At 33.6% G+C, this 72,089-nt stretch overlaps 4 protein-coding genes across 10 annotated transcripts; 2 read left to right on the top strand and 2 right to left on the bottom strand.

Annotated features, from left to right (window-relative positions):
• Window positions 1-27,439: 27,439 nt before the first annotated feature.
• Window positions 27,440-32,718, top strand: ARF11 (auxin response factor 11). 5 transcript variants are annotated; one of them, XM_083074887.1, is made up of 15 exons: window positions 27,440-27,971; window positions 28,060-28,160; window positions 28,435-28,550; window positions 28,698-28,793; window positions 28,898-28,954; window positions 29,203-29,355; window positions 29,469-29,553; window positions 29,691-29,781; window positions 29,866-30,030; window positions 30,137-30,250; window positions 30,337-30,409; window positions 30,492-30,639; window positions 31,001-31,596; window positions 31,806-32,026; window positions 32,272-32,718. In XM_083074887.1, the coding sequence occupies exons 2-15, from the start codon at window positions 28,100-28,102 to the stop codon at window positions 32,432-32,434; spliced, it is 2,139 nt and encodes a 712-aa protein (XP_082931013.1). In that variant the 5' UTR covers window positions 27,440-27,971; window positions 28,060-28,099; the 3' UTR covers window positions 32,435-32,718. The 5 variants fall into 5 exon arrangements, with proteins under 5 accessions (XP_082931013.1, XP_029129166.1, XP_029129170.1 ...); XM_029273333.2 differs by having other exon boundaries at window positions 27,441-27,971; window positions 30,992-31,596; XM_083074888.1 differs by having other exon boundaries at window positions 27,443-27,971; window positions 30,992-31,596; window positions 31,839-32,026.
• A 7,735-nt stretch (window positions 32,719-40,453) lies between these two features.
• On the top strand, window positions 40,454-42,437 carry LOC109807815 (uncharacterized protein At4g00950). Its single transcript, XM_020370460.3, has 2 exons — window positions 40,454-41,239; window positions 42,058-42,437. Exons 1-2 carry the CDS (start codon window positions 40,649-40,651, stop codon window positions 42,136-42,138), a joined length of 672 nt encoding a protein of 223 aa, XP_020226049.1. The 5' UTR covers window positions 40,454-40,648; the 3' UTR covers window positions 42,139-42,437.
• Window positions 42,438-44,982: 2,545 nt separating this feature from the next.
• Window positions 44,983-47,904, bottom strand: LOC109807278 (uncharacterized). Its single transcript, XM_020369798.3, has 3 exons — window positions 47,684-47,904; window positions 46,209-47,056; window positions 44,983-45,672 (listed from the first exon to the last, which is right to left on the bottom strand). Exons 2-3 carry the CDS (start codon window positions 47,030-47,032, stop codon window positions 45,204-45,206), a joined length of 1,293 nt encoding a protein of 430 aa, XP_020225387.1. The 5' UTR covers window positions 47,033-47,056; window positions 47,684-47,904; the 3' UTR covers window positions 44,983-45,203.
• A 3,826-nt stretch (window positions 47,905-51,730) lies between these two features.
• Window positions 51,731-71,586, bottom strand: LOC109807783 (transducin family protein / WD-40 repeat family protein). 3 transcript variants are annotated; one of them, XM_083074885.1, is made up of 17 exons: window positions 71,092-71,228; window positions 70,542-70,624; window positions 66,857-69,586; window positions 66,279-66,726; window positions 64,592-64,820; window positions 62,804-62,968; window positions 62,297-62,569; window positions 61,941-62,186; window positions 60,570-60,956; window positions 59,084-60,472; window positions 58,937-58,993; window positions 56,942-57,373; window positions 56,212-56,435; window positions 55,404-55,537; window positions 53,334-53,576; window positions 53,077-53,255; window positions 51,731-52,545 (listed from the first exon to the last, which is right to left on the bottom strand). In XM_083074885.1, exons 2-17 carry the CDS (start codon window positions 70,573-70,575, stop codon window positions 52,429-52,431), a joined length of 7,287 nt encoding a protein of 2,428 aa, XP_082931011.1. In that variant the 5' UTR covers window positions 70,576-70,624; window positions 71,092-71,228; the 3' UTR covers window positions 51,731-52,428. The 3 variants fall into 3 exon arrangements, with proteins under 3 accessions (XP_082931011.1, XP_020226003.1, XP_029129055.1); XM_020370414.3 differs by lacking the exon at window positions 70,542-70,624 and having other exon boundaries at window positions 71,092-71,586; XM_029273222.2 differs by lacking the exon at window positions 70,542-70,624 and having other exon boundaries at window positions 66,857-69,566; window positions 71,092-71,226.
• Window positions 71,587-72,089: the final 503 nt, after the last annotated feature.

Raw genomic sequence — 72,089 nt, 5'->3', positions numbered from 1 at the left:
GATATATTATTAAAAAAATGTGAATATAGATTATAGTGATATACAAAATTTATTGTTAAATCTCATTTAAAATCAAGACTGAAATTATATGTAACTATATGTCAAATAATATATATATATATATATATATATATATATATATATATATCTATATATATTATACTTATAGTCACATTTTTTATATATCATTATGTAATATTTTTTGTAGTAAATTTTGAAATACCATACGTTAATATCATTATAGACAAAAAGTCATACTATCAAATTTTAAAGGAATGAGAAATAAACATTTTTTCTATAAGAACTAAAATCAAAACTAACTCATTTTACATAAAAATTAATAATATATTTATATTTTTTAATTTATTTTTTACTTCTTTAATTAACTAATATTTTTTAGTTCAAACCTTGAGTAAAGAGTGAGAATTTTGTTATTTGATCTTACCCGATTTAAAGTATGATTGGTTTGCATGGAAAATACATGTGATATTATATAAAAAGAAAAATGTTTGAAACTATGTTTAACCATCTATTTAAACATCTATCTGATTGGGTAAAAAAGTAGGGAAAGTATAAAACTTTAAACTAAAAATATCTTTATTCAATTGGAAATTAACATATTTATAAAATTTTCTCCTTAATTTTTTTTCATAGATATAATATATATAATATTTTAAAATTAATAATAAAAATTAATTTATATTCGCATATGGTTAAATATTATTTTTTACTTAATTAATAAAATGAGATAAAAACCACTGAAGTGATACATAATAATAAGTTTCTCTTCTTCATAAAAATCTTAAGAATATTTCTTAAGTCATATCATGCGATTGAATTCATTTATCCTTCTGACATTTATGGAAGGAAAATTTATTTGTTAACGGTTTTACCGTTTTAGGGTCATCAAAATCAATTTATTAATTTAGCATTTCACGGTTTTTTTTATTGAGTTATTGAGTATAATAAATTTATGAAAAATTATTTTTAAAATAAGTAAAAAATCATTTAACTCAATTGTAAAAGTAATTTTTTTATTATATTTAATATTTAATATTTTATATTAAATTTTAGCAATTTAATTATAAAATTAAAAAAATTTAATGAATAAATTATATCTATAAATTTTTTAAAAATTTAAAATTTATTTGATAGTTAACGTAATTTGTGATTATATATATGTTTTCTGTTATTTTTGTACAAAAATCAATAAAGGAGTCACTTCACTTCAGGTAGGACATTGTATGGAGGAAAAGTTTGTGATCCTAAATTTCAGAAGAAAAAAAAAACGGACATTCTACAAATTATTATACTATATTTTTTTTAATGATCGTTTAAAGTTTTACATACAAATTTAAAAATACAAAAAAATGTTTTCTATGCTAGTTTTGAAATTTTCTCTTATATCTTTATTTATTTTTATTCTATAATAAATGTATATTAGCCGTGAATGTGTAAATTAATTAAAAATAAAATAAAAAAATAAGAGCATAATTTACAGAGAATATTTAATATTGTGTTCATTGGTGGGATAAATTATCCCTTAAATTAGGTGGAATGTTATTAAATATGAGAGAAATGATACACATGTAATAACTCATACGAAAATTTATATAACATTATTTTTTATGTGAAAATTTATATAATATTATTTTTATGTGTCTCTTTCAATCACATTATTTATTACATTTTAAATTTTTCACTCTTCATTAAAAAAATTATTGCACAATGTATTATACATGTATCATTTTTTCTAAATATAACTATTACTTTGGTTAGGTCAAATTTCTTTGGCTAGACGAGATTTAGACAGACTCACCTAATGGATGTAATGGCTAGACCAAATATCCTAGGTTAGGTGAAATTTGGACAAATTCACTTGAAAGGTGTTTTAAGTTAAATTGGTTGGGCTAAATTTTTATGGTTGGACAAAAATAAAGTCGAGACCATTTTGAGGTCAAATTGGTTGGGCTAAAATTTCATGGCTAAGAAAAAATAAGACAAATGTCACTTTGAAGTCAAATTGGTTGGGTCAAACTATTTTGGCTGGGCTATTTTAGGGACCTATATGGTATTTATTCTTTTACCTAGTTTTGTGGATGTAAGTTGATAATAAATGAATCTAATTTGTAACATGTTATATGTTGCTATGTGATGTTGATTTAAGTTGTTAAAGTTAAAAGTTATTTATAACCTTAAGTTGCTTAAGTTGAAAGTTGTTTACTGTTGAAGTTATGTGATGATGAGTTGTAAGGACATGTGGTAAAAGATACATGTCTTAGTTAACATACAAAAATTAAAGGAGAGTAAATTTATTTAAAAAAAATAAAAATGTTCCATTGTGTGGATATAAGTTGTGTTTTAAGAGCTTGGATTGAGAACCTTTTAGTAAGTTGGCTTGTGAATGAGCAATTGTTTTAAGTTGTCTCCTTTTGGTTTTATGTGAAATCTGTATGGGAGCCAAGTTGAGCCATATGTGTATAAAGTGACCAACTAAGTAAAGTATGAAGTTGATAGGTAAAATTCATATCTGATTGTTGGAAAGGTACATAGATTTGGAAATAGTCAGTGAGCTAATTCCATATGAGACTTAAATATGCATGTTAAAGTCATGGTAAGTTCACACCCAAGTTGTTCTACCTTGACAGTAGTATTAGACTTTTCTAAGTAGCGAAACTTGATAAATCAATTTAAATTGTATACTTGTCAATCAGAGAGGCTTAACATTGTTTATACTTGACCTAATTATGATAAGTCATAAATTGTGGTTTGATAAGGTCTAACCACTTAAATTACACACCTCTATTGTAAGATATCTCAATAGCTAATATGCATGACGATGCATTAGTTGCTTATTATTATTATTGTTATTCATGTTGAGAATGTTGTTGTGTTGAAGTTGTTAAGTTGTGTTATGTTGTTAGCTATATGTGATGTGATTGGTGATAAGTTGAAAATGTGTTATAAGATAAATTGTTGTTGTTTAAGTTGCTTATTTTGTCACTTAATATTGTTGTTTTATGTTGATTCTTTCATAAGCTTACCCTTTTCTTTTTCTTGTGGTTGAAATTGTAATGATTATACTTAGTATGAAAGTACGATAAGATTAGCAGGTTTACTTGGTTAGCTAATGTATGGTCATGTTGGTGATGACTCAATTTTGGTGATGTTACTCTGATGTAACATAGTATTATATAAACGTTAATTTGATCGATGATTAGGAATATTTTATATATGGTTGTGCAAATTGTGTGTGTGTGTATATATATATATATATATATATATATATATATATATATACATACATACATATATATATATAACCTCATAAGAAGATTTATGTTTTCTACCTTTATACATGTGTTAAATTGCATGAATGTCCAATAATTGTTGCATGATAACCCTAGGGTAATCAAGTATAGTTTATTATTTATGTATAACTATATTATACTAAGTGTAGTGATCTGTTGGGTCATTACATCTATAGTGACACTTTTTGTATATCACTATATGTAACATATTTTGTATTGATAATGAAATAAATTATATCAAAATAATTTACTTATATCTCTAATATCTTACAGTTTAGTGATTTACATTGTCTCATAAAATGTTTGAATATTACTTATGGTCATTATGTTTTTGATTTTGCTATTTTTCTTTACCTTTTTATTGTTTTTAGATTATTAAAGTAAATGTCAGCTACCAAATCATGCTTCATAATTAATTTTTCACATGACAATTATAGTTCTTTGATACTTTTGAGTTGACCTCTATGGATTCGTTTGTGTAAACTTTTATCTTTTAAAAAATATTTTTAATAAAATAAATAATTTTATAATTTTTATAACGTGTTTACCTACTTAATTAGTCTACGAGTTAAAATTGGTTCTAAACTAGTTATGAACTTGTTTATAATTGATTTAAATAAAAATGTTGTATTGATGTGTATAATAATCTTTAAAAAATTATTCCTCTTAAAAAATCAATTTAAAATTGGTTTTATTCTTAAAATTGATTTAAAATTGGTTTGATTTTGAAATTAATTCTAAATCAACTATGAATTTGTTTATAAATATGGTTTGGTTCAAAACCAACTTATTAATGTAATTCAGATAATTCATAAATCAATTTTGTTTGATAAAATGATATAGTACAATTTGATGCATTTTTTTTTTTAAATTGAACCATGCACGTCCCTAAAGCAAGTGAAAATATTCTAGCATTGGTTAGGCTTTGTTAGACTTGAGTATATTCTTAGTTAAAAAAACATGCTTTGCGTTCGGTCTCTTTATCTATCATGAATTATCTAACATAAAAGTGTGATCCAGATCATTTGACTTGTGTAAGGACTTATATTGTAATAATATAACACCAAATAAAAGTGCAAATATATATTTTAATTTTTATTTAAAAAATTGAGTTTTCCTTGTTTACATGATATACGTATATTTTTAAAGTTAAGTATGAAATTCATAAAAAATATATTTTTAAAAATATATTTTATAGTAAAATATTTAAATGTGGCATAAATTTATCTTTCTAAAAATTGATAAGTTTTACTTTTTATGCAAGTTATTATGCGTAATATTTTAATGGATAATGTATGATATTAATACATTATAGCAATTTTGATATAATAATAATAATAAATACTTATGTATTTTATTTAATAATAATATAATAAATTTGCCATTGAGCAGGATGGTGAGGAAGACGAGAGTGACTAATAATGGTTGGATGACACATGACACAGCATAGACATAGGACAATGTCAGATGTGGTTTTTCTTTGGTACAATTGTCATGTGAGGTTAGGCACGATCTCTGCCACCCAAGATAGGATTCAGTTTTTTTTTTCTTTTTTAATTATCTAATTTTGTATTTCTTTTGTATTTTTACATTACATAATGTGTTTGAAAAAATATTAGTTTCAACTTAATTATCATTGAGATAGTAATAATAATGACAACGATAATAACAACAATAAAAATAATAATAATATAAAGATAATGATGTTGATTTTTATTATCATCATTATTATTATTGTTATCATTACTATTATCGTTATTGTCACATGACTACAAATTACAATGACAGTGATAGTAACAAAAAGTTTGACACTTTAGTAAATTTTAGTTAAATTTATTTTATTCAATAATTTATATTTTATATTTCAATAATCTAGCTATTAATTAAATTTTGTTAAAGTATTAATTAAGTTTACAAAATTTGTGAGACCTCCTTCCCTTCTCTTTTCTTTCCCAAACTCAAGAACCCTCACTCTTAATTCTCTCTTTCCTTTTTTGCTTGCTTTTGGTCTCAATTCTCTGGACTCTCTGGGTGTGTAGGTGTTGATCAAGTTTAGAGGAGCTAGCTGATCCGTGTGGAAACTCTCTTTTCTCAAGCTCTCTTCTTCACATTTCTTCTTCTCCGTTTCTCTTCCCGGAAGCTCGGAATCTTTGCCGAGGTAAGGGAAACTAGTTTTCTTGTTGCGTCTTGGCTGAAAATGGGTCTAAGAACTCATTTGGTTGTTTATGATTGTTGATTCTTTATTGATCGGGTGAAAATTGGAGTTTTTGGGGTCTTTGGGGTTTTGAGAAAATTCTTGGTTTTTCTTTGATTTATGGATGCATGTGTAAAAAAATGTTATCTTTGAACTCTTGGATGAAAATGTGATATCTTGGCTGGATTGCATGTGCTGGAAAATGGATTCTTGCAGGTTTTGGGCAAACTTTCGAACTTGGTGAAGTTGCTGCTGAGCTTCGCGCTGAGCGCCGTTCTTCGCGCCGAGCGCGTGGCCACCAGGGGACTCCATTTAGGCAAGCCCGCCGGGCGCAATGATGGGTGCGCCGAGCGCGCTTGAGAATGTGGGTTTCTGCTTGGTCCGCGCTGGGCGTGACTTGGACCGCACTGGGCGCGATACCAGTTGTAACCTGTTTTGGGCTTTTTGATTCTGCGCTGAGCGCGACCCTTGTCGCGCTGGGCGTGAGACTCCTTGGGAGTCTCTGCCTTGAGGGCGCTAGGCGCAATTTGAATTGCGCTGGGCGCGAGACCAAGGGAGGTCTCTGCCTTCCCCACGCTAGGCGCGTGAGACTCCATGGAGTCTCTGCCTGATATGCGTTGGGCGCAATTGGTATTGCGCCTGGCGCGGTTGAGCCTTGGGCTCTCTGGATGGTCCCGCAGGGCGCGGGCATGGTTGCTCCGGGCGCGATGGCCCCTAGTGCTCTCTGGTTGTGCCACGCTGGGCGCGACCAAGATTGTGCCGGGCGCGGAGGTGATGTTTTACTATATGCTGATAGATGTTGTAAAATGTTGTTTTATGCCGAATTGAGTTGAAATTGATGAATATGTTGTCTTGATTATAGTTGAGGATGTAGAATTGTGATGTTGAGCTGTACTAGATGTTTATTGCTGAGCTAAGCCGTATCAGATGTATATTGATGAGCTGTGCCATGTTGTAAGCTGTTGTTGTTGCATGCTGTAAGATGTGTTGTGTTGTATGCTGATATAAACTGTTGTAGGCCGAAAGGCTGAGTTGTTGTAGGCCGTAAGGCTGAGTTGTTGTAGGCCGTAAGGCTGAGTTGTTGTAGGTCATAATGCTGAGTTGTTGTAGGCCATAAGGCTGAGTTATTGTAGGAGATCTCCGAGATGATATGCGTGACGACGCATTGTGTGCTTATTGCTGTTTATGTTGTATAGTTGATGAGGTGTATATTGATGTTGTGCTGATAAGTTGTAGTTGTTCATATTTCATGTATATGTTTATATGCTGATTCTTTTCACTAGCTTACCCTTTGTTGTTTCCGTGTAGTTTGGAATGTGATGATCATACTATGTATGAGAGCAGAGTAGGGACAGGTGGTGGCTAGTGGTGAGTCTGCAGCTGGCAGGCGGAGCTGATCCTTGTTGATATTTTGTTGTTTCAGCTACTTGGTGTAGTAGCTTTGGATGTATTTTTGTACATTTTGAATCTAGTCAGACTTGGACCATGTATATATGTATATTCTAGACACTATATGTATACACTTGCTCCTTTCTGTCCGGTTTTCAGGTGTACTGTGTTGTGTGTAGCGACCAGCTGGGTCGTTACACTTTAGTGGTATCAGAGCAGTTCGAGTCTAGTGGACCCTTTGTGGGGGTGGTTCCTTTAGGCTTTGTTGTGCTGAGCTCTATGTTGTGTTGTCTTGCTGTGTTGTTTGTTGTGCTGATTGTTGTGATGTTTTGCTGTGTTGTTGATTGTGGTTTGGTTTAGTTATTGTATGCTAAAGATGTTGTTACTTTTGTAGACAATGACTAGAACCAACGAGCAGATAGCCCGAGCCGTGGAGATGATGGCTATGGTTATGCAACAGCAAATGCCTATTTTGCTAATATGGAGGCTGATAGAGCTGCCGCTGGTACAGCAAGGCCGGTCACAGGAGAGCCGGTATCTAGCTGAGTTTCGGAAATGCCATCCTCCACAGTTCACGGGAGATGCAGATCCAGAGGCAGCTGACTGCTGGATATGTGAGTTGGAGAAGATCTTTACTGTTCTGGGATGTTCCCCAGAGAAGAGGTTGGCATATGCTGTGTATATGCTTGTTGGAGAGGCCGAGCATTGGTGGAGGGGCACCCATCACATGCTGACCGCTAGAGGAGTGGTTGTTGACTGGGAATGCTTCAAGAGGGTATTCTTGGAGAAGTATTTCCCTGAGAGTGTGAGGCATGCCAAGGAAGCTGAGTTCATGCGATTACACCAAGGAGGGATGACAGTTTCTGAGTATGCAATGAGATTCGAGCACCTGGCTCGTTTCTATTCGCAAGGTATAGCTGAGGCCTGGAAATGCCGGAAGTTTGCTGAGGGTCTGAAATATGATTTGAAGAGGGTGGTCGTGCCTATGGCCATCACCGAGTTTCCGGCCTTAGTGGAGAAGGCGAAGATTGTGGAGAGATTAGAAGGAGGTAACCGTGTGATTAGAGCTACTGAGGGACCAGCTGGGACCAAGAAGGGAGGTGGAAGTCAGAGGAAACCGTATGATAGGCCCCAACCACAGCAAGGGGGTCCTGTCATTAGGCAACCTGCTAAGGCTACCAGAGGAGGGGGACAAGGTGGAGGTGCTGCCCTTAGATGTTACAGGTGTGGTGGGCCCCATTTAATCAGGGATTGTCCGCACACTAAGAGTCGATGTTTCAGGTGTCAGCAGATGGGCCATGTGTCTTTCAACTGCCCCACTAGGAACATACCAGAGAGGGGTACTTAGAGAAGTGATGTGCAGAGAGCTGATACTCGGAGGAGTAGTGTGCAGAGAGCAGATACTCAGAGGGGTGACAGACCCACTACAGCTGGTAGGGTATTTGCTTTGACAGGTGCCGAGACTTCGACTTCTTCTGATCTTGTGAAGGGGAAGGGCTAGGTCGCTGGTAAGGATGTGATTTTTTTGTTTGACTCTAGGGCTTCCCATTCATTTATTTCCTATACTTGTGCTGCTATGTTGGGTGTGTCTATTTGTGACTTGGGGTTGAGACTGCTAGTGTCGACGCCCGCTTCTACTTCAGTAGTTTCTTCTGAGCTGTGTGCTGGCTGCCCCATTGTTGTAAATGGGAAGAAGTATAAGGTGAACTTGATTTGTTTACCTTTGGTAGATATTGACATAATCTTAGGGATGGATTGGTTATCTGCCAATCGTATCCTTATAGATTGTGCCAATAGGCGGTTGATCTTTCCTCAGGAGGAGGATGAGTTGTTGATTTCAGCTGTCCAAGCTGAATCAATGCTGAGGGATGGAGCAGAGTGCTGCCTTCTACTTGCTACTATGAGTGTGGAGACTAAGAGAGTCATTGCAGAGATCGATGTGGTGCGGGATTTTGCTGAGGTGTTCCTTGATGAGGTGCCTGGATTGCCTCCTGTTAGGGAGATGGAGTTCAGCATTGACTTGGTTCCAGGTGCGGGGCCAGTGTCGGTGGCTCCCTATAGGATGGCTCCTGCTGAATTGGTTGAGCTGAAGGGTCAGTTAGAGGACTTGTTGGAAAAGCAGTTGGTGCGGCCGAGTGTTTCGCCGTGGGGTGCTTCGGTGTTGTTGGTGAAGAAGAAGGATGGAGGTAGTCGACTGTGTGTTGATTACCGGCAGTTGAATAAGTTAACCATTAAGAACAAATATCCACTTCCCCAGATAGATGACTTAATGGATCAACTGAGGGGAGCATCGGTGTTTTCTAAGATTGACTTGAGGTCAGGCTATCACCAGATTAGGGTGAAGGAGGGTGACATACCGAAGATTGCTTTCAGGACTAGGTATGGTCACTATGAATATGTTGTGATGTCGTTCGGTGTGACCAACGCCCCGGCAGTGTTCATGGATTACATGAACAAAATCTTTCGGTCGTTCTTGGATAAGTTTGTTGTAGTGTTCATTGATGACATTTTGATTTATTCAAGAACCCGGGAGGAGCATGGAGAGCACTTGAGAACAGTGCTGGAGATTTTGAAGGCGAAGCAGCTCTATGCTAAGCTTTTAAAATGTGAGTTCTAGTTGGATGAGGTGAAGTTCTTGGGACATGTGATCTCAGCTGAGAGGATTGCTGTTGATCCGGCTAAAGTGGAGTCGGTGTTGCAGTGGGAGCGTCCAAGGACTGTCACAGATATTCGAAGTTTTGTGGGATTAGCGGGTTACTATCGAAGGTTCATTGAAGGTTTCTCTAAGATAGTAGCGCCTCTGACCCAACTGACGAGGAAGGAGCAGCCGTTCATCTGGACAGACGCTTGTGAGCGGAGTTTTGAGGAGTTGAAGAGAAGGTTGACTACTTCTCATGTGCTGGTGTTACCGGATTCTGGTGAACCCTTGACGTGTACTGTGATGCTTCTCACCAGGGTCTGGGGTGTGTGTTGATGCAAAATAGGAGAGTGGTGGCATATGCTTCAAGGCAACTGAGGAATCATGAGAGGAACTATCCCGCTCATGACTTGGAGTTAGCAGCTGTGGTGTTTGCCTTGAAGACATGGAGGCATTATTTGTATGGTGCTCGGTTCAGCGTCTTTAGTGATCACAAGAGTCTGAAGTATGTGTTTGATCAAAAGGAGCTGAACATGAGGCAGAGACGGTGGATGGAGTTTCTGAAGGACTATGACTTCCAGTTGATGTACCATCCTGGTAAGGCCAATGTTGTGGCGGACGCGCTGAGTAGGAAATCCATCCATATGTCTAGTATGATGGTGAAAGAGCTGGAGCTGGTGGAGAAGTTCAGAGATTTGAATCTCTGTGTAGAGTTAGCTCAGGATCACATTAGTTGTGAGGCGATTACCATAACTAGTGAATTCTTGAGGCAGGTTGGACTCAAGCAGTTACAGGACGTTGAGCTGGTGAAGCTTCTTGGTTTGCTGGGAACTAAGAAGGTTGTTGGTTTTGAGCTGGGCGGAGATGGAATCTTGAGGTTCAAGGGCAGAATTTGCCTACCTCAGGATGCTGAACTAAAGAGAATTGTGTTGGAGGAAGGCCACAAGAGCAGACTTAGTATACATCCGGGTATGACTAAGATGTACCAAGACCTCAAGAAGACTTTTTGGTGGTCTGGTATGAAGAGAGAGATAGCTGAGTATGTGGCGGCCTGTCTGACCTATCAGAAGGCGAAGGTGGAGCATCAGAAGCCGAGTGGGTTGATGCAGCAGATTGAGATTCTAGAATGGAAGTGGGATAGCATTACTATGGATTTCATTGTGGGGTTACCTAGGTCAGCTAGGAATAGTGATGCTATCTGGTGATTGTTGATCGGTTGACCAAGTGTGCGCACTTCTTGCCTGTCAATATCAAGTGGTCCTTGAAGAAGCTGACACAGTTGTATGTGAGGGAAATAGTACGGTTGCACGGGGTGCCTTCCAGTATTATTTCAGACCGAGATCCGATGTTCACTTCTAGATTTTGGCAGAGTCTACACCAAGCTCTAGGCGCAAAGCTGAAGCTGAGTTCTACTTATCATCCGCATACGGATGGTCAGTCAGAGAGGACAATCCAGTCCTTGGAGGATTTGCTGAGGGCTTGCGTGTTAGACCACTTGGGTAGCTGGGAGGAGGTCCTACCGCTGGTGGAGTTTACTTACAATAACAGCTTTCATGCTAGCATTGGGATGGCGCCGTTTGAAGCCTTGTATGGCAGGAGATGTCGGACTCCTCTGTGTTGGTATGAAGATGGTGAGTCAGTGGTTGTGGGACCGGAGCTGATCCTACAGACTACTAAGAAGGTGAAGCTGATTCAGGTGAGAATGAAGACTGCTCAGAGTAGGTAGAAATCATATGCTGATAAAAGGCGTAAGTCTTTGGAGTTTGCCGAAAGGGAGCATGTATTTCTGAAGGTGACTCCGACTTCTGGTGTGGGTAGAGCGCTGAAGGCAAGGAAGTTGACACCGAGGTTTGTGGGTCCCTATCAGATCATACAACGTGTGGGTCCGGTTGCTTATCTGTTGGCTTTGCCACCATCTCTTTCAAACCTACACGATGTATTTCATGTATCCCAGCTGAGGAAGTATGTTCATGACCCGATTCATGTGGTGGAGCTGGACGATGTGCAAGTGAAGGAGAACCTGACGTTTGAGAAGTTACCAGTAGCTGTAGTTGATCATAAGCTGAAGGAGTTGAGGGGAAAGTCTATTGCTCTGGTGAAGGTGTTGTGGGATGCAGCTACTGGTGAGGCTACTTGGGAGGTGGAGCAGCAGTGCAGGGAGCGGTATCCGTTTCTTTTCCCAAGTAAGTCTGTTTTCGGGACGAAAACTCTTGTTATTGGGGAGGTTGTGAGACCCCCTTCTGATGGAATCATGCTTAGGAAAGCAAGGGGTGACATATTGAAGGAGCCAAGAGGAGTGGGCTAGACATGGAGGATTGGGCCAGTCAAGGCCTAATGGGCCCGATAGGGCTTGAAAGGCCCAAGTTGAGCTTCTCATGGGCCATATCTTGTTTTAGCTATTTTCTTATGTCTTGTATATACCATGTTAGTATAGGTTCTCTATATTTTGGGTCTTGTATTTTGGACCATATAGGATAACATTTTAGGCTATAGGCTTATTGGGCCTAGTTTTGGGCTTCATGGGCCTTAGGGCTTTTGGTACCCAATATTGGGCTCATTTTCATTCTTGTAATTTTTTCTTTCCATTGTATTTGCTTGGCCATTGTATTTAGGCCATTAGATTAGGATTATTGAGGGATTACTTACATAGGTTCATTAGGCTAAACTAGATTTAATTTAGAAGGCATTTAAGTTGAATTTGGGATCACATGGATTGTGCCACTTGTGGATGACCATGTGCTTAGCCAAATCAACCCTAAATGCTTCCTAAATCAAATTAAGATGCATGAGGGCACATAGATCCACGTACTTGCACATGGGAGTGAAGATTTGAATTCAAATTTCAAATTTGAATTCAAATCTTGGCGCCACATGTGGTGTTTGAATCTTGGCACCAAAATGCTTCCCTAGCTGAACCTATATATGCATGATCCTTCACAACTTGTATTCACTTTTGATGAATGAGAATTTCTGAATTTTACTTCAGCCCAAATTCTCTCAAAGGTCACCGAAATCTCACCTTCCCTAGTTCTAGGAAAACCTCCATTCCTAAACTTGAAAGTGAGCTTTCTTTTGGTTCTTGAGCTTGGATGCTTCCATCCATAGCTTAGGGATCTTCTCCTATCATTTCAATCATCTTCTTCCATCATCTAATCTGTGGCAAGCTCAAGGAAAAGGTCTTCAAATTCGGAGAAGGACACAAGAAGCAAGAATCCATCCATTGCTTCAACCTAAACTCCATCACCTTCCCTTCTCTTTTCTTTCCCAAACTCAAGAAGCCTCACTCTCAATTCTCTCTTTCCTTTTTTGCTTGCTTTTGGTCTCAATTCTCAGGACTCTCTGGGTGTGTAGGTGCTGATCAAGATTAGAGGAGCTAGCTGATCCGTGTGGAAACTCTCTTTTCTCAAGCTCTCTTCTTCACATTTCTTCTTCTCCGTTTCTCTTCCCGGAAGCTCAGAATCTTTGCCAAGGTAAGGGAAGCTAGTTTTCTTGTTGCGTCTTGGCTGAAAATGGGTCTAAGAACTCATTTGGTTGTTTATGATTGTTGATTCTTTACTGATAAGGTGAAAATTGGAGTTTTTGGGGTCTTTGGGGTTTTGAGAAAATTCTTGGTTTTTCTTTGATTTGTGGATGCATGTGTAAAAAGATGTTATCTTTGAACTCTTGGATGAAAATGTGGTATCTTGGCTGGATTGCATGTGCTGGAAAATGGATTCTTGCAGGTTTTGGGCAAACTTTCGAACTTGGTGAAGTTGTTGCTGAGCTTCGCGCTGAGCGCCGTTCTTTTCACCGGGCGCGTGGCCACCAGGGGACTCCATTTAGGCAAGCCCGCCAGGCGCAATGATGGGTGTGCCGGGCGCGCATGAGAATGTGGGTCTCTGGTTGGTCTGCGCTGGGCGTGACTTGGACCGCGCTGGGCGCGATACCAGTTGTAACCTGTTTTGGGCTTTTTGATTCTGCGCTGAGCGCGACCCTTGTCGCGCTGGGCGTGAGACTCCTTGGGAGTCTCTACCTTGAGGGCGCTGGGCACAATTTGAATTGCGCTGGGCGCAAGACCAAGGGAGGTCTCTGCCTTCCCCACGCTGGGCGCGTGAGACTCCATGGAGTCTCTGCCTGGCATGCGCTGGGCACAATTGGTATTGCGCCAGGCGCGGGTGAGCCTTAGGCTCTCTGGATGGTCCTGCCAGGCGCGGGCATGCTTGGGCTGGGCGCGATGGCCCCTAGTGCTCTCTAGTTGTGCCACGCTGGGCGCGACCAAGATTGCGCCGGGCGCGGAGGTGATGTTTTACTATATGCTGATAGATGTTGTAAAATGTTGTTTTATGCCGAATTGAGCTGAAATTAATGAATATGCTGTGTTGATTATAGTTGAGGATGTAGAATTGTGATGTTGAGCTGTACTAGATGTTTATTGCTGAGTTGAGCCGTATCAGATGTATATTGATGAGCTGTGCCGTGCTGTAAGCTGTTGTTGCTGCATGCTGTAAGATGTGCTGTGTTGTATGCTGATATAAACTATTGTAGGCTGAAAGACTGAGTTGTTGTAGGACGTAAGACTGAGTTATTGTAGGCCGTAAGACTGAGTTGTTGTAGGCCGTAAGGCTGAGTTGTTGTAGGCCGTAAGGCTGAGTTGTTGTAGGCCATAAGGCTGAGTTGTTGTAGGAGATCTCCGAGATGATATGCGTGACGACGCATTGTGTGCTTATTATTGTTTACGCTATATAGTTGATGAGGTGTATATTGATGTTGTGCTGATAAGTTGTAGTTGTTCATATTTCATGTATATGTTTATATGCTAATTCTTTTCACTAGCTTACCCTTTGTTGTTTCCGTGTGGTTTGGATTGCGATGATCATACGATGTATGGGAGCAGAGCAGGGATAGGTGGTGGCTAGTGATGAGTCTGCAGCTGGTAGGCGGAGCTGATCCTTGTTGATGTTTTGTTGTTTCAGCTACTTGGTGTAGTAGCTTTGGATGTATTTTTGTACATTTTGAATCTAGTCAGACTTGGACCATGTATATATGTATATTCTAGACACTATATGTATACACTTGCTCCTTTCTTTCTGGTTTTCAAGTGTACTGTGTTGTATGTAGCGACCAGCCGGGTCTTTACAAAATGAAAAAAATTAAAAATCATATAATAGTTTGTTATATAAACTAAAATCAACATATAAAATATTTTTATGATTATCTATTAATTTGAATTATTGAAATGAAGTATTAAATAAATTTTAATTTTTTTTATAAATTTGAAGACTTAATCTATATATGAATAACTTTTTGATTTATGAGTTAGATTATTGAAATTTAATATGCAACATGAATTATGGTGTAAATTAATTTTACCAAAATTTAATATGTAAATCAAGTATGCAAATTTTTACAAAATATAAAAATTATTTGACACTTCATTATATAAATTTAAATCAATGTATAAAATATTTTTATGATTATCTGTCAATTTGAATTAATAAGATGGAGTATCAAAATATTTTTAATTTTTTTTAAACATTTGTAAAATTGATCAATGTTTTAAGAACTTATAATTTAACGGTTGAATCATCGAAACTGGATATAAAACATTTACTCTTAGGTTAAGTTAAGTACATTTGTTACAAGTAAAAGAATGTTAAAGAAAATATAAGATAAAAAAAATTGTCTAAACTTCCTCACTTTTTTTAATTTTTTTATTAATCGCTACTTTTTTATATATATGGGTAGTTTGGTGTACAATTTTTTTTTATCCAGTTCTATCCTTACAATTACTTGAAAACTTTTCATACTTATCAAAACCTTTAATCGTTATATTTTTTTTCCTAAATTTTTAATCCTTTAAACTTAATATACATGATTAAAAATATTTAATAAATGTAAATTTAAACTATAAAAAACTCTAATTTAATATCTCATTATCTCAACTTTACTATGTTTTTGTAAAAGCAAATGATTAGTTGATTTTTTTAATTAAACATGACTATAGTTGTAATGTAGTGAAGAGATTTTTGAGTTTAGTTGACTCTAGAGAGAGAATAATATATAAGGGTTTCTTTGAGAAGGGAACTTCATAAGTTCATTCTCAACGAAACTAGGGAGAAGTTTTAGAGAAAAGAACTCTAGGTCTATGAGCTCCTTTCTCTCTCAAATTTCTCTGGTTGTGTAATAGCCCAATTTTCACTGGGTCAATAGCCCAATTAAGGTGGTTTAGTAGGCCGGAACGGGCCGTTCTAAAATACTAACTAGACCCACTTTTGGTAGCCCGGAACAGGCCGTTCCGGAATTGGAACGGGCCGTTCCAAACTATTAAATTTGCCTATGATTCTTAGTTTGGAACGAGGCATTCCAAAGATGAGAACGAGCCGTTCTAGAGATGAGAACGGGCCGTTCCAAATATGGCCGTTATGGGTTTAATTACAACCTAGAACAGGCCGTTCTGGTTTGAGAACGGGCCATTCTGGATGCGAGTTTTACACATGATGTGAGATTTCAGAACGAGCTGTTCCGGATTTGGAACAGTCCGTTCCGCGAAGCCTGATTCCTATAAATAGAGCACTCTGTCACTCCTAAAAGACACACTTATCATTTTCTGATTTCTTTTCTTTTCTGCTCTCTCTTCTTTCCCTCTACTTTTTGCTTCAGACCGAGGGAACCCAGCAAGGGAGACCAACCAGATCTTGCGTAGGTTCAGCTACTACTTATCAAGGTACGGGGGAAAAGGGGATTATTTGTATGCAAAGTTACATGAGGGATTTGGGTAGAAAAGGAAGCTCGTAGGATTATGAGTAATTTTATAATTACTTCTGTTTAGAGAATTATTGGTCTTATGTGATTCTGTATATATTTAGGATTATAAATATATATTTAGTTTGTAAGAATGATGATTTGAGAGAGAAAACGAAATTATAGAAAAGTGCCTGCAGGCTAGGTTTTGGAAAAAATTGGATTATTTCTATTTGAGAAATTGATGATCCCATTAGATTCAGTATATGTTGAGGATGAGAAATATATATTTAATTTGTAAGAATGATGATCTAGGAGAGAGAACGAAATTGTAAAAAAAGTGCCTATGAGTTAGGTTTTGGAATAATTGGGAATTTTACCGTTTAGGTTAAGATTATATTAAATTGCTAATTCTATTGATTTTTATATTAATTTATGAATGTTATTGTTATATTATTTGATAAAATTGATGATCTAGGTGAGGATTCATGGTGAATTACTTGAGAGGTATGTGAACCACCATTTTGTGTGGATTGTGTATGTATTGCTGAATTGAGATGTGGATGTGGATGTGGATGTGAATGAGAATGTGATTGTGGTTCCTCACACTTGTGACCAGGGGTGGCACGACCTTAGGCAAGAAATGCTACAGGCGTGACCTTGGCATAGTATGGGATGGGTGATTCCTCATGCTTTTGTCGGGGGTGGCACGACCTCGAGCAAGAGATGTTGTAGGCGTGACCTTGGCACAGTGTAGGATGTGTGATTTCTCATGCTTATGTCGGGGTGGCACGACATTGGGCAAGAGATGCTACAGGCGTGACCTTGGCATAGGGTGGGATGTGTGAGACAATTAATGCTTATGTCAGGGGTGGCACGACCTCGAGCAAGAGATGCTACAGGCGTGACCTTGACATAGGGTTAATTGCAAGGTTTGTGATGGATTGGTGTGATTGTAAATTGTGATGTGAAGATGTTGCATGATTGATAGAATTAGGATAGATAGAAATGCTTGTAAATACTTTAATAAGTAATGAGTTATGATGAGACGATATTGTGGATTTTTCTTGTGTGCTTTTCATATAGATGTTTGCTTTTCTCACCGTATAATTTGTGGATGTTTTAGGTGAGGAAGATCCGACTATGAGTGGTATCTAGAATGCCAACAGTTGAGTTATGGGTATGTTCTGATATTGTGACATCGGGGTAGAGGACTTCTAGGACATGAAATTTATTTGTAAATGGAGCTGTACTTATTATTTTGAAAACATTTTATAACCTCTTATGTTTTATTTTCCAAGTTTCATTTTCAAAAATATTTTGGATATCGAAGAATGTTTCTAACGGTTTTTATGTGAACCCTTTTACCAACTTTGAAAGTTTATTTTTTGTTAATTTAATTACATTATTACAATGTATGTGTTGGGGTAGTAAGGGTGTCACAGGTTGATTCTTCTTCTTCTCTAGATCACTAACTTCTTCTGTCTTCTCTTGGAATTCAGGCTAGGAAGCTTGATTTTGAAGGATTGAAGTTTGGGAGTCGAGCTTGAAGGAAAGTTTTCTTCTTCCCTAATTCTTGGCTGTTCGGAGCCAATCTTCAGGTAAGGGAAGCTAGAATGTATGTTGTTTGGTTGCATGGGAGTTTAGGAACTCCATTGATGTATGGAATTCGAGAATAAGTGGGTGAATCGGGTGATTTCCTCATTTTCGGGGTTTTTGGGAAAAATGGGGTTTTTGTCAATTTTGATGCATTGATTGGTTGCATGTTGAATCTGAACTCGTTTTTGAGTTATAGGGAGTCTATATGTTGCATTTCATGGATTGCATGTGGTTGAAGTTGCTGATTTTCAGGTTTTGAAGGGATTTTGGAGGTTTTTGGAGGTTTTTGGAGGTTTCTGGTTGAATATGCGCCGGGCACAGTTCTTTGCGTTGGGCGTGCATTCATCCGGGGCCACCAGTGTTAAATCACACCGGGCGCTAGGCTAGTCGTGCCGGGCATGGAGATTCTTGTGAGTCTCTGTTTGAGTTTGCACCGGGCGTGATACTAATGCGCTGAACATGAGTATGTTTGATGGAATAACACTAAGGCCGAGAAGACCAAGAGGTGATATACTAAAGGAGGCAAGAGGAATGGGATAGTGAGGCCATTTTTGGACCTTAGCTCCTATGTTTTTTTAGAATTTATTTTATTTCCTATTCTACCCTTGTATTTTGGGGTATTTTAGTCATAGGATTTATTTTCTTTGTATTTCCTATTTTACCCTTGTATTATGGGGTGCTTTAGATGATTAGGTTTTTAATTTGGGCTAGGGTATTACACTAGAAGGGTGACACATTTTTGGTGAGTTTTGGATCTATTTTTGGTGATAGAAAGGCTTAGGCCCAAGTGGAGGGCAAAGGTTGCATGATCATATCATACACCTTGATGTAGCCAATCTAGACCCATAGATTCCAAACTTGGTCACCAAGTAGCATCTAGGGTTCATTTGGCATGTCATTTGGAGTGCATTTGCCTTGTGAATTTCGGCCATGCACACTCCAAATGCAACCCTAGATGCCTCCCCTCCTATAAATATCCAACACCCCACCACTTGTAAATACTTTGGATTATATGATATTGAGTGAGTCTTTTGTGCCTCAAAATCCCATCCTTAGTCACTAGTTAGTTTCGGCTAACCTCCTCCTATCTCCACCCTTGGAGAATAGGAAACCTAGAGTGGCCTCCAACTACACTTGGAGTGAGCCAACTTGAGCAACCATACACCACCACCCTAACACCTTCACGCCTACCTTCCCTTTTTCCACCCTAAATCTTCCTTTGTGTCTTCCCTTTGGTGAACTAGATCAAGGGCAAGGTCTTCCCCTTCATACTCTACATCATCCATGGAAGGAGGACTCCATCAAGTGGTATCTAGAGCCAAGGTTCATCAAGGGTAAAACTTTGTCTTCCTTGTCTTCTTGCTTGTTTTTCCTATTCGGTCTTTTCTCTACTCCTTCTCATTTCTTGTGTGGCCGAATAGTTTAGGGCTCATTCTTTGTTCCTTGTGAGCCTTCCTTGAATATTATAGGTTTCCATTATTAGGTGTTGCCATGCTTTTTCATTTTTAGGTTTGAGTCTCATATGAATATGCTTTTTGATTTTTGAATCTTTTAAGTTTTGTCAAAGTTTTGTTTCCTATATTTTGTCAAAAAAAATTCCATGTATGTATGCCAAACTCTTTGCATGAATGCATGAATTAAAAATATATGATAGTGGGAGTGACATATAGAAGCTTTTTAGGGGTCATTCATGCATGCTACTTAGTCCTAGTATGTTCCTTGTATTTTTGAGTTTCCATGTGTGAAATGCTTCCTTGCACATGCATAAAAATTTCTGCCCACTTTTCCCTTGCATTCCACTTGTTATGGTCTTTATTTGATGCTTAATAACCCTAAAAGAATCTAAGAGGTGTGCTGAAAATTTTGTGCAAAACAACTTGTACTAGATAGTACAAATCAATTTCCACTCAAAAGATTCCCTAAGCACCACTAAGAAACCGCCACTTGTCCTCCTCTCCTTCTCCTAAAATTTGACCTAATTTCTCTCCACCCACAAGTGCAAAACCTAAGCAACAATTGGGCTGAACATTAAAAAAAAAATTTGGACCCAAAGTATAAAAGAAAGTGACGTGAAAAGAAAGGAAAAGAAAGAACAACAAAAATTTTTTGACCAAAAAGGACTTGTTGCTAGACTTGTGGACTTGGACCAATACCTATGCTTTTTGGAGTTGGACATAAGACCATTATTGACCTATTTTGAGACCTTAAAGGTGGCTGAAACGAATCAATTAAAAGACTTAAGCAAGTGGACTAAACACTAATCCATTCTAGTGCCATTCTAGGATTACTCTTTTGTGTGCTTCCTTTTTTAATTATGTCTTAATTTTAGTTTGTCTTTTCTTTGGCCTCTTTTGTTTTGTCTCAATCAATTCTCTCTAAGTTTAGCCTTTCCTAATTGTGCTTTTTCAGTTTTTATTTCTTGGACTCTTGCTCTTTGGGTTGGTTTCATTTTGAATGTAGGTGAAGAACCTATCTAGCAAACTAGCAAACTTTTGGTGGATTTGAGTGGAGGAGTGAACCGAATCCAAACCTAGCCTTTGGAGGGATTTCAACCACACAAAAAGAGTGATTAAACACTTGGAGAGGACTAACAAGTTTGCTCTTTGTGAAGGAACCCAAGTGGAGGAGTTGAAGACCTAAAACTTTGTCTTTTCATATTTTTGCTTGATTTCTTTTGGGCCACTTGTATTTGGGCCTTCTTTCTTTATTTTGGTTTGTAATTGGCCATTCTTAAACCTCTTCATTTTGGTTTAGCTTCGTGTAGTTGAAGGTGATTTGAAAACCTTCACCTAGGACTTCGACTAGACTATGCTTTAAGTGCTTTCCTTTTATGTTTTAAAGCTTTTGGTAGTATAATTGTTTAGGCTTTTATCTTTGTTTTCAAATCTGTTTAGAAGGCTTGCTATTTGCCTACTAGGGGTAACGTGCACACACACACTTTATTGTTGTGCCAAATTGTTTAGTAAGAAAAGTAGAAAAGGCTTAGTGATTTTTACTTGATAGGGCTTGGTTTTTAAGTGATTCTTTGTAGTCCACCTCCCCTTGAAAGTTCACTTTGTACACTTAGGCCTTTTCCTACCTATCTTGCACTTTGAAAACCTTTTGTGAAAACTATTTTATCACTCACTCTTTGTGAAAACTTTTTCAAACCTTTTGAAAAAACAACTTTGTGAAAACCTTTTTTGGATCAAAGATGAGTGATCATTCTAGTGTCCATGGTCATAACTCTTGTAGAACTAGGTCTAGTGTTAGGGATGAAATTAGGCAACTCAAAGAGTACCTAAGAAAAAAAGAAGAGGAAAATATAAAAAGAGAGGAAGAGTTGAGAAGAAAAGAAAAAGAGTTTGAAAAGAATAATAAGGAAATAAGAAATTTACTTGCAAAGTTGGTAGAAACTAGTGGATCCAAACCTAGGATTGTTCCAACTAGATCTCAAAAAGAAGTTAGAGTCCCTAGGAGCATGCATGAGGAAGAAAATACAAAAAGAGAGGAAGAACTTAGAAGGAAAGAAAAAGAAAAGAAAATAGAAAAGAAAGAAAAAATAAAGAAAAGTATAGAAAAAGTTCAAGAGTGGTTAGAAAATGAAAAACAACAACCAACACTCTTAGAGAAGAGTAAGGAGGATAATGTTTCTTCCAAAGGGCTTATGCTTGAAGAGAGTCACTTTCCCATTGAAAATGATTTAAAAAAGACTTTCTTCATTGATCAAGACCTTAACTCTTTCTCTCACGTTGCCACTAGTCATGAAGTGGAGATTCAAAAACAAATCCTTTTTAAAGAAAAAGAATCTCAACTTCAAGATTTAGTGAAGAAGAAGTGGACTTCACTTAGTTCCACTTCTTGTGCTACTTCCTTGGTGGTGCCCAAGGTAGATAGCCTTCCTTTGTGTAGGACTTTTCCTACCTTAGTTGTGTCAATAATGCACCCAATTTATGGAATATATTATTTGTTGGATATACCATATGAACCTTCAAGGTTCCTTGTGACAAATTCTTTTCATAACTATCCAACAAATAATATAATCCAAAATTGCTTAGGAAATTTTCTAGTTGTATTTCCTTTGTTTTCTAGGAAATGCCTAGGTTACCACATAGGGTACTTTAGGCAAGATGTTCTAGTTTTTAGGACTAATGCATTAGTGTGCTATAGTTTTAGTCTTTTTAACTTTTTAGGCTTTAGTCATACACCTAGACTTCACTATGAGGAGGATCCTATCTTTCGCATTAGAGAGTCTAGTCCTTTTAGTTTAGACAATCTTTTTAGCATTTTTAGTGGAACTCCTCTTTGGATACACTTTCCATTTCTATCATATACTGTCACCTTTAATGCTTATTTTTATGTTTTTATTGGTCATGAGGCCCACCATGAAGAACCTCTTGATTTGAGGTCAAATCCTTTTCAAGAGGGAGGGAATGATGGAATAACACTAAGGCCGAGAAGACCAAGAGGTGATATACTAAAGGAGGCAAGAGGAATGGGATAGTGAGGCCATTTTTGGACCTTAGCTCCTATGTTTTTTTAGCATTTATTTTATTTCCTATTCTACCCTTGTATTTTGGGGTATTTTAGTCATAGGATTTATTTTCTTTGTATTTCCTATTTTACCCTTGTATTATGGGGTGCTTTAGATGATTAGGTTTTTAATTTGGGCTAGGGTATTACACTAGAAGGGTGACACATTTTTGGTGAGTTTTGGATCTATTTTTGGTGATAGAAAGGCTTAGGCCCAAGTGGAGGGCAAAGGTTGCATGATCATATCATACACCTTGATGTAGCCAATCTAGACCCATAGATTCCAAACTTGGTCACCAAGTAGCATCTAGGGTTCATTTGGCATGTCATTTGGAGTGCATTTGCCTTGTGAATTTCGGCCATGCACACTCCAAATGCAACCCTAGATGCCTCCCCTCCTATAAATACCCAACACCCCACCACTTGTAAATACTTTGGGTTATATGATATTGAGTGAGCCTTTTGTGCCTCAAAATCCCATCCTTAGTCACTAGTTAGTTTCGGCTAACCTCCTCCTATCTCCACCCTTGGAGAATAGGAAACCTAGAGTGGCCTCCACCTACACTTGGAGTGAGCCAACTTGAGCAACCATACACCACCACCCTAACACCTTCACGCCTACCTTCCCTTTTTCCACCCTAAATCTTCCTTTGTGTCTTCCCTTTGGTGAACTAGATCAAGGGCAAGGTCTTCCCCTTCATACTCTACATCATCCATGGAAGGAGGACTCCATCAATGTTAGTCTTTAAGTCTTCATGAAAGTTGTAGACTTGGATGTTAGCTTTCCAATGGCGCTGGAATCACCCAAAAAAGAGGTCTAGAACTCCAAATATGGTTGTTTTAGTGAAGAGGGGTCAAGCTGCTAACATTGGTTTTAGCTGTTGCGGTTTTTAGAATTTTTAACAAGGTAGATGAAGGAATTAGGACTTGGTGTCTTCATGAGAGTTGTAGGAAATCTTCTTATCTTTTGTATGAGATAAGGATGAGAATGGTAGGAGTAGTATAACTCCCAATATGTTGTTTTATGTAAAGGTTGTCATTTCACAAGGAGTGATTTGGATAAGTTGAAGGCTATCTTGGGTGTGTAGGTTAATTCATGTTGTATATGTTGTGTAGGTTGGCATGATAGATGAGTTGTAAACATGATGGGTGAGTTGTATTATGTGTTGAATATGTTGTATGTTTTGAAGTTGTTGATCTATTATATGTTGAATTGATGATATTATTGAAGCATGTTGAAGTTAAGTGGTTAAAGTTGTTTTATGCTATGGTGCTCAGAAAACCCAATTTGTTGAAAACCCTCCTTGGGAAGTTGTCCCTTGGAGTGGACATTGTGTTGTTCTCCTCTAAGACTTAGTTGGTCCCATGTGTGGGCAAGGTCGAGGCACACATGTACAAAGCAACCACGGTATAGGTGTCAGGTCGAGCTATACCGGTTACAAGAGGCCAATTTGAGTAAAGTACGAAGTCGGAAACTTAGTTCCTAACCGAGTATCGGAGGGTTGTAGTATTTGGAGGATAGTTGGTAGGCTAATCCCATAGATGGCTTAGTTAAGCTAGCTAATTCCGTGGTAGGCCTAAACCCAACTGTTCTATCCTGACATAGTATTATACTTCCTTGTTTAAGTGGCAAAGTCTGAGAAATCGTTATCGTGCTGTGGATTGATATCCAAATTTGCTGTTTACCTAGCAAGCCCAAAAAGGTTCTTGGTTGTTGGTTCGGTAGGACCTAGCCACTTAAATTGCTCACCCATGTTGTAGGAGATCTCCAAGTTGAAATACATGACGACGCATAAGCTGTTAATGTGTTTAATTGATGTTGATATAAGTTGTATATGTGCTGTTGTGTTGTGAAGCTGTGATTGAGTTGTGTGTTGTTATGTGTTGTATGTTGACACTGTTAAGGATGATGATAGTGTTGTTATGTTGTAAGTTGCTTTTAAACATGTGTTGTTGAGAGGTGTGCAATACATGTGTTGGTTGTTGTTATGATGAATATGGTAACTATTCCAATGGTTTGTACAGTAGTGCGTTGAAGTGTTGATACAGTGTTGATATGTTGAATCAAGTTGAAATGATGTTAAGATGTGTAGTATATGTGTTGTTGTCTTCTATGTTGGATGTGAAGATGATTATATAGTTGGTGTGTTGCATTTTTAATTATTATAAGTTGTTTATTGTCTCTAGCTTACCCTTGCATGTTTTCATGTGGTTTGGACTGCGATGATCATACGATGTATGGGAGCAGGGCAGGGATAGGCTGGGAGATAGCTGCTAGAGGCCACATGAGGTGCCTAGAGTTGGATGTTTTCATGTGGTTTGGACTGCGATGATCATACGATGTATGAGAGCAGGGCATGGATAGGCTGGGAGATAGCTGCTAAAGGCCACATGAGGTGCCTAGAGTTGGATTTTTTTTGTAGGCTACCTTATAGTAACATATTTTGTTGTATATAGTTGGTTGTTGTTGGTTGCTTGATTAGCAACTTGGGTTGTAATTATTTTATTATACTATTTTAGTATATATATTTCAGTAGGGTGTAGTGTTGTTCCGTAGTATGACGGCCATGACGGGTCGTTACAATAGTTGTGAAAAAAAATATTCATTAGCCTTTGAAATTTTAAAATAAAAAGAAAACTTAAAAGGCTAAATATGTGAGATAGAGTATAGTTTATTAGCATGTACCAAAAGTTGATAAAAGTATGTAAAAGAAAGACACATCAATACTAAGTATGTGTTTGGTTTAATGTTCTATACACATGTTGCAACAAATTTTCATGTCCAAATCTCATATTTACACAAAAGTCATGAGAAGTTATTTCTGTTTCACGTTATAAAGAATTACGTCACAAAATTCAAATCAAACACGCACTAAATAGGTTGGCATTTCCTTTCAATTTTATTTATTTATTTGGTATTTACAAGAATTAGAATTCAATCCTTATGGCTTGGTTGAATTCTTCACTACATGTCACAATTCAAGTTGGTCCTTATTCTTATTTTCTTTGTTTTCTAAACAAATGTTTGAACTTAAAGTCAGATTAAAAAGTCACAATTTTGCAATTAAAAGATAGAAATAAAAAAAACAAGTAAAGGAATCCTAAATATTTTCGTTTTGGTGAAATGATTTTTGCCGTGGCACAAATGGATATCATTTTATGAAGGAAAAAAACCTTAGAATCCGGATGCTTTGTGATGGTGGATGTCACCATTTGAAGAATCACTTTGGATGTATCCCTACATTTATCGTCAAACATGTTTTTTCACATTCATTCCATCTCATTTTCTTATTTTTAAATTATGTATGGTTTACAAAATACCCAAAGAAAGTGAAATAATACTCTTCTCCATTGAGTCATTCTATATTTCTATTTGAAGGAAATTTTGAAAATGATATTTCAAATTCCTCTTTCAAACCGTCAAACAAGGATACATTATTTTATTATTATTATTATTATTACTATTTATATAAAATGTTCATATTAATTTAAAAAAAAAACATAAATACTGGTGATATCAATTTTTTGGTTTAATTTGGTACAATGTTAGTATAAAAAATTATATCATTAATAAATTAAAATTTATAATAAATATGAATTTTAAAATAATTATAAAAAATATTCATTTTTAATTATTTGAAAATTATAATTAAACAATAGTGTAAAAAATCTTTACATCATAACACTATTTTTAATTATGATTAAATTATTATTTTAATTATTTGAAAACTTACATTAAATAATAGTAAGTATTGAAAAACATTAATCTTTAAAAAAGATCAATAACACGTATTTTTATTTTTTAAACAATCTTCATATGTAAATTCTAAGAATTAAAATATATTTTCAATATTTTTAAAACTCACGTATCTATGATTATTTTCTTTTAAATTGAATATGAAAGTTTAGCCATTTATTTTCTTTTATGGCAATTAATTTCATTCCATTACGTTAGTCATTAGAACAGACTTTATACTTAAAGAGTACCATAAATGTTTAGAACGACTTACAATTTGTCCCAACGCACCCGACCCATATTTATTGTTAAATTAATTATATTCATTCTTTGGTTTTTTCTTTTTTATTCCTAAAGTATTCACCGTCGATAGTAGTGATTAATCCCCTCGCTACGTTGGAGGCAAATCAAAATGTGCGATAGTTGACTCCAAGAGCGGCTGCATACATTTATTCTTTGTATGCCTGTAATAAATTTAAAATTTATTCCTTCCTAATCATAATAAGTAGTATTGTGTAAATTATTTTAAAATTTTAATATAATATTCTAATAATATTTTTTTACTATCGTCAGTCTAAAAATTAATCAGTTTTAAAATTATGCTTAAATTTTTTAACAATAAATAGCCCATGTATAACATTTACTTTGTTTTATATGATAATTACTTTAAAGTTCATGTTAACAATAATTTTTTATTGGTAAAATACATAAAATCAAACTCAATTTTCAATTAGTTAATAGATCACAATAAAATATTGTGATTCTGCGTAAATTTTACTTGTAATATCGAGAATCTGAATATTAAAGTATGTTACTTTACAAAACATTTTACTTACTTACTGTATTAATCCGTGAGTAAATTTCACAGGTGTCTTTAAGAGGATATATTGGGAGGTAAAAAGTATAAAACATATTTTAATCAAAAGTAAAATTCTGTCATGAAACATTTAAAAATTGCTTTCGTCCTGTCCCGAGCAAAGCGTTGTTATTTTCTACTAACATTTGTTTATGATTTTTACAGAGGTAATAATAAGCTATAAGCATATGGTTTTAAATAAAAAATATTAAATAATTAATAACTTATTAATTTGAGTGATATTTTTGACTTGATTTTTTAAGTAATATTTTATATTTAAAACCCATATATGAAAAACGTAATTTAAAGATGAGATCCATTAAAAATGATTAGTGAAATTTAAAAAAAAAATATGGAGAAATTTACTAAATACTCTTTATCACTAACATTAAAAAAAGAGAGAAAAAAAAAAAAGTAAGCATGAGAGTTTGTATAATTTAATAATAAAAACAAAGTGTGTTTAAATAGTGGCCAATGAGGTTGGGAGAATAAGTTGCAGTAGGCTAAGCTGAATCTATAGGCTAGAGGACATGAGGCTATAGCTTGTGGAAGTGTAAAGGGGAATGAAGTGAGTGTTAAACATCTTAGACTCAGAAAACATGAGAGAGAGAGAGAGAAAGAGCAGTGAAGAGTGAAGAGTGCATTATGATATGAGGAAGCAACAACGTTGGTAACGTGGATTTGAGGTCTTTTGAGGGAAACAATCAACGACAGCGACAGCATCAAAAGGAAGAGAAAGACCCAGAACGCCAACGCCTTTCAGAAACTCACAAGCTTTTCAAAAAGCGTTTTTGGAGCTTCAAACTGAAGGAAAAAAGTGCCCTTTCATTCTTCCTCACACCACAACGCCAAGGCAAAGAAAAAAAAAAAAAAAGAGAAGCGAGAGGTTAGAGGGGGCACCACACCACCGTGGTTTCTGTAACCGGAACTTGAAGCAGTCACTCCATGTGATATAATTCTAGGGAGTTGTTATTGTTGGTGGTTTCAGAAAAAGAAAAAGAAGCACTTTGTAGTTTGTAATTATCATTACTACTACTATTCACATTTAACTGTCATGTCTGGTTGGTGCTTTCTCTCTCATGGGGTATTTTGTTTGTGGTTAAGGTAAAGGAGCTTTCGCTTTGTGTGTTTGGTTTTGGTTTGAATGGCACATCTGGAGTGTAATCTGAGGGGTCCCGGGGGTGGAAGTTCTCAACCGGAAAAAGGTCAATGGGTTTGTTGTGGTTGGAATTTCGTGTTGGATTACCTTGTTTGGTGACTGAGAAAGTTGAGACATAAAAGGGAAATGCTTATGTTTTTTAGCAATTGCTCATGTTTTTTGTTTTTTAATGATGAAATTTGAGGGGTGAGTGAATGGCCCTTTTCCCTGGTGAGGATGGGGGAAAGTGGGGTGGAGAAAAAGTTGTTAACTTTCTCAGAAACCATGCAGGGGCATTGGGCTTGTGTTCTTGGTCTCACTTGTTTGTGTTGTTGTGGCAGGTTTGAAGGATGACGATCTGTACAGAGAGCTATGGAAGTTGTGTGCAGGGCCTTTGGTGGATGTTCCTCGTACTGGGGACAGAGTTTTCTACTTCCCACAGGGTCACATGGAACAAGTATGCATGCTTTGATTTTTCTTTGTTTTTTTGTTATTGATTTTGATTTTGTTGCCGTTTTGGGGTTGTGGTTGTTTTTCGGTTTGTTGTACTTGCATACGAAACTTTAAGGCCTTTCTGGGTTGTTTTTCTTTTTTCTTTTTGAAGTTGCAAGCATCTACGGATCAGGAATTGAACCAGGAAATTCCCCATTTCAATCTCCCGGCCAAGATTTTTTGCCGTGTTGTGAACATTCAGTTGTTGGTACTGTTGTTTTGTTCCTCTTGCTGTTGTTTTTCCTTGTTCCTTTTGTTGTTGAGGTGACGGTTCACGTGTGCTTATGGTGGAATCTTGTTAATTTTTTGTAGGCGGAACAAGACACTGATGAGGTTTATGCTTGCATCGCTTTGCTTCCAGAATCAGATGTGAGAATATATGTGTCTCCTATCCTTTTATGGTTTTGTCTTGTCGATCCGTTTTGTTATCGAGTGTCACATTTTCTGAATAGAGTTCCCCCTCATTATTGGTCTGTCTCAATCTGCTTTACGAAAGACATTGATTTTAAGTTGAGAAAGTGGGGTTTAAGCTCATAAGCTTAACAGTGTTTTTGAAATACTTTCTTTCCTTTTTTTTTATTATTATTTTTTTTATTTGTGTTTTGTGGTCTATACAGCAAACTGAGCCTACAAATCCTGATCCAAATGTTTCTGAGACCCCAAAACAGAAGTTTCACTCATTTTGCAAGATATTAACTGCCTCTGATACAAGCACACATGGAGGATTTTCGGTTCTGCGGAAGCATGCTACTGAGTGCCTACCTCCATTGGTATTTAACTGAGTTTCCTTTAGCTGAGATGAATGTAGATGTTTAATAATTTAAAAAAGAAGAGGATATTAAATTTTCCTGAATTTTAAATACTTCTTATTTGTATATTGTAGGACATGACTCAAGCAACCCCAACTCAGGAGTTGGCAGCAAAGGACCTTCATGGATTTGAGTGGAAGTTTAAGCATATATACAGGGGTAATTTGTTTTTGATATGAGGAGCCTCTTTCTTTTTTACTTTAGTTGCATGTTCAAATTCTGGAATGAGTGAGTATTGTGATTTGCAACAAATGAGAAATTCTAGACTTGCTTATCCCTTTCACTAATGTGATAAGGTCAACCAAGGAGGCACTTGCTTACAACTGGTTGGAGCACATTTGTTGCATCTAAAAGATTGGTTGCTGGAGATGCTTTTGTGTTTCTAAGGTATTCAAATAAATGAAACATTGATGCACTTGCTTAAAACTAGTCGATGTGAGATCTCCAATAGTCTGCACTTGAGTGTTGCAGGGGAGAGCATGGAAAATTGAGAGTTGGTGTTAGGCGTTTAGCGCGGCAGCAGAGTCCTATGCCTTCATCTGTGATATCAAGCCAGAGCATGCACCTTGGAGTGCTTGCCACTGCTTCCCATGCTGTCATGACTCGTACAATGTTTTTGGTTTATTACAAGCCAAGGTTTGTAAAAACTTTGAATTGTATTGTACATGTCATGTCACTAGCTTATTATAGTCCAACAATTTGTGTAACTTTGCCCTTAAAACGTGTCTTTTGATGCATTTAGGACTAGTCAGTTTATTGTTGGTTTGAACAAATATCTAGAGGCAGTGAACAATAAGTTTTCGGTTGGCATGAGATTCAAGATGAGATTTGAGGGGGATGACTCACCCGAGAGAAGGTATTCGTTCATGTAAACAGCTGTTGTTGTCAAAATTTCATCTTCCCTGCAAGTTGGTAATTAATTACCATGCAATTATTGGTCAGGTTTTCTGGTACTATTGTTGGGGTAGGGGACGTTTCTGCAGGATGGTCAAATTCTCAGTGGCGTTCATTGAAGGTTGAACCTATGTTCTAAACCACCCATTTAAACTCCTTTACTCTTAAATAATTGTTTGCATTTATAATTTTTTGCCACATAGATTCAATGGGATGAACCTGCTACAATTCCAAGGCCAGATAGAGTTTCTTGCTGGGAGATAGAGCCTTTTGTAGCTTCTACTACTTTGAATGTCACTCAACCAGCAGTGAAGGGCAAAAGGTCTAGGCCTAATGAAGTTTCATCTTCTGGTAGGAGACTTGTCCTAAGTTCCATTTAATGAGTTGTTTATTGTGTGACATTAAGGATTTGTTTGGAAAAATTTCTCTAAAAGTACTTTTAGGATAAAAAATAACAAGGAAAATTGATATATGTTTTCCCATCGTAAGCTAAAACTAGTTTATGTATAAGTTAAAATTAAGATTTTGGAGAAGTTAATAAGAGAGAATTTCTACAAATTAATTTATGGATAAGCTAATTTTTTTAACTATAGAAAACTTATTTCATTTTTCTTTCCTATTTTTCTCCCCTAGTGCTTCTTGAGAATTTTATCCAAACATGCCCTAACTAGACTTGGATGTTGTTTTGATGATTTCAATTCAGCTGCTTCAGGTTTCTGGTATCATGGTTCTTCCCAGTCTCACGAGCTTGGTCAATTAGGTGCTGCTGCTGTTGTTGAAGTCCAAAGCAAGGAAAATCAAGTTACATGCTCTTTAAGGCAGAAAGATGTTATTAATAGCAATCCTATTAATGCTAACTCTAGAGTCCGGGTGGAAGGAGTATGGCCTTGTTCACCACATGTGAATGTTTCTTCCAAAAATTTTTCTGATCCTAATATCAACAATTGCGTTTCGGCACGATCATCTATCTCTGGTTACCCTAATGTTCCATCAAGATCAAGTGATGGCCCCACATGTGAGGGAGGGGAAGATGGGAAAAGAAGTGAGAATTCCCTTGATTGCTGGTTATTTGGAGTTAATTTGAGCAACAATTGTAGCAATGTTGTTATTAGTCCTTCAGAGAGAGGTGGAAGCTTAAGTATTGTTGGTAGTGGTCCCAAAGAATCTATTCCTGCAGCTGCATGTGAAACTGAGAGGGTTCAGACTCCCAACTATTCACTGTCCAACAAGCAAATTATTTCTGAGGCATCACCAAATGAGTGGCAGAACAAGCAGGCCACTGTACCATCCATGAGGACGCGGACTAAGGTACATTGTCAGCCTTGGGTGAAATAATCTAAGATTCCTTTCATATTTAGGACCAAACTCAAATAATGTAAAAGGTTTTAACAAGTATGGTTAATGGTATTGGTAGGTAGGTAGGAGTCAGGTGTGTCACGTTCTCTTTCCTTCAAATTTCATCTCAATTTTTTAATTAATTTATGATGGTCTCTTGTGGCCTAATTTCTACCGTGTAGTTGATGGACGCTAACTTAAATATTTTTGAGAAGGTGCAAATGCAAGGTGTTGCTGTTGGTCGTGCATTTGACTTGACCACGTTGAGTGGCTATGATGACCTCATAGATGAGCTTGAGAAATTGTTTGATATCAAAGGAGAGCTGCGTTCACAAAACAAATGGGCAGTTACTTTCACAGATGATGAAAATGACATGATGCTCGTTGGTGATGATCCATGGCCGTGAGTAATATGAACTTCGTTGCCACCCCCATTTTCAATTTCTTGTTCCACTGTAATACAAGCTTAATTTCTTGAATTAAATGTAAAAGTTTTATAGAAGTTACCATAAGTATGATTTTTAAGATAATAACAAATTTATCATACATGTGAATTTATAGTCAGATGATAGTATAAAACTTAGTATATATATATTATTTTCTTTAATTAATTAATTTATTTATTCTGATGTGGCACCTAACATGCAGGGAATTCTGCAACATGGTGAAGAGGATCTTGATTTGTTCAAGGGAGGACTTGAAGAAGATGAAATGCTGCAAGCTACCTGCTTCTTCATCAGAGATTGAAGAGACTCTCTTGAGTCCAGATTCACAGAATAGGGATGAGACTCAACAATCTCACATGGCCTAGAAACTTAGCTTTCTAACTTTTTTGGGGTTTGGGAGGGGAGAGGTATCTGATGGCATTGATTGCTTAGTTTTATGGAACTTGCAAAGCAACTGCAGCAGATTAGTGGACTAGTTTAAGTGGACTTATTATATAATATGAAGAAAAAAAAAAGGGTAGTGCAGTTGGAGTTTAGGTACTTATATTTGTGAATACTTTTTTTCCCCCACAGTGCCATCAGCATGTAAGCAAGTATGCTTTTCCCATTTCTAATGGATTGTCTGTCTGTGATGTGTCGGTTTGTTCTACATATACTTGTTATCGTGTTTTGCCAAATTTGTTAGTTTTGGGGTTGGTGCTAATAAAATAAAGGAAAACAATTTGGTATTTGGTTTTGGCAAATACTACTAGCCTTTCACGCTGATAGTGACATCAATTTTTTATGGCAGTTAGTCTGACGAGAATTAAGTGATGTTTTGATTAAGTGTTACGGAATTGAGAGTCAATTAAATGGGAAAATTTAAGGTGTGATGAATTATGTAACAGTAATAAGTTGGGTATAAAGTGTAAGGAATTTTCTTTACATAGGTTAATGTTTAAGAGTTTGAATATGAAGAGTGAAAGATTGTTCATGTGCGTCGAGGCAGAGGGTCCTTGTGTGAGACAGATGTTGACATGACATGACATGACTGGAGGAGACAATTTTAGGTGTCTTTGAGATACGAAACTTTGAAACAATGATTGACCTAGGATCAAAGTGCACCTTGGATGGATGGCTACAAATATTTTGGTGTGGTTTTTATTAGCAAAATTAAATAAAACTCTGCTGCTGTGTTTGCCTGCTACTCCTGTCGGGTTTCGTCATTGTTTTGCGTTTAGTCTTTACATTTTGGATCTCTCCTATTGCTTATATTATCACAACATGGTTTATTACTATTAGAATGTTTGGTTGCACGATATTTATGTAATTTTTTACGTTTAATTAGATGTTAATAATTATAATTTTCACGTTTTTGGGATAAATTAACGAGATTCTTTGCTTTTTTTTAATGTGTTTCTAAACATGCATTATCTTTTCTAGACACAGTTCATGGACATGAAATTAAAAAATGAAAATTGACAAAGCATTTAAGTTGAGTAATTTTATTCTTGCATAACTTTGTACTTGTCACTTTGCATTGTCATCACCATTTAATTACAATTAATTGCGTTAAACTTGTTTTTTACTCAACGTTAAACTTTTTTTAATTATAGAAATTTACCTTAATTTAATTTGTCGCCTCATATTTGAAGAGACAGGGCATTACAAAAGAATGCACAGCCATTTTCCATTTAAATTTGGACGTTGTTATCAACTTTGACTTTGTCTCTATTCATACTTTTTTTAGTGTTTGATCTATTCTTGTAGTCACTTATAAAAGCAGAAATAAACACAATTAAAAAAATATTTTTTAAAAGAAAATAAACAAAAGTCTAAAATATTCCCCTCTCTCTTATTTATTATAAGAAGAAGAATTGATAAAATTTATTATTCTAATTAAATTTTATTAATCTTGTAATATTTTTTTAAAAAATCATCTTTATTATAAATGTAAAAAAAATAGTACAATCCAAAAGTCATGTACTAAGGAAGACATATTTTAGAAAAAATGAAATAAAATGATATTTTAAAAATAAAAATGCGTTTTTTCTTAAAAAGAATAGAGAGAGTAACCTTGTATAAAAGTTAATTAGAAAATATTTTTATTTTTAAATCAAATATTATATTAATTACGAGCATCTCAACTTTTTGTGCAGTTGCTAAATGTCATTTGTCAGGTATTTCTTTTATTTTTTATTCATAATTATTTTGGTATTATTTTTTTATTCTTTTTTATTATCACTTTTTTAAAATCAATGATTTATTAATTTTTTTTCTTATTTTTATCTTTAATAATTAATATGTATTTATTGAATAATGTATTTATTCATTTTTCAATGTACTTATTTCTTCTCCAATCACTTAAAAAATATAACAAGAAAATAAGTAATAAATATTTTGAAAAACTAAAATATCAATCATTTTCTTAATTCTTATACATAACTTAAATGTCAAACAAAAAAAACACAGAGAGTAGTTCTTAAAGTTGTTAGTCTAATGCAGCGAGTAACTTTGAATATTTGTTAAAGAGTTCTTTACGTTTAATATCCGATTATGTTTTAGATAAAATTGTTTCTAAAAAAATACATCTAAAGAATTAAAAATAATAAAAAATTGTTCCTTATATTTGTGTCAGTTTATATATATATATATATATATATATATATATATATATATATATATATATATATATATATATATATATATATTTCAATGTTTTAGTTGTTATATCTATTTTGGGATGATTTTACATTTTTAAAAATTTTATATTTTAGTTCTCATACAAATTAGTGTCGACTTATCATATTATTAGACCTAAAATAAATATTAAAATGAAATTTTAAAAAAATTAATAATAAATTTTTTGATAAAAAAATAAAAATATTTTAGAGATGGATCTTTAAAAAATAATCATATTTATATATCTTTTAGAGATAAATATTTTAAAATAAATTTTTAAGAATGTAAAAAATAACTTTTAAGTTTTAAAATCTTAAATAAATTATATAATATTAATAATTTTTTTTTAAAGAAGTCTAAAGTGAAGACTTCATTAGTCTCGTCGTAGAACTGACTCTAATATAAACAAATTATTTTTATGTTGAAGTCCTTGTGTCAATATTATGCGACGGTTTAACATTGGCAGAAAAAAAAAAAATAAAGACTAAAACATTAAAAAAAAAAAGTTTAATATAGGAACTAATACATATAATTTTTAGGTATTGGAACTAAAACAAAAATGTACAAGTAATTTGGCAAATGTGGAATAGTGGGATGCTGAGTCTTGGTCTAATAATAAGCTATGGTGAGGTTTCAGACACAGAGACAAAGGGGTAATGGAAATTGTTTTCTGGAATGAGAGGGTTTGATGTTTGTTCTACCTTTCTAATAAGTTGCCCAAAAAGTGGAGGCAAGGTTCCTTGCAACAACATTCTTTGTTCTTACCCATAAACATTTCAAAATAATTAGAAAGAAACTCTAATTAGAAAGCTATTTTGTGATGATTTTACATCTTCAGAAAACTCTAAATGCAATAATTAGAAAGAAACTATCTATGGACGTATTTCCCATTATTGTTTTGAAATCAAAATTTCTTTTTAATTAGGCCTTAGGAGGCCTACTAACCACTCATTTTTTTCATAGTTTTGTTTGATCCAAGTTAATGGCTTCAATATTCTTGAACAATTTATGCGTGTATTCTTTTTTTTTCTTCTTCTTTTTTTTTTTTGTAATTTCGAGATTTACGTGCATGCATCTATACGCAAATAAAATAAAATCGTGTCCAAAAGCGATGCATGTACGATTCAGAAGTAGAGATCTAATAATTGAGCACCATCTTTTCTCATTTCATTGTTGCACCATTACATTATTGAATCTCATTCTTTGCTGGTGCTTTGCACATGCATAAGAGATGCTTGGTTCATTTCTTATTTTTACCATACTTCACACTTATGTGAAGTATGAAAAATAAAATATAGCTAATTAATATTATAGATGCCATGAAATAAGAAAAAAATTCAAGTATTGAAAGAAGATGTAGATTCGTTATGACTATTTTTATAATATTTTCTATTTTTTTAAAAAAAATAATCTATTAATGTATAAGAGAAAATGGATTGGACACAAACTATACAAAAGAGACTCATTTATTTTACAAAGCTTGCTTGATCAAATTCATCTAGATATGAATTATTATGAAAATAACAATAATTTCGATTAATTTGTAAGTCATACTTATATGTTAAAGAATTAAAGGTAATTTTATATTAGATATTAGGGAGAATAATATGATTCAAATTTGAAGGATGACAAAGATCTCAAGTTCAACTTAAGGACTCCTCAATTGGTATATGAATTGGACAAATCATATTGTTTTAAATTCTATCCACTGACCCAAAAAAAAAAAAAAAATTAAAAATGTAGGCACTGATACGAATTTGAGTAGAAGATTCTGATATTTGAGCAAACATGAACATCAACTGAGTATGAAATCTAATGGAAATTGGTGGCAAATAGGAATGACTCGTTTTGAAGGGCATTTAATTTGTGGATACAAATGAAGCCCATAACAGTCCATGTCTGATGTTTGCGTCCAAATCATATAATATATGGCTTGGTCCAACAAGACAAACCACATCTGTCTTATGTTTGTGTAGGAGAAAGGGTTAGGGTCCAAATCCATTACATACTTGAAAGTTGAAAAAACAAATCTGGATCATTTGATGTGTCACGTGATGCACTATGGAATCGTTAAATACAGCCAAGGTGTGCATTAAAGTGTAGAAAATAAATGAATTTTCTGTGTAAATAATGATATTTATACACATTTTTTTTAATATATTTTGGTCACAATATGGTTTCAACGAAAAAGAGACATGCTTGTTAACGAGTTGAGACCATGAAAAGAAAGGAGTGATGCAGATGTTTGAGCCAGTAACATATTTGGTTAGAATCAAAATGAGTTGAGAAAAAACATATTTGGTTGGAATGAAAATGGGTCGAGAAAAATGGATAGAAAAATTACAAATTTTACCCCTTTTTTTAAAGAGAAAAATTGGAAACATACAAAATGATTTCTTTTCAAGTTGGGACAAAATGAGAAGAGAAAAATAAATTTTACCCTAATAATAATTTTGGGCAACTATTTAATTATTATTAAACTAAAAATATAATATTTGATTAATAAAAATTATATTCTGTTAGTATAAATTAGTGCTTAATTATTAATTTTGAAATATTGCATAGATCATATTTATGAAAAAAAAAATTAAAAATATAAAATTTACTTAACATGATTACATTAGTTATTTATCCTGCGCTCAATTTAAATGAAAATTAACTAATCGCTTTAATTTTTTCCTTTCATTTTTCGATGTTCAAACAAAATCTGTGTTTAGATTCATGCTAGATCATCCCAAATTATGTTAAAATACCAGTTCACATGATTTGTGGTAACTATTAATATGTACGGTCTTACGTGAAGAAATTGATTCCGAACTGAAACAATTTTAGATAGTTTTTATGTTTGATAAAAAAATTTATTTTGTCTTTTTATCTATAAAAATATTATACTATGTTATACTATTAAATGATGTTTGGACCATGTGTTACCTTTAATTTGATTTTAAGATAGAAGTTTCTTTTATTAGCTATTAAATTTTTAGGTCTAACTTCAAAGTTTTGAACATCTTATGTTCAATTAAACATGTTATAATTAATTGACTCTTATATATTAAATGTGATAATATATTTTATATAAAAAATATTTTTAGAGGTTATTTTTCAATGAGAAATTTTTTAAGAATTATTTAGTATATTTGGATGAGAAAATTTAAGAAAATAATTCATTTTTATAATAAATTTTAAATACTTTAAAGTTAAAATATTTTATTTAGATAAAAAAATTCTTAAATAATTTAAAATTTAAGTATTTGATAAATTTTTTAAAATAGCAGAATTTCAAATTATTCTAAAAAAGTAAGAATTTAAAATTTTTCATATATTTTTTATCTCACTTATTTATCTTTTATCTTTTTATTCTTCCTCTCTCTCCTATTTCCTATCTTCCTATTGCTCTCTCTCTCTCTCTCATTTATCTTCTCTCACTTTCTCTCATAAAAAATATCAATAGTTTTTATTTAATTATTGAATTTTTTTATATAATTTTTAAATATTATCTAATTTTTTAAAAAATAATTTATTATTTAAAAATTCACTACTATTTATTTTACAAAATTTAATTTTAAAATAAATTAATATCTTTAAAATCAATTATCCTATCATATAAATCAATTTCATATTTATTTATGTATTAAACTTTAATATTTTTAAAATAAATTATCAATAAATAAAAATAATTTTGTACTATAATATAAATTATTTATTTTAAATCTAAAAAATATAATTTATAATTAAAATAATCATTTATATAAATTTTAAATATATATTTAAGTATAATATTTATTTATTTATATATAATTTAATTATATTTAATAAACATTTAAGTTGTGAAATTTACATGTTAAAGTACAAGTAAAAGAAAGAATTCAGAAAAAAAATCAGTTGATTTCAAAATTATTTGAACTAAAATAAACTTGAGAAAAACAATTTCTTTAAAAAAAAAATAAATTTTAGGAACCCTTACCCGCGGGCGACAAATGCTTTATACACTAAAAATGAGGTCCACAACCGAAGTTGTAGTCTCTTCCACGTAAGCTATTCAATAAATGCTCAAGTTTTTAGTTTGACTTTGACATCAACAAATTCATTTGATTTGATACTAAAACCACTCAGTGACTTTGTAAAAGTAAGGCAATGATGAAATAATTAGGCAGTAAAAAAAAAAAAAGAATTGGAATCGAAGGAGTATAGTTTTAAAAACCGGACCGGTCATCGAACCGGTTAAGGTACTGGGTCAGTGGGTCAAAGGTTGAACCGGTTGGTCACTAGTTGAACCGCATGACTCGATTTTTATTTATTTTTATTAAAAAATATTCATATTAAATATATTTTATACTTATAAATTTTAATAAATTTATATCTTATTTTAAATTTCAATTTTTCTATTTTATTTAAAATTATTTTTATTTTTATTTTGTAAAAAAATACATAAAAAAATTACATGTTAAACGATATATTAATACAAATTAAAAATATAAATAATATGTACATATATAATATGCTTGCAATTAATATCACAAAATAATATATGTAATATTTACATAGATATTACATTATTAAATATATAATTTAAAATTAATAATATATTATAAAAGTTATTTAAGTTGTATATATTGCAAACAAATATATTAGAACAAGTAGTCATTGTTATATTTAATAAGACTCCTTGCTTTTTTATTAAGAGATTCAATTTTCATTATTATTTTTGTGATATTTATGGTCCCTTAAAATTTTTTTAAAAAAAATAAGAAAAAAAAGTGGTTGAACCGATTTGACCCACCGGTTCACCGGTTGAACTGGAAAATTGACCGGTTCAATCCGGTTTGAAACGGATCGACTGCATAACCGATCCAACTTCAGATTCAGACCGGCTGGACTACCGGTTCTCGGTCCAACGGCCGGGTCGGTCCGGGTTTTAAAACAATGTGAAGGAGTTCTCCGCGCAACAAGCGCCCCCACAATGGCTAACGTGTGAAGAAATTCAAGTCCCCAACCCCAATCAATGTAAGCACATTATTTCTCAATGTACACGTAGGGAACCACTTTTTTTTTATCATTTCGTTAATTAATTATTTATTATTATTAATTAATTCATAATATGATATGTTAAACACTTGACAACATCAACCTAACACATTATTATATTTAAAACAAATCTTGAAGTAATTTTTTTTAAAATGATCTTTAAAAAATCATATTTATATAATTTTAAAAATAATTTTTTAAAAATAAAAAATTAATTTTTAAATTATAGATCTTAAAAATTATATAAATATTAAATAAAATATTTTTTTAAAAGGAAATTAAAATTAGAATTTTATTCTTCTCATATTATGACTAACTCAAATTTGACATGATGTGTTGATTATTAGCATAACGTAAAAACTTAAATATTTAATGATAAAATGTGGAAATTTAAAAATATGATCTTAAAAATTGTAAGAATATAAAGATAAGTAAAAAATACAATTAATCATTTTTAATTAAAAAAATATAACTCACTATTACACGGCAATTTTATAAAAAAAAAAGTAATTACTTCGATTTGGACGATCTAAATTAGGAATTAAACTCTAATTCTTAATAAAATAAACTACGAATATTAAATTGCCTAAAGAAAATAATATTTTTGTTAGATAAGAGAGGAAGTTTTAGGACATTATTGTAAAATAAAAAAAAAAATCTTTTGAACTTAATTTATCTATCTAAGAGAAATGACATTATCACCGAAAGAGGCAACCTTTTCGGCCGAGGAGCTTCCCTTGATCTCTTCCACATTGCAATATTGTCTTTTCTTCTTTATGTCATCAAAAGCATAGTCAAAACTCAAAAGCCAGCATTCGTAGTTGCAACACACAAAGAGTGTGTGCAGTGAGATAGAGATAGAGAGAGAGAGAGAGAAAGAGTAGTGATTAGTGATGGGTGGTTGTGAAGTAGAGTTTGAAGAAGATGAGTGCAAGGTTCCAAGGCTACCCTTGCTGAACCCTCCAACAATGCACTCTCCAGAGAGATCAGGGATGCAAACTCCTCCACTTTTCACCTCAGCCTCAGTCCCATTTGGTTGGGAAGAGGAGCCAGGGAAGCCAAGGCCATGCACTGCCCTTGTGCCCTTCTCCAACCCTACTACTCCCAAGTCCTTGGAACTCCCTCCAAGGTTGCTGCTACATTCCTCACCCACCACTGTCTTGGAGGGACCCTACCCCACCAACACTTGCCACTCCCCATCTTTCAGAATCACTGAGGACTTGTATGGCTCTCAAAGAGGGCAACTTGGCAACATGGTCCTCAACCAAGTGGAGAAGGAGAAAGGCTTGTTTGGTTCTTGGAGGGAAAAGGCTTTGAAAAGAGAAGCCACTGGGGGTAGTCATGTCTTTCCATCTTCTCTTGACAAGGATCCTGATGATCATGTTGCCAGCGTTTTAGGCACTACCAAGAGGGTGAGGAGTATGAGAAAGAGGGACCGCTCTGCCAGATTTACTAACCCCTTCCATGCCGAGTCTAGTGTTTGGGTATGTTTTCAGCTTTCAACACTGTTTATGCCTTGTTTTCTCTGCTTTTATTTGGTTCTGCTTGGAGATTTTCTCAGTGCTTGATGTTGTACTTTGCTAAAACTTGTGTTATAATGTATAAAGCATGTAGCTTTTTATCAACTTGTAATCTGGGTTTTGAAGTCAAGATCGAATATGATTTTAAGAATGAGGGATTTCAGTGTACTAAAGTTACTCTTTTTTAGTGGAGGAAACTGTGTGTAGAATTATTTTTGGCTAATAGTAAAGGATCTAAGTCAACTTGGGCCTGATTGAAAACAAATTTAAAAATGTTTTTAGAACTTTTTTACTTAAATACTATTTATTTTTAATAAAGAAGCTTTTGAAAGGAGTTCTTAACTTTTATTCAAAGAAGCTCCTAGTTTAGTGTATGCGAGATTTTCTTCTAATGTGTTTCTGTGTTATCATTAATACAGCAAATAGCGACATGCAATTGGAATAGTAACAATAATAATGCTTAGAGACCATAAAAGTGCATCACAACATATAATTCAGTTTATTTTAAGTGTGTTACAAGAGTTCCATTTCTGGACTTAAATATCTTACAAGAGTTATGGTCACAAGACTTTAATTTGTTGGGAGAAATAATCGAATTAGTGTGATTGGTGCAAATAGAAATCTGAAAATTGAGGGACCGACTCCACTTGTCCAAAGTAGTAATTTGGGGTGGAGGGTAGCATAAAGGAGTAAAAAAAATTGTGTTTTTTTGTGTGTAAGATGGTATCGAAAAAGTTAACATGGTCCCTAATGTAATGCTGCACGACTTTTGAATTTTGCAGACAAAGATGTATGAGGGGTTGAAGCGGGTGGTTTCATTGAGGAGTAAAAAAGTGAAGAAATATGGATGTGGGTGGCCTTAGGCTTGTGTTCTGGGACCTTCGGTTTGGTATGGTCAAAATTGATTATGATGTTATATTGGATACCTTTCACTGCCATATCATGTACTGTTTTTATCTTTCTCTTGTATTTGTGCAAATCAGAGTCACAGGTGGCATTCAGAACCTGTTTCATCTTTTGCTATTATACCACTGTAACTTTGGATTGCTTCCATGCTGTTCAAACTTTATGTTATTGTCATAGGACAATCAATATGTACAAATTTTCAAACCTTCATTATATGTTATCTTAATGGAATCTAGCAGGAGTGATATCTATTCAATGCTAACCTTGCTTATAGCCCATGATGACAGAGCCACCCACTGTCATTCAAAAATAAAAATAAGAAAAACAGAAACCTCTGCCCTTAGCAAGGAAGGAAAATCCAAATAAAAAATTATGGAACAGAACAAATAAAAAAATAAATCAATCAATAATTATTTTTCCTTAAGTGAGTTGTACTTGTTTATGGTACAGGACAAATAAAAAAATAAATCAATCAATCAATATAGATGTCTTAGAATAGTGGATTTAAGTCTAACTCAACCTTACAAAACTGGCTTGTAAGGTGAGAGTTGCTTTTCATTTATATATTATTTAATTGCTTAATCTCTAGTCAATGTAGTACTTGAATTATGAATTCTACCGACAAGTTGTTAGTTTAAATGAAATTGGATTTAATATTTTTAAGTGAAGTTTTGAATTTGAATTTCACTAAATATGGTTAATCATATATTTTTTTAGTAGAGATTACTTTTGTATTTTAGAATTTTAATATAAAATTTCATAATTTTTATAAATTGGAGTTTATTCAAAATTATAGATGTTATATTTCAGTTATATGAGAAATTATATGTAGAATTAAAATGTTGAATTCAATTTGAATTCTTTTGTATGGATATATGGTCTAAAGACTAAAGTTTGAAAATAAAATTAATTATATTTTTATTAAGATATTTATATACTATTATTTAATAGTTTAAATATAATAATTTGATTGGGTTAGCTCCTAGTTTTAAGCATATATATTTTGAAGCCTCTAAAATAGGATACACAAGTCAGGTTTGAAAAAAAAATTATCTACTAATTAATGGATGCAACAGTAGTTGCAACTAGAGTTGAAATTAGCAAAGCATTTGAGTGTAATATATGGGTGCGGAATCCACAATTTTCAATGTGTTCGTTAGAAATTGAAAACGACATTATTATGAAGTGAATTTAAATATAATTCAACCGTTATAAGATGAGAGTTATTTTTTAGTTATATATTCTTTAATTATCTAAAATAGATGAGATATGAGTTTTTCTTTTCTTTTCAATTCACTCTCCATGTCACTATTAGCTTATAATATTATCTTAAAAAGTATGTTTAAGTCTAACTTAATCCTTATGAAACAAGTTTATAAAGTAAAAATTATTTTATTTATATATTCTTTAATTATCTTATTTTTAATTTATACAAGACTTGACTTTTTCTTAATAACCAAAGCATTTATGATTGTGATTTTTTAGAAAGTACAATTTAAAATTTAGAATTAATGTGACTAATTTCAATTTCAAGCTCCAATTCTGTACTCAATTCAAAGACCAAACAAACACTTATAATTTTTCTTTTCACATTTTAATTGAAATTACAAATAAATATATATTTTTTTTGTTATAAACGATTTAATTAAAAGGTCAATTTCACATTTAAAATTAATACATAATTTAAGCCATTAAAATTTCACTGTTTAAAAATGTTTCACGTGTGTAAATTAGTTCTTTATCGCATAAGATTGTTTATTAGTTAACAATTTGATAAGATAAACTTGTTAGTAATTTGACACCTATGTAGACCATATAAATGTGCACTTTCAAGAACCAAAACAACACAAAATACTATAAGAAGTAAACTCTGTATACAGCATCTTTTAAATTAGTAAATTTCAGACTTTTTTTTGGTAGCTTATGGCATTCCAAATTTGTACAGCATTTATTTATTTTGGCTTTTTATGAAAACGGTTTCGGTCCTAATGGATATTAAAGAATGGACCATGAAAATCAATGGTCAATTCGTGCTCGAAGAAATTTTTCTCACCAACACAAGTTATTTCAACAGATCAGCTGCAGTGACATTTGCTATAGCCACACAACTCAAAGGATGATGATATAACATACTTTGAATACCTAATATTATTGTTGACCGTCTCTATTATTGACCTTGTGATTATAATCTAGTATCATACCTTATTTATTGCGAACCTAAAGCACTTGACATAAACATTCACTCAACAAATCATGCTTTATTATAAATTTAAATTGTATACATTATCGGTGTAAACTATCTTTACGATGAAATCTAATAAGATTTTACCACTTTATTATATCATCCTATTTATTAATATGGCATGATGTTTTAGTAATTTGAATTAGATGTGCGTGTGAATGTCAACAATCTGAATCCCTTTTTAGGCTTGTCACATGATCTGTGGTCTTTGACTCATGATAGAAGTTTAACTTCTGTAGCAACAGTGCAAAACTGTTTTATAGCGTTCATGCATAGTAACTTTTTTTTTTTTTTTTTTTCATAAATTGAACTCTTTTATTATCATTTTAAAAAGAAATTAAGAAAATCTAAATGGTAAAAGTAAAACACAATTGCACCAGGAGGAGGGTGAAATTGGGTTAGACCCCACCAATTGTATAGCTCAAATAACCCAACAAAAATGTGCAAGTTAAACTAAAAATGGAGGGGAAGAAAAAAAAAACCTGGCCCCGACTTGACGCGACAATGCAGAATTTACACTTTCCTTTCTCTGGTTTAGATCAATTTCCTATGGGATATTTGAAAAGATTCAAAGAAATACATATATTTATGTACATAACTAATAGTACTCGTTTAAAAAATGCAATGCAGAATGTACGTTACTCACCAACAGATCTACAAAACTACATACACATTTCTACATACACATTTGATGGAACAAATTGAGCTTCTTTCTCTAATATAACCAATTTCCTTTGTTTACCAATCTTCATGCAAAGCAAGGCTCTAAATCCTACAAAACTATGAACAAGGTAACATGCAACCAACTGCCCATCCTAAGAGTAAGCCAGCTCCAACAAGACTCAATCCTAAAGCAAATGCAACAGCATATGATGTAATGTCACTTTTTGTGTTGCCAAGCATTTCTTGTTTGGCATTGCCAAATTTTATCTTTTTCTTGCATGGTTTCCTACCTATCCATGGAAGAGCCACAGGAAAGGGAGTAGAGATTGGCTGGTCCTCATGAGGGTTAAGATCTTTCAGCTGCAACAGTTGAAACCATTGTTTATAGGCAAAAAGTTGTGAAGCCTGTATGAAGAAGAGTGCAATGATGTGCTCCTTTTCGGCACAAGCCTGTTTTGCTATCTCCTCTGCTTCCCTTGCACGTGTTTGGGAATGGCACAATGCTTCCATAAGTTGAGCTTTACTAGGATGGTCTCCCTCAAAATCTTGTTCTGTGACTGTGACACCCCCATGGATGGTGGGATAACTGCAACAAAATTTCAATTCCAAGCAAATTCATTTGAAAACTAATTTCCATGCTCCAAATCCATATGGACAGTTTTATTCACTTAAGTGACTCAACCACACACACAAAAAAATTAACAATAAATTACAATAACACTTTCTGAGGTTTTGTAAAATTTCTTCTGATATTACTCCTTTTTTTTTCTTATGCTAACTCTCCTTAATTGTTTGAAATACATTACACTAACACCTCTGTTACATTAGATTGACACCCCTTGCTACCCAAGAAACACATTACACCAATTGCTAAAATGTTATAAAGGCATGGAATCGTGATCAATCTCAAAATCTTCAATGAGTTTCAGTGTAATTTACTGAAAAATTAAAGATATAGCATCGTGAGACCCTGGGACAAAACAATGAGATGAACCAATTTCCTAAAATACACCATTTCCCCAGTTTGTAACTTGTTTGATTAAAAATATTTTGGGAGTAAATTATAGCCACACAAGGTGCTAGTGCAACCAAGTTAACCAACAAAAATGAACATGAAAATACCTTGAATATTTGTCACAATCAACATGTACGCGCCCTTTATTGGTTGAAGGCCCCAGCTTCCTATGCATCAACCCTGATCCTAAACTTTCCTTTGCTTGAACACTGAAATTGGAAAAGACACTGGATTTGGCTTGCCAGTCGGAAGATGTTGTTCTTATTTTGATATCACTGATATCAGCACATGATTGTCCTCCGAGATACTTCTGTGGAGGTGGAAGGTCACAATTCTCAACATGGTTGAATGATTTGCACGAAACCAAAGAAGCTAACTCATCTCTATCTGTAGTTCTCCACCATGGCCGTGCCTTCTCAACTCCAATCCAAGAATAATCAGAATCAAAGGATAAATCATTTGTTTGCTTGGACTCTGAACAACCAACAGAATCAGTCTCCATTTTCTCATGTTTAGCTATCATATCCACTAGCTGAGGATATGCTTGAGAATTTTTACTATAGTCATGTGTAGCATCTCCTTTACATGTCTTATTTTCATTACTAACTTTCAAATCTTCAACTCGATCCTCCAATCCATTTAAGTTTTCATATGATAAACCTTTTTGAAAGCCATAGTTAGGTTGCAATTGCAACCACCATCTTGAGTCAGGAGTTGCAATAGAGAATGAAGAGTTCTGGTTAAAATGGGTAACATTAACAGCAACATGATCAGATTCATCAGCAGCACTGGCTGGTTCAGCATTAACCAATTTTGATGTTGCGCATGAAGATTGACAATAAGCCAACTTGGGAGCTCTTTTTGTGTCTTCTTGGACAAAGCAACGGTTAACAGCTCTCTGCCACGCAGCCCTCATATCTGCTGTGACCATCTTTTCACCTATTCTTCATAATTTCTGTGCAAAACAAAAATGTGGATCCAAAATCAAATAAAGGAATTTATGCATTATGTGGAGGAGTTTAATAGGCATGTATGTACTGCATATCTAAAACTATTACTAGTAAACCAATAAGAAATTATCCTTAAATCAACAAACTTACTTTACATGACAATTTCTGATTGCTCGACAGTGTATATATTATTGATTCAAAAATGATAATAAAATAGAATAAATAAAACATTGAGATAAAGAAATAGAAATAGAAACAGATAATAGTTTTGCTGTAACATGCACACATCCAATGTAAAGTTCTCAATTTTCACAAAAACCGTAACAGAGTTTTGGATTTTCTTCACACACTCCCCAGATGACACACGATATTCAAAAGGGGAAGGGAGCACATAACAATAAATAAAAAAAATGCAAAATCTCAACATGGGTTGTAGTGTACTGAAAAATTTGAGACTTGGAATTGAATATTTACCAAAACTTACGAGAATGGTCGAGAAGCACACAAATGAAAACAAAGAGAAGATAAAGAGAGAGAATACAAAAATCTAGAACATCCAGAACATCACACAATCACTCATGGAAGTGCAAGCATAACATTAACATAATGTAAGTTGTGAGTGAAACACTAACCACATAAAACTCGAGCATTCAAATGAAAGATGACGAGAACTCCATGCAAACACAAAGTTCATGCAAGTGGATGAAAGAGAAAGGAAGTTGAAGATTGAAAAAAAGGGAATGAGATTGAGATCACAAGAATTAAAAGCAATTAAGAAGAAGATGGTAGTGTTTATGAGAGGTGATGACATTGATGGCTTTCGTGTCGTGACTGCTTACGTTGTTTTCGTATGTTGTTGGTTTCCGCAAGCAGTGTTATGGACCGGTGTTACGGCGTCGTTTCTGACAGATATGTCTCACCTTCGTGGTCTTTGTTAAATGGTGGGGCCCACTGGGAAAAAAACATTCTACGACGATCGGTGGTTTCAGGTTTTTTCAGGATCAAACCGCATCATAAGATCAGAACAATTTCAGTCTGACACGTGGCACGTGAACAAGATTTGGACGGCTGATATCTGATCCACCAAATTCTCAAAAGATGAGACATCATTGTTACATGGAACTTATAGAAGAGTTTCTTCCAGTGTGCCCTGATTACCACTTTTACTAATTCCATTCCTACATTCAAATCTCTAATTTTCTGAGATATCATTGTCTAAGAAAATTAAACATTAACAAAAAATAATAATTAAATTTTAAAATTAAAATAACAAAATTTCAAAGACTAATATAAATTACTTACTCAAAATTATATCTTCAATTGGATGTTAAATTTATATCTATGTTTTGTACGGTTGACAAGACATCATATTGCAACTAACATGGCGTGGACTGAATTTAAATCACAATTACGTTGTGTGTCAACACAAAGTTCATAATCAGTGGGCTTACCCATTGTTTTATTGTGGTTGGGGTTAGTATTTACAAATTACAATGGGTTGTGATCCACGTTTCACTTTTGGTTGCCAAGTGAAGAAAAGATGATTATTCATTATTCAAGGCAAGCAGGTGAATGTAAGAACTAAGAACAAACACTTCTTGAAAGTTTTTTTTTCTTTTCAATTTTGTATTTATAGTCCATTGAGATTTCTGACAGGCATTCTTGAAAAATTACAAATTAAAACAACGTTTATTAATAAATAAAATTATTTCTCATATATTTACTTTTTATAAACTTTAATTTATCCATAAAAAATGGGTGGAATTATGCAGTAACGTGTTTGAGTCAGGAAAGCACAAATGTTTATTTGGATATATCTTATCATATTTATGGGGATTAAACTACATCTACTATATCAAATTGGAGCATTGTAGATTGGGAAAAAATGATTGAATTTTTTTTTTTTTACCGAAAATAGTCGGTTAGATTAATTCTTAACAAAAAAAAATTAATCATCAAAAAATTAATAAATATTGTGTCAATAACACTAACTCAAAATTGCATTTATACAATGTTAATTATCTTGGATTTCTATAAAAATATAAAATATACAAAATAAAAATTGAAGTGTATTGATTGAAGTGATAGAATATATATGTATATTATATTACAACCATCTTCACAATTGGCTGAGTCACCTTAGCCTTGCAACAAACCTGCCAGCTGTCCCTGCTAGCTGTCCTCATTCTGATTATTCCTTCCTGTATTGCATTTCTGTTATTTTTGATTCTGCATTCTGTTTTTTTCTCTTTCTTGTTTTCAGCTGCTATATATATGCAGAGTATTGTATCTTCTCAATCTGCAATGAATTAGCTCACACAAGGCTATTACTCAGAGTCCTTTATCATGATGTTTCTCATTTTATATTAATTTGTTAATAGAGTTATTTTATTTAATAATTCATGATATATAATTTAACTATTAAAATAAAAAAAAATTATTTAATGGTTAAAGAGTATAAATTTGTAAAATTTTAAAAATTATTTTTCATTCCATGTGCTAATGTACACCTCCAAAGCAACCACATCACGAACCTCAATTCAAGTATAAGCGCAAAACTAGCCATTGTTATATTTGTTTACTATCTTTGTCGTGCCTTCACATTTAAATACACAAAAAATTTAAGGACAAAATTTAATAGTGTGTTTGGGTAGAGAATTTAAATAGAGTAATTCATTTGTTTGAAGAATTTCAAATTTTTTGAGGTCAAATACCATATTTGGATGGATAATTTATAATGAATTTGAAATTCAAGTGTTTGTGAAATTTCTTGAAATAGTAGAATTTCAAATTCTCCCGAAAAAGTAAGATTTTAAAATTTCTCATATTTTTTTTCTTATTTCACTTATATATTTTATCTTATCTATTACCTCTTAATGTTTTTAATTATTGAATATTTAAAAATATTTTTAAAATTATTAAATATTATCTAATATTAATTTTTAAAATTATTAAATATTTAAAATTTAGTTAATATTTATTTTTATAAAATTTAATTTAAAAATTCTGACATATATATATATTTTTAAAATCAATTTTATTATGGTAGAATCAAATTATCATATCCAACCTAACAATTTAAAATTTGATAAATTTAAATTGACTTATCCAAATAAAATATTTTAAGAATGATAGAAATTGAAATCAAAATAATTTAAATATCAAGAATTTAAAATTTTTTGAATTTGTATCCAAACACACCATAAGTATTAGGGTTGTTCAAATAGATGAACTAAACTAAACTATATGTGAACTAAACTAAACTATAATTGTAGTTTGATTAAACTGAATTGAACTAAAAAATAATTCCAAAAAATTGAACTAAACTATTTTATGTGAACTATAGTTCTTAAGTTTGAACTATACTATAATTTATACTAAACTAACTACTACTACTTATTATGATTATTATTATTATTATTATTATAAACTGAATTCAAATGCATTTTAAAAAAATGTCTTTTCAATTTTAATTTTTTAATTTTTTTATGGTCAAACTTATACTAAAAATAAATAAATAAATTTATCATAATCCATGATTATTATGCTATTTTTTAGTAATTTGATTTTTGACGAGTTCATAAACTAGTTCGATGTCATAGAACAAAGACTATGAAAAAAAATAAAGTATCTTAATAAAGACTCTAATTTTCAATGAGCTTACTGATCTTATTAATTATTAAATAAAAAAATTAAAAATAATATCTAAATATTATATGTAACTATCTATTTAATTAATGCATTCTTTACAAAATAGTATAACTTTAAAAAAATATTATAAAAATGTATACCATTACTTTTATAATGTTGCAAACTCAATCATTAAACTCAACTAATTAATATTATATTTTTTTATTAAAATAATATTTTTTTACCATCAAAAATAAAATTATTTGGATAATAAAGAGATAAGTTTGTACACACATATATAATACATTTTTTTTTAACTTTTATAATAATTATATTAAAAATATAGAAAGAGTAATAATTATCAAAAGAGATATAAATTTTTGTTCAATTAATAAATAAAAATTATTTTTTTTAATCCTGTGAATTAAATCACCATAGCAAAATTCTGTAACCAAAACAAAAATGTGTAATTATCAACGGTAACACTAAACTACTGGTATACTGACTCAACAGTGAACAATAGGCAAAATTGAAAAGTTATGTAAAAAATATTAATAATGAGAATTCATATTAACATTTTAGTCTAACAAACTACTCTTTAAAAAAAATTTAAAATTTATAAAACTGAACATAAAATTCATTTTAGTTCAATTTTTATAAAAATAATTGAGTTTTTTCTAGTTTAATCCAGTTTAATTATTTATTAGTTTAGTTTTAATTAATTATTTAGAACATTTCTTAATTATAACTTTTTTTTATAATTAAAGTGCTCTAAACTACTTTTTATAATAGTTTAGTTTTTAAAAACTAAACTTAACATATAGTTTAGTTTAGTTTTTATAAAATTTAATTTAATTTTTTATAGTCTAGTTTAATTTTTACAATAGTTTAGTTTAATATAGTTTTTTGAACACCCCTAATAAGTATATTTTTTGTACCACTCTTCAATTAAAATAAAATACTCATTTCAGAAATCAGTGTTAATCTTTAATTATAATCTTAATCGCGTGAGTTAACAAGATGCCAATTTTAGACCAGAAAAAACACTGTAGACACATGGTAGTATGTTTCTCATCTGATTACTGTTGCACAGGAAAAGAAAAAGCTTTATGCCTCACAAAAGTTATAACTTTCCTCAAGTTCTTAACATCACTGACACAATTTCTTTATATATACAAGCTGCAACGTATGACTACAAATGTAAACAAAACCAAGCTCACTAGAGGATCTAACAGAAAAATAGCCAAAACATGACCTCCTTCCTCGTATTTGTATAAACTATACTCACATGCTTCAACAAATTCAAATTGGTAATATACACCAAGAACAAACACTAGTTTTCTCTTAAAAAATTTGCTAGCCTCGAGAGGTATTCATAACTAAAAACACTTACATGCCGACAGCCACTGACTAAAGTTTTGGTCCGTGCTGATAGAATGACTCGAATCAAAATGAACCCAAGCAATCTGTTCAAAGAAGCAATGAGGTTCACTAGCATGAGATGTATATATCCCGGGACGTATGGCTAGCCCATGTTGCAGATTTTTTGGATATCTGAACATAACAATGAAGAATCCTTTTCAAAATGGATGGTGGCTTCAGCAATGTTCACATTTCCCATGTAAGTTGTTGAAGAAGCCAATAATGCAGAAAATGATAACAACCTCTCACCAATGATGACCACTGTCATGAAGCATTCGTGGCATAGTAGAGTTTGTCATCATCAACACAAAGGATCTCAGAAGTATCATAACTCAATTCCATGGCCACGCAGGTGATTGTCCAGCCGTATCAGCTTTACTGTTCCATCCCCACCGCATGTGAGAAAACCATGGGAAAAAACTTGTATATCTGTAACAGCAGCCTGTGACAATTTAAGCTAAATTAGTGTGATAACTCTTTTGTCTCTTCTCTTGGGTGTGTTTGGAAACTTGTTTGCATCAATGCAAACAGGTATTCACACATTCCAATGTACCAACTAAGGGTGTGTTTGTATAAATGTTCGTCTAAATGTGAACGTACGTTCATCTAAAAGATACCTCACACTTGCTTCTCCATTTTGTGCTTTGGAAATTGGGATTGTCCGTTTGAAGCTTCTCAAACGGAAATCCAAACATACACTAAGAAGTAAAAAATTGTCTTTTCAGCTCAATGTGGTTTTGTAGATTTTCAACGGTAACATGCACTATACTTATTTGTTTAAACTTTAAAATAGCACTGTTGGCACAATTCATTTAGCTAGAGACTAATTTTTGTTGCGTAAAGCAGATATGATTTCACAGCCAACAGGCACTGGCAATGGTGGGAGTGTCTGTTACGTGTAAAATAGGTGAATTTGGTGTTATACACATTAAGAAACATAAAAATTTAATATAAAATTATGAAAAAAAATTACCCGGACAACACCACCAAATCCACGAGAGTTAGGCTGCAGAAAGGTGTGCTTTTCATGTATCTTTGACCAGTGATGTACTAACTTTGTGCTCTGGGCATCCCAGAGTTTGACATCTCCATCTGTGCTTCCAGTTAAAAACAAGCTGGTATTTGGGATGGTAACTACTTTTGTGACACTCCCTATGATCATTAAATTTAAGCTGAAATCATTAGAAAAAGAATAAACCATTACTACCGGTGCAAATAAACTCTCTTCACCTGAGTGAGCCTTTGGAATGTACCAAAGCATCCCATCTACATTCTGGTCCTTGCCACGAGGCGAAGATGAGATAGAGCTTTGCCCAATATTATCAGCATGCCTGTGCCTTTTAGCCTTTCCAGTAGCTATATAGCGAAAGTCATGAAGTCCAACATCACCACCTTTACCACCAGTCACAATAAGGGGGGATACAGAACCACTTCCCACATGATTATCAAAAACAGATACGGTGTTTGCACCACCTTCAGAAAACAAGAGGCAATGTTGGAAATGTGATAAGACATGGGCAAATTTCATGAATGAAACAGGACATAAACCCCTTTTTTAAAGGAAAAAATGATAAAAACCTTAAGAACATAATTCACCCTTCACAGAAAAATATACTAAAGCACAAAGTCAGTATCAGTATGCATGTTCAAATCTAAAGAATGGGCTATAGAAACCTTTGATTAAAGAACATTTCAGCACTGGAAGTTTCAGATTTTAAGGACAAGATACAAAGGCACAATCCAACCCTGATTAAAAGTTTATTTTTCTTAAAAAGAAAGTTTAATCATGCAATAATTTGCAACTCCATCCAAATTTCAACAAATTCTATATGGATACATGAAAATTCAATGATTCAATTATATTACATATTGTTAGATATAAAATCATTAATGTGTCTTTACCCAATAGCTTAAGCTTTTGGCATAATTGATTCACGAAATGGTATTAGAACTTCAATCTGAAGACCTAGCAGTCTAGACTCTAGAGTTTGATACTTGTGGCCTCTGTTATTCTAAGTAGAGGTTAAATTTTAGAACAAGGCAGGGTGGGCCTTCACATTGTCTATGCTTCAAGGTCCTTGGGACTTGTGTGAGGGAACATGTTAGATATAAAGATCATTCATATGCCTTTGCCCAATATTTTAAGCTTTTAGGATAGTCAGATCTTGACATGTAAGAGATGTTATAAAAATATAAAACCATTTTTGTACCTTTTCCTAACAACTCAGGCTTTAGAAATAGTTGATTAATCACATTGACATCTATGAAGCACGAATTCTAACATGAGCATTGGAAAAGACATGGAAACAAATACTAACACATTTAATGTCTAAAATATAGGATACCGGAACACTACATACACACTGAGAGAGACTCCAATGAGATGAAATATGAGTAGCATAACAAAAGATCTAAATTGAAGGTATATTCACCTTTTTAAGCCAACCTTCTATGTTTTTCCTATGATAACAAACCTCAAAAAAGAAGGCAAGAGACGTTATTTTTTAATGTTTTATATTATATTTTAAGATGGCTTATCTAAAAGTTAAAAAATTAATATTTTTTTAATATTAGTGAGTGTTTATCCATATGAAGGTGTCTGCCAGTGTCTAAGCCAACAATTTTTTCTTTTAATTGGACACCTAATAAGAATTGTTGGGCAAGTGTCGAAGAGTTTCAGTGTCGGAAACATGTCCAACAATGCAACACTTCATACAAGAGAGGTGTTCGTACCTCAAAGCATCAGAGTCTCTACAACCATATGGTCTAGAGTTCCACTCTTGCTGCCACCATTTTTCAAATAAAAAAATTGAAATTACACAAGTTAGGGCCACATGTCAAGCTCAATGGGTCTAGTTTGGGGGCATATTAGAGATGTTATAAAAATATTATACCACTCATGTACCTTCATCTAATAGCTTGTCCTTTTGGAATAGTTAGTTAATGATATTAAGATGTCCTACATTGTTTAAGGATATGACCAGAACACTTCTCTCCCCTTGAGCTATCTTTTGAGCGTGAGTTAGGCCAGTCTATTTTTAATATGGTATCAACTTATCCAGTTTTAATGCTAGGTTATTCGCAAATATCTAATTCAGCAAACTTCACACTCCTCCTGATATCTAGTCTTGGGCATGGCAGGAAGCAAACAACAAGAAGAACCAGAGCGGGTGTAGATGCTCGGGAAGGAATGGGAGCTGAACCAACAGGAATTGGTCAACGAATAGGAAGTAAGTTAAACCTGTTTATAATACATAACATGTATAAGCATTCATTACTAAATCTAATTTAGAGAAAGACCTTCATGACATAAAATGGAAGCCCGAGAAGTAGTAGGTGGAGCTAAAGTGTCCCATATGACAACATTAACACCACTAGAGCTATATCCAGCCACAGCTATTATCGATCCACTTGAAGAAAAATATGTGACATCCCTGAAATCAAATGTAGAATAGATTTGCATTTAAATAAGAGCAAAATAACATCTTTATTAAGAAGAAAAATAACAAATAAACATGTCAACAAAATATAAAACTCAAACTTGTTGAACCCCATCCTAAACAACAGTGAAATGATTAATTCATAAATCATGATTATGGATGCAGTTTTATTTTCAAGCCAGTTCTAACTTTGATGATATGAGGTCAAATCTAACCTTGTCCTTCATTTGTGGGTGTTCAACATAACTAGAACAACCACATAGGGTAAAAAATGTGGTAAAAAAGGGGCCCCCAAGGGAAAGAAAATTTAGAAAGTCAATTTCTGTCTGTACTGCAGACCAGAGAATGAAAAATATCTCTCTTTACAAGGTTATAGTAATTTAGGTGATGCATATTCTGAACCAACAGTTACCTCCCAGAAACAGCTTAAAATCAAGGGTGACTAAAATTATAATTGCAGGGAATGAATAATTGTATTACATTTACATCATACTGCACAATATTTATATACATGAATTATGTAATCAATCAATCCCCAAAGTTTTAGGATTAGAATGAGCTAAGGAAACTAGGAAAGAATCGAGGGAAACAATAAAATATGAATAATATCTCTAATATCTATCAATCTAAACAATTGTTTTATAAGTAGAGAAAGAAAAAGTACATACGATGCATGACCATTAAAGCAGAGAGATGATTCTGTTGGACGGACATTGCTCCTTCCTCCAACCTCCAGTTGCCATGTGCAGACAGTTCCATCTAATGCGGCACTGGCAAACCGATGTCCAAAGTGGTCAAATTGTAAAGCTGAAATTGATGCAAGGGCATAAGGTGGAGGGACATTGGCAGCAGGAAGTACTCCATACGTAGCAGTAGCTTTGTTTTTGTTGAACTGCATTTATAATGCTCCTTATTAGCCATAAGCATGAAATTGATCACACGACAACATGTGCAATTAATTAACTGCATTAATCCAGATATTATATACAAGATATCTTTTAGTTCTGGAAGGGGGAAGAGTTACAATACCAGCACAGAAATTTGAACCTATAACCTCTTGCAAAATAATCAAATAATGAAAAAGTTTACATAGGATGATGGATATTCAGTTTTATACCCAAATAATTGGACAAGGGTGTCATATTCAAAAGAACCAAATATAACAAACCATTGGTTCAAATGACACCCTCCTTTCTAGTGACAAGAATTGTATGGGCAATTGTGCACAAAGCTTGAACAGTAAACATGCAAACTTAAGAGAGACAATTGGACAAGTCACCCGCCAATAAACAGAACAAACCATAAGATAGGGGGAAAAATGCTCTCTATTTGTTTATACAAATACAAGCACGTCAGTCACATCTAATATGTATGCATAGCAACCTGAGATTTCCTTACCTCCCATAAGTAAATGTGTGTATTGCTAGAACCAACCAAGAAGAACGGCCTCATCGGATGACTAGACAAAGCCCTGGTACTTATGTTCTCCAAAGTGGCAGGTGAATCAACAAAATATTCAAAATCTTGTTGAATTTCCCAACCTAATCCAGAGGCACCAATGCCAGCATAACCTAGCATTCCTAATACTCCACCACCTGTCAAGTCATTGCTGGGCCAAGCTGAAGAGTCCACACCAACAGTTGCTCCACCCAGCCCAAGGTGTACCCCTTTCTTGCTCCCAAGGCCAACACCAGGAGAAACACATGTTGGAGCAGGGGTGGATTCCGAACCTGCCCATCCATTCTGAGGCCAATCAGCCTTGGCCCACAAAAGATCATCTGATCTACCACTAAAATGAACCTCATCTTCCAGATGAAAGAACATTATACCCTGAATTTGATAAACAGAAACAAATACATTTATATACTTTTTGTATATTCAGATGTTGGATGTCTGAGTTTTCTAAAGAACAAATTTAAACGCAATGAAATTTAAAATAAAGCCATCTAAAAGGAGGACAAAGTATAACTGCAAATGCAAAATAATTATCATTTCAAATAATAGTAACAACAAATGACCATTACCATCTGCATAAAATACCATATCCATATTTTGTTTACAGAATACATTGGTCCATTGACCATCATATGACCAAAAAAGGGGAAATTAAGTTGAACACGAATGTTAGAAATATTTCCCACATTACCTTCTTCAAACCCTATATCCATGCTTATGTTATGTGGATCACAGCCACATGTTAAAACATTGGAAATACTTAACAATGGCACAGTTCAGGGGGGGGTCCAGAGATAACAATTTCCTCATGTTATTCTGAATATGTACATAAGTATATGTCTAACATGGATTCTTTTTTTGTTTTGCCTCCCTTTCCCTTTTCAGACAGATTAGTCCCAAGTTACAGTGCCAGCAGTGTTTCACCCTAATTATCATCTTTCCTATCCTATTTATATTTATTTTTAGCCTAAATATACTGTAAATGGCTTATGATTATAGGTCACTCTGTCAACTCTCAATTATATGGAGAATAATAGAGTGAAATGAAACAAACTTTTGAAGATACATAGATAGATGTTTTCATATTTCCTTTATGTATGTTAGTATATATGAACTCTTTTTCTTAATGACGTGGACCACTAATTATGATTACCATATCACTTTATTTCAATGTTGAATTATTTCAGTTTAACTTGTTTATTTATATTTCCCTATCTTGATATAATCTGCATATCAGAATCTCTGGTTTTAAATCCATAGCATAAATATTTCATATTAGGATAATAGTTATGATTCTATTAATTAGGAATCTCTATTTTTTATTTTATAATTTATTATAATCATACTCATTAGAGATCTCTTTATTTTTTATTTTATTAAATAGGATAGTTGTTAGTTATGATCATATTAATTAGGGATATCTTTGTAGCCTTTTTAAAAGACGGACCTGATTAGAATTTTATCAATGAGAAATTATTTTCAGAAAAAGCTTCTTGCTTTCGCTATATAGGTCACAAGAAGGATTCTTTTGTGAATAGGTCTTTGACTTAATCTTACACTACAGTTCATAACACTTACCTTCAAACTTTTTATCATGTTAATATTTACAAATTGTTAAAGAAAGTGTAATTCATAATCAAATTTTAACATTTTAATTTAAACTACTTTTTTAATAAAAAAATCCAGGATTATCAATTCATTGTACTTCTCTTCTGGTACTGAATTCAATTCTTGGCTCCACCTTCAATGCTCACCCACAACAAAAAACTGAAGCCTAAGGAACAAAAAAGGCTAGAGAAAAAGATTGAACTGAAACCATACCAAAAGATCCTATGTGCAAACAAATTATACAATCTTTTCTACATAAAACACACAGGCATGCCAATGAAAAATTCAACATCCATGCATCCAAAACTTCAGAATAACATCGAGACAAACCTTCCGGTTGCTAGCAACTGCAGCTTCCCGTTGATCAGTAGAGTTCATACACAATGCCTGCTCAAATATAGCAACAATGTCATTCTTATATATACATGTATATGGATTGTGACCATGTGAAAATGATTAAACAGATGCAGAAATCACCTCCAAAAGTTCTCCATTTCTCTTGTACATTTCTCTGGGACTCTGGAAAACTGCAAAATTTGTTTGAGTTATGTCTTTCTGGTTTGATCTTGCAGAAGCATGGCCACTTGACATTCCTATAACAGGAGTTCCAACTTCATGATTAGAAGATCTAGTGCTAAGTTTACTTTCACCAACACATGTATCATCAGTTTTATACAGTCCTGTCATAATTCTAGACAGGTCATTCCATCCTTTAGTATGCATATGATCCAAATCATTTGGCCAATTGAGTTTTTCCTGTGCAAAGCAATCAGATATCAATTTGGGATCCGCACAGTGATCCCATAATAATTGATGAACCGAATAGTTATCTTTCCTGTTCCCCAATTCCAAAATGTCCAGGTTTTGGTTCTGACTGAATTCTGATTTTTGTTTTAACCATTCAAGAGTAATTACATTCAAATCATTCTCTACTTTTTGCCACAGAAATTCTGCATGTTGTTTAACATGATAAGAAGAAATGTGAGTAACTGTTGTCATCAGTAGATCACATAGGCTAAATGAGACTAACCGAATCTTCTCTTGCAAGCTGATGCTTTCAGAATCCATATTTATTAGATAAGACTCTCCATAAGTATATTTTCTGTGGAAAGGACCAGACAAATTACCATCTCCAAGTTTGGCAAGAATAGGATTCAAATTAGATATCATGAATCTAGACATATGCTGCCACAAGCAGGTCCCTAAAATCTTCCATCTTTCATCATCAGGAATTGAATGCTTTATATCTGCAACTAGTTTATCTTCTGCACATTTGGACAATTGAAGGTTATGTATATTTGGCATGAAAGAAGTTTGAGCCAACTTTCCAATTTTTGGGATAAGCTTCATCAGATTCACCATATCAATGTCATAAGGATTACGGCCATTAGATTGTGGAACCAAAAATGGTTCCACCATATACAGAAGGGCTTCAGCGTTTCTTTGAAGCCAAGCTAATGAAAAATGTAAATAATACTCGTAAAAATCCAAGATATCAAGATGTGTTTTGACAAGATCTTTGCCAATAGAACTCAACTGGATCCTAAAAACTGCTCTTAAATATGACAATGAAATCAAAACACCTTCAAAGCGGGACTGCAAAGCATCTGAAAACTTGGGTTCTCTCTCAATAAATGAAATAGATGAACTTCGTTGAAAATATTCCATACTGCAGGCACAAAAAAATCTTGAATAGAGAAAGGAAACATCTTCTGCAGTCTTAAAGAGGGGCTTAATCTGAGAGTAATATAAATTGAAATCATCAAATATATTTCTCTTCTTTTGAGACAGTTCCCCTTGAGTGCATCCATCTATCATATCATATCCAATGTACAATGCTCCATGATGGCAAAGTAAGAGAAAAATCTGCAGAAAAGGGAAATTAAAGAGTGATCACAGAAGTATATTGCTGAATGGTGACACACATAAGGAGGGAGGGGGGAACTAGAATAGAAAAGCATACCATATTGATTAGACAGTGTGGAGCCAATAAAAACCTCTGTTCAAATAGAGCAAGTCCTGTGTGTAACTTTTGTTTAAAACTATCAACTGATCTCTCATATCGCACCATGTAGTCATCAGAATCAAAAGCTTCTCCATTATATTCTGCAAATGTATCAGGCCAGCTTGGATGCTCTCGTATCAATTTTGACAAGTAGCAAAGTGCCAAATTCAATTTAATATGGAACTCCAGATGTGCAGACACATCAGCAGACAACCAGTTAGAGCATTTTCTTGGCAAAGGCTTAAGAGTGCTGGACAGCACATCATGATTGTCACTTAATTCACTCTCTTGATCTGCAGTCCCGAGCACACTCAATGAAGATGAGAAGTACTCCAATGCCTCAAGCTTGAAACAAGAAAACATTACGAATAATTACTGGCCGTAAACATAGGTAGAGCCACATATTGGCACTGTACTTACACATGTCTAATATCTCTGCATGCACCCAATACCTCAGGCATCAACATTAGTAGCAACTAATCTAAAGTTGCCGCAAAGAAAACTTAATGAATAATAACTCCAATTAAAAATAATAGGATTATAGAATTGTTTAAAAATTCTCTGTTTTCGCTAATTTGGCTGGGTACTTGGACATACATAAAAGTTATCACCCAAAATATTAGTAGATTGACAAGAACAGGTGGAAACATTTACATGAAAAAGGCCTAAGAGGTATACTGCAAAAAGAATTTCTCAAGGATGGCCCAATAAACAATTTAGGCACAATAAGATGCCAACTTCTCCACCTTCAATAGCAGAAAATCAATATCACACCTACACACAAGGTTAAGTGTTAGATTTCATCTTAAAACCAATTGATATTAAGTGAAGTTGTCCAACAGATATATAAGTTGCACCCCAAAAATTGAGGTAGGTGATATGGGACCTTCCAACACCTCTCCTCCACATATTCCTGCCATATTAGGCCAGCCTACCAAAATAGGTGTTTTACCAAGATGAGCTATAAGCTCTATACCATGATAGATTTGATCTTAAAACCAATTGGCATTAAGTGAAGTTGTCCAACAAATATATAAGTTGCACCCAAATAATTGAGGGAAACAATGTGGGACATTCCAACACTATGAAAGGCATAGTGAGTATTCCTTACACAAAGAAAAAAGTAGCTCAGAACACACTACACAGTTTTCACATCAACCAGCCCAAGATAAACAGAGCAAAAGACAAATTATTGAGAAAATGATTGAAGTTTTGACATTAGTTGAATTCATTAGATATGCTCGTAGTTCAGGCAAACTTATTTTTTATGTACAAATACAATTCTCAATTTATAATTGATTAATTGCAAAATATGTAAAATAAACTTACAGGATTACCACATCTTTTTAGGGCAGTAACTGCCACCAAAGTTGCCCATCTCAAAAGGATTGCAGAATTTTGCTCCCCCACAGCATTCCGCATGCTATGCTTTGTTGCTAACATTTGGCAATAAAAAGCAATGGTAGGGTCCAAAAAAGGACAATATTTGGACATGACAGTGGACTTCCAAGGCACAGGGTTTACTGAAAACTCTAGCATTCTATAAAAAGATTCATAGTAATTACCCATTTCCCACTGCAAATCAAAAACATCTTGTTAGAGTTAGGATCATGTGTGAAGCAAGCCACTACAACTGAATAAAACAAAATGTCCCTGCATAAATTGAATGCAAGTATTTTGGGCACCTCCAAAAGGCTTGCTAGCCAGTAGTCTCCTTTCTCAATTGCAGATGGAAGTATGTTCTTTGTAATTAAATGATGCTCCAGTGGTCCACCATGGCCCTCAACAAGACGACAAAGGACTAGGGCAAGCTGTTCATCCCCAAGATTCTTAGCACAAATATTTATAGCAGAAGAATGGTCACCTCCAAGCAAAAAGAAAGCAATTGCTAATTCCAGCTGATGCTTTCCCAGTAAGACATAAGCATTTTTTAAAGCAGCAGCTTTATTTTTATCATCCTGTAATAAAATTATTATGGTTGGATCGTGACTTAATACCATAAATATGATAAAACACATGCTAATAGGAAAGCAGTTCGACACTTACATATACAATCCAAGTTAAAACAACAATCAAAATAAAAATCTACTTAACTCTATCAGTTTAATGTAAATCACTAAGTTCTTTATTGGCATTGATGAAAAAATAAAATTTAAAAAAAAATGCTCTTGTAGATTTGTAGGACAATTTACCTGAAAATTGCGTGAAAGAAAGCCCACTAAAGGCTTATCCTTCTCATCCTTACTGATTTTGAAAAGGCCAGCTAAAACTTGAATTCTATTCAGTGCAATGTACAGCAAAGCACAATCCTTAGGATTTTTGTTCTTCAAATACTGAGCTCTTGCCAATTTCTCCATCTAGAGCAAAAGGAACAAAAGAAGTATTAAAACTGTTTGAATTGGAAAAAATATTATGAACAATGAGATATTTTAAGTCTGACTACAATAATCAACAGATGACAAGCACATAAACAAATAAAATAACTATTAATGAAAAAAAAAATCCTTCCATGTTCTAATTTGTAAAAGCTGATGAGAAATCCCAGTTTTTCTTGCCACATCATGCAATCAGCAGATATTGAGAGTAAAAGAAATTAATATAAGAGACTGGATATTTTCTCATAAACAGCACTCTAAAGCATCACAACAGTTGATACTTTATATGCATCACATCTACTTCCCAAGGTCCCTACTCCATACAAAGAAAATGTAAAAGGACATTAAATTATTCTCCATTAAAGTACATAACAAAATTATGTAATTCTTAACATATGGTCAACAGGAAAATATGCTCCCAAATATTTTCTACATCTTAGGAGGAAAAAATAAAATTCCAAGTTGAATTTGGCAAAGTCTTTAACAAAGGTGGCACAAGGATTTGATATCCGTGAGGAGAAAAGGCTATCTTCGAGAAAAAGTTGACCAACTTTCAATAGTTTGATTAGTGAACTACAAAACAGAAAAACTTGATGGAGACAATGGTAACAAATGAACAAAAGGGAAGCTTTATCAAAACAGGTTAACATCAAACTCTTTTTAAGATAAACTCAGGTAAATTGGTTAAACTCATGTAAACTGTCAACTAGCATAAACTTTTGAGTTAAGAAGTGAGTTAGCAAATTTGAAATCAGCTGTAACTCCCTCTCAAATGATTTGAAAATATGAACTCCTTTCTGATAAGTCTCCACTTCAGTAACATGTTTTTATAAATTAAAATATTATTTGGTCTTATTTAGACCTAGTGTACTATCACTGTATCACACTTTATTATTGTGGTTTACGACTTTGTTTATTATAACATTGAAATGTTGAATTGTTGTTGTTTAAGAGTATTATGTTATGCATATGTCACTAATATGTTTTTAACATTATATTTTACATCAGGTAAACTCTAACAACTCTATAAGTCAATGGAAGCTCCAAGAGTTTACTTAGACTTTCAAGTTTGACAACTCTGTTCTTTAGGCTAATAATACAATCCAATAAGTACAAACTATCAATAGATAGCTGAGCACTACCTATCTGATCTATTTTAACGTTTATTAATGCTTCTTTAAAAATCTTGAATTCAGTCTGCCATGTTAAGAAATTAAAGGAAAAATTTTAAAGCATGCCAGTTTGTATGTAAATCTTAGCTCTGTAGTGAAATCTGAGGCCAAATATTCATGACAAAAGTAAGGAATGCTTGAAACAAGAAGAAACTGTTTAAATTAGCTGGCAAACTAAATTACCTAGCAATTATAAATTGTGAAGTGAAAGAAATTTCTGTCAATGATGCACTAAGTAAACTATTTTATATTTTCTTCAAATTTGATATCAGCTAAAAACCCTATAAAAGCAGTAAGAAATGTAAATTCTTGTGAGATATAGCAGTTCACATGCTGGAAACTTAAGGTTTCAATTTCAAAGATTTTGTTTCATGTTTGTTTCCCCATATAGAACATGGAGAATAATGGAAAATAGAAAAGGACTGAGCATTACCCTTGCACGCAATTGAGGTATATTAGCATACCAAAAGCCCATACCCAAAGCACGCATTTCTTGCCATGAAGGTTCATTGGGTATGACAGAACCAAACAAATTATCTAGGCAATCAGAGTGGTAAGCCCATACAAACAACCTAGAGTTAACAAGCAACTCTTCGTAAGACGCAGCTCTAGCAAACTTGCGGAGAAAAAGCAGTTGCTGAAACCTTAGTCCAACCCAAAACCTACAAAGAAAAGTTTATAAATCACATCACTCATGTATCAACTACCAAAATGCAACCATATACACATAAGATCCCACCACCATCAACATGTTCTTTAGATATAAAATTCATCATCTAAGTTCATATTTCATAATTATCATCAGCAATAGCACTCCATAATTTTGTAGTTCATTTATTCAAAGAATTTTGACAGGTGAAACAATATCATTAATAGGTCATTGAATCTCCATGGTAAGAAAATTAACAGAATGCATAGTCATGAGGGGGCAAAAGATACATAGTCAACAAGATAAAAAAGATGATTCCATAAGCATAGCATGTTGATGGAAAGATAATTTCTGAAAATCCCTGACAAAGAATAAATTAAATTAAAAAAAAATCCAATCTACTAGCCTAATAGAAAAAACAGAAACTAACTATTTGGTCAACCTTTTTTTTCTTCTTACACTTCTTTTAGCATGAATATTGTATCACCCTTTCTCCTGACACAAGTTAAGAATGACAAACACTTATATAACCAACAGACCTTCTGAATAGTTAAGAACCTGTTCATACCCATGTGCCAGCATATTAATTCCACGATAGTTCATGACCTTATAATGTAATAATTCTCATGTAAATGCAATAGAGTTTGATTTTAACAAAGTAATTATACTAAATATTATCAGGTGCTATGCCATTGATGTTCAAATGCAATAACAATGATACAAAATAATATGAAATAACTAAGCTTCAAATATCTCAAAAAGTAAGCTAGGGTAGTTTGCAAATTGTGTGTTGATAGCTGAATATACTTTTATTTAATTGTAAATTTGGGTAGTTAAGATCAAAATCAAACTTACTCATATTTGATTATATTCTGTTTTATATAGGAGATTTAGTTAGATGGGATCAATATCGGATTATTCAAATCTGATTTGATTCTCCTTTATTTTCTTCTCCTTATCTTATCTTTACATTTATTTTGTAATCAGGGTGATTAAGATTTCTTCTAATCATCTTTGCATGTATAATCTCCTCATGTAATTTTGATCAATGTACAAAAATAAAGATCTTTTTCTTCTCTAAAATTGCAGTATGTCTCTTGTATACATTCACTTGCCATGCGTGTATAGGAGCCAAGTGGATAATATTTCAAGATAGTTCATGTTCTATTGCAGAGATTCAGAGGAACGTCTTCAATTCAAGACATCATATCTTTGGTCCTGTATTTTATTCTCTACTCCAAAATTTCCGTCAAGAATTTTATTGATATAATATCTTATAATTTGTCATTTATCCTGGTCCATTGCAGGATATCCTTTTTGTTTACTTTGAGTTTGATTGGGAAAAATTCCATCAGTATCTTCCAATAATTTTTACTTATGATTTATCAAACAGAAAAAAAATAGATAAAAGGAAAAGGTCAAAGGAAATGTAACAGGAAACCATAAATATATTAAATAAGTTCATGAATACCTTCGCCCAGGTTCATCAAGACTCTGATATGCAGAAGATGAATGTGCACCACTAACTTCACTAAGCAGATCTATAATTGCAAGAATTTGAGTCTTCTCTGTGTCGATCAAAAGTGGTAAATCAGGCAATTTCTCAAGAGATTCAATAAAGCCATTCAGCTCAGATTCTGTTGAGGAAATGTTTCCATTTTCAGGACTGGAAACTGAATGATATGGAAACTGGAACAAGCTACTCTGAGCCTGTGAAATTGATGTCATTGAAGTAGCATCCCCACTCCATTGGAACCCCTTACCTTGGGAACCTTTTGATATACATCCTTCCAGATAATATGACAGTGCAATATTTGGAAGACCAATTTTTTTGGAGATGTGTATCTTTTTAGGATCATAATTGGAATTCAGGCATTCAACAAGATGCCTCAGAGCTACAAAAGCACGTTTCCAGTTTCCTGAAAACATTAAAAATAAATAAAAATACAAGAAAAACATGCTATCATTCCCATTACATGTTTGAGTAAATTAGTTGAGTCATCACTATCAGTCATATAATATTTTTAAAAAAAATTGCTCAACCATTACCTGAACTTATATTAGTAAGTAGTACATCAGGGTGATAAGTAGGTAATGATCCACTAATTATCTCAGCTACTTCTAAGATACTCCATAAACCAACCTTGGTAAGAAATTCAGATTTTAATTGTTCCTTGGCCAGAAACAAGCTACTGGAAAGGTTATTGTCCTTCAAAATATTTTTTATGGACCACTCAGAATCACAATCTGCGCGACTATCTCCAATTGACTGTTCTCTGAGAGCACCAATGTCACGTTCAGTAAAAACTGCAGAAAATATGTCTTCATATATTTCATCCTCACAATTATAGGTATTAGGCTCTGAATCACAATGATGAAAATTACTCCTTTGCTTTTTATCCACATGGAACAACCAATGACTAAATACACTAAAGTAATTTCCATGAATCACCACTGCTGAAGCTCTGGGTCCCCATAAGAAATCATAAACTGGAATGGAAGTGAAAGCATATGCAATGCGAATCCATATATTCAGTTTTGGAAAATTTACAGAGTTTGACAAAGTTGTACCAACATGACACTTAGGAGCATATACTTGCAATTCATTTTGCAAACAAACTCCAAGCAATAACTCCCCAGTTCCTAAAGTTAACCACTTTAGAGCAATAACATCACTTTCAAGCTTTATTTTATCCTCCAAAATAAAAGTTCCTGCACTAATTAGTGGTACAGCATCCCATATATGGATGGTATTGATAGCATTTGAATTGCTTTCGTAGCAGAATGTAGCAATCTTCTCACCACAATCAGGGAAACATATACCCTTGATGGGACCATCATGTGCAACAAAGGAACCAACTAGCTCCCACGGCAAGTGCTGGGTCAATGAGTTGCCAGGTTTACTTTTCCAGAGTTTCAAGATGCCATCAGAGGAGCCTGTGGCCATGATATATGCAGGATAACTACTGCAAAGATCATTTGCAAAGCCAAACTCTTGTTGTCTATGGCTCAGAGTGCCTGGATCAGCCACTGAGAAACTAGTAACCAGATCATTGGAACTTGGATACTCACATGAACATAGATTTACAGTAATGCAATATTTTTTATTAGCAAATGTACTTTCAAAAGCCCAAACACTACAGTCATCAATGCTTTTAACATCAAAATTGCATTCACAAATGTTTGTTGACATGTCAAATGAGTGCAAGTTAACTTCCCATGATAGGGCCTGAAAGTTGCCCATCCATATTGCCAATAGCATAAGTTTATTATTACGAAAAAAATTTTCACAATTGGAGTTCAAAGGAATTGTAAAGATATCGAAAGGGCCATCCTCATAAGGACCGTGACCACTGAAAGGAATAGTGCATAAGTAGTGACATTCTATATTTTCTTCTTCAGTTCGAGAAATGTTGACAATGAAGCAATCAATACCCCGGGTATGCCCCATAAAAAAAAACAGTTTGTCATCAAGTACTGATGGTGCCCATGTCAAACTTGTGTACAAGGAGCATGAGTCTTGAGTTGCAAGCTTTCCACATAGTTCCATAGTAGGAACCAAAGTTGGACATCCCAAAACGCAGTTTGAAATGTTAGAAAGTGACCAAAAAAGAAGCAGTCCATTAGAATCCAGAGAAGCAGCAAATTGAACTTCACATGTACAAGGATGAATTGACACCTTTAAGATTTTCCCACTATGACCATCTAAGTTTAAAACTCCACCAGTCAAATGGGAGGAGATGTTATCTGTGTTACCATTATTAATGGAGTTCTCCACAGCATCATGTACTGTTTGAATACGGAAAAATGACCAAACTAAGGAATTACATGGTAATAGCTGAAGTGGAGAGCATATGATCGGTGGACCAGACAGGCAATTTCTCAATATAATGACCTTATGAAGAAACAAGGCATTTTTAAAATCCGAGGAGTTAAACTTGTAAGCATTTGCTATGTCATGGTTCTGGAGTTCATGCCTCTTCCATAATGTAACTCGGGGGAATCTCAGTGGGGAAACATCATCAAGACAGTGCACAGCCCAAAAGCTAAGTAACATTCCAGGACCAAAGCCAACTAGCCAATCACAATTTCTAACATCATGCTCCAATCCTACTTTGGGAAAAACTTGTTTGGTCTTTTCATCATTTCTAAATATTCCCTCAATTTCTGTCCCCCATGTCACAAATATATCTGAACCAAGAGTTCCGTTGAAGGACTGATTAATCTCAATAACAGCAACAACACAATAAGAGCATCCCATGTTCTTCTGATCATTGTTGTCTTTCCCAGCTCTCCTGGCCTTTCCATTATCAATTTCACTCCATAACCTTGCAGTTCCATCTAAGCAGCACGTCAATAATACATGCCTTAATGAAGACTTACCATATCTGTTTGATAGCTTTACCCTTGATGGTCTCCATTGAATCATTACAACAGGTAGAGGATGATGTAGTTTGACTTTTGAATATTCAGATAGTCCATTGCTTTGACATAATAACACAAATTTGCTTACTTCATTGGTCAAGGTCCCTTCAATGTGTTCTTTACTATGATGTGCTGCAGTTGCTGAAGGGCCCTCAATAGACCAAGTTGCACAAACAAGAGTTTGGGGTTGATCTGCTTTAAACTTCCAAGCAACTTCCCAACATTTGTTACTCCTTTTCCAGAAAACCACCTCCATTCCAACAGAAATAATTCCATCTCCTGATCCTGTCCATCTGATGTTTGCCACTTCCGTATGTTGTACAAGCACTGCATTCTGGCTCCAACAAAAAGAACCTGAATATGAGTGACAAGATCATGTTTTTAATATATGGAACTAATAAAATAGATGACTTGTCCGATTGTAAATTTTTCTTTTTATCTTAGAAGAATGAATATATTAGAAACGGGAAAGAAAAAAGTTCAAGAACAGAGAATAAGATATCCTCCAAAGAGAAATAATAATTTCAAAGAAAAAACTTATCAAACAAGAAAAGCAAAACAAGTAATCGAAGTTTGCCAATCTCTTGAATATCTAAACCCCCTCTATAATAAACATTGACCCCATTGACCCCATTTTATGATAAACTCTTCTAAAGGTGGACAGACCATACAATACCTCGAGGTCTTCTTTAAATAGGATTTTACTCTAAACAATACTGAAGACTTTAAAAAGCATGTAAACTACGAGTAGTCGAGTTAAGACCTGTTTGAATAAAGTTCTCCAAAAACAATTCTAAGAGAAAAAAAAATAGAAAGAAGAATTGAAATAAACTTCTCCATAAGCTAAAACTAGCTTATGCATTAGTTAAAAGCAAGATTTTGAGAAGCTAATAGGATAGAGCTTCTACAAATTGCCTTATACATAAGTTAATTTTAACTTATGGAGAAACTTCTTTCATCTATTTCTTCCTATTTTTCTCTCCTATAAGTACTTTTGGAGAAATTTACCCATATAGGCCCTTAGCTCTAAACTGAATTAAGCTTCTCCTATAAGTTAAAATTAAGTTATACACCCCACCTTTTGAAGATATTATATGAAAGAACTTCTATAAGAGTTGTGTGCACAAGTTGATTTTAAATTATAAGAAAAAACACAATTTTTTTGGTAACCATGTTATTGGTGCGAAATATCCACCAATTTCACCAATGACTAATTTTCATCAGAGAATCAGGCTAACCACGTTTTTTCCATATTCAAACTCAAACTTGAAACCTTACTTAAGGAGAAGAAAATAAGAAAAAACTCAACTTATTTTATTTTCTGATCTTCTTCTCCTGTACATACTTCCAGAGAAGTTCACGTCTACATTCTTGTTTCGTCATTTTTCACTCCTAATCACAAACGCGGGTGCCAGAAATTAGAATCCAACTCCTTTCATTTTCATAAACGAGTGAAACATAACATGAGGAACACTAGCAAGTAGCAACACTCCTTGACAGACTCTTTCTAACACTTAGTGACTAAAATATATTGAAAATCACATTATAAAAAAGAGTATTAGAAAAAGAGTGGTAGAGAGAGTATCGCTATCATTTCTCCACGTAACAGTTATAAACAAACATGTGAATCAACACGTGCTCAATGATATGACTTATGACTCAAGAACTATCCTCCACTCCTCCTTGTGCCCTCAGTAGAAGTTCAACATTCAACCGTTACGTAATACATACAGTTTACTTCCCACAGAACACATGATATCCATTAAAATTCAGCAATTAAAGCACATATATGATATATCCCAAACATATCCATTAAATTTGAGCAATTAAAGCAAAAAGAGATCAGAAGTAGGAGTCACCTTGAGCAGTGGCGGAGGCGTGGCGGAAAATCCAGATGCAGTTATCAGCGGCGGCGGCGAGGTCGCCGGAGGAGGGAGTGCGGGGGGACCAGGCGACGGAGGCGGCGGGATGGGCGGAGAGCTGGAAGGATTGGCGGAAAAGGGGGCCGATGCGGGTTTGGTGAGGGGAGAGAGGGGAAGGGAAGTGGGAGACGACGAGGAGAGAGGAGGCGGCGTAAGCGATCCAGGAGTAGCCGCAGAAGTGAGGGAGGAAATCGACGGTGGATTGGGAGAAGGTGGGAGCGGGTGGAACTGTATCGGATCTCAGGAGACTCAGAGGAAGATGTTCGATAGGGTTCACCTTCGCTGCTCCTTCTGTTTCCGTCTCTGTCATAGTTACTCTCTCCACCTCTCTGATCAGATCAGAGGAAGAAGATGAAGATCACGCATCAATGTCTGTTTCCTGTTTCTCGTAGTTGTTTTTCTTTTTCATTTCTTTTTTTCTTTTTTTTTCCTGCATGTGTTTTTTAAATTTTTATTTTATAAAGCAGTTTTTTTTTATAGCTGGAACAACTTAGCTAATTCATCTATGCACTTGATAATAAATAATGATATTTTTTTATTTTGTAATTTGATTATAAATTTTTTTTTAAATTGACTACAAATGGTTATATATAATAATTTATTTATATATATATATATATATATATATATTATAAAATGACTATGCATGTATTTAAAAAAAATGTTATAATGAATTCATTAAATTAATCTTAAAAATATAAGTTGCTAAATGATTTGTATTACATTACATAACTAAATCATATTTGTTTCTAATCACTTTATCAAGGTAGAATAATTAAGACTGATATACTAGTAAGAAATTGTGATAGTATATACTGAAATTTTATTATCATTATTATAATTTTTATTGATAAAAAATAATCACTTTATCTTAATAGGAATAAAAATTTGTTACGTGACTTGTTTAGTACTTATTTCTTGACTCACATCAAATT

This window comes from Cajanus cajan, chromosome 5 (genome assembly GCF_000230855.2).
Source record: "Cajanus cajan strain Asha chromosome 5, NIPB_CcT2T_4, whole genome shotgun sequence".
Taxonomy (NCBI): Eukaryota; Viridiplantae; Streptophyta; class Magnoliopsida; order Fabales; family Fabaceae; genus Cajanus; species Cajanus cajan.
Note: the sequence above shows the minus strand (reverse complement) of the source record. Positions and strands in the feature narration are given on the sequence as shown.

What these genes read in the sequence shown, in the direction of transcription:
- LOC109807815 (XM_020370460.3), top strand. Translation starts at nt 40,649, where the DNA reads ATGGGTGGTTGTGAAGTAGAGTTTGAAGAAGATGAGTGCAAGGTTCCA. An exon ending in ATGCCGAGTCTAGTGTTTGG is followed by an intron (nt 41,240 to 42,057) that starts GTATGTTTTCAG and finishes TGAATTTTGCAG; the next exon opens with ACAAAGATGTATGAGGGGTT.
- ARF11 (XM_029273333.2), top strand. Translation starts at nt 28,100, where the DNA reads ATGGCACATCTGGAGTGTAATCTGAGGGGTCCCGGGGGTGGAAGTTCT. An exon ending in CTTTGCTTCCAGAATCAGAT is followed by an intron (nt 28,955 to 29,202) that starts GTGAGAATATAT and finishes TGGTCTATACAG; the next exon opens with CAAACTGAGCCTACAAATCC. An exon ending in CTCAGTGGCGTTCATTGAAG is followed by an intron (nt 30,410 to 30,491) that starts GTTGAACCTATG and finishes TTTGCCACATAG; the next exon opens with ATTCAATGGGATGAACCTGC.
- LOC109807278 (XM_020369798.3), bottom strand. Translation starts at nt 47,032, where the DNA reads ATGGTCACAGCAGATATGAGGGCTGCGTGGCAGAGAGCTGTTAACCGT. An exon ending in GATTGTGACAAATATTCAAG is followed by an intron (nt 45,673 to 46,208) that starts GTATTTTCATGT and finishes ATTTTGTTGCAG; the next exon opens with TTATCCCACCATCCATGGGG.
- LOC109807783 (XM_020370414.3), bottom strand. Translation starts at nt 71,464, where the DNA reads ATGACAGAGACGGAAACAGAAGGAGCAGCGAAGGTGAACCCTATCGAA. An exon ending in CGCCTCCGCCACTGCTCAAG is followed by an intron (nt 69,587 to 71,091) that starts GTGACTCCTACT and finishes ACTCATATTCAG; the next exon opens with GTTCTTTTTGTTGGAGCCAG. An exon ending in ACTTACTAATATAAGTTCAG is followed by an intron (nt 66,727 to 66,856) that starts GTAATGGTTGAG and finishes TAATGTTTTCAG; the next exon opens with GAAACTGGAAACGTGCTTTT.